Here is a 72089-nt window from a genome sequence, read left to right as displayed (position 1 = left end):
GGGATGGGTATAGGAGTCTTTGCAGAAGAAATGAATCCTTATATATATGATGGTGGTGAAGGGGTGGCTATGTGATTACACTGGGAACCATTGATTTTGGTGGCCTTGTACAGTCTGTGACTAAAATTGTTTAAAAATGAACAGACTCTCGTTGAACGTGGCACTATCTTTCGGGTCTCTTCTTTTATGAACCATGCCTCTGATAAGCAAGCATGTCAAAGGGATCTGTGGTTGGTATTGATCTTGGCACCACCTACTCTTGTGTGGGTGTCTTCCAACGTGGAAAAGTGTAGATAACTGCCAACAATTAGGGGAACCGAACAACTCAGAGTCATGTTGGGTTCTTTTTCTTTCTTTCTTTCTTTTTTTTTTTTTTTTTACTGATATGGAATGATTACTGATGCTGCAGAGAATTAAGTTGCAATGAGCCCCACCAACACAGTTTTAATGCCAAACGTCTGACTAGATATAGATTTGATGATGCTATTGTTCATCATTCATCATTCATCATATCAGTCTGATACGAAGCATTGGCTGTTTTTGGTGGTGAATGATGCAGGCTGGCCTAAAGTCCAAATAGAATACAAGGGTGAAATCAAGTTTCTATGCAGAGGAAGTATCACCTGTGGTTCTGACAAACATGAAGGAAATTGCAGAAGCCTATCTGCAGAAGACTGTTACCAATGCTGTTGTCCCAGTGCCAGATTATTTTAATGATTCTCAGAGTCAGGCTACCAAAGATGCTAGTACCAATGTCAGCATCTATGTACTCAGAATCATCAATGAGCCAACTGCTGCTGCTATTGCTTATGGCTTAGACAAAAAGGTTGGTGCTGAAAGAAACATGCTGATCTTTTTTTTTTTTTGGGCTTTTGGCTTTTCAAAAAGGAATTTAATAAGTTACATTACAGTTCTAATGCCATGAAAATATTCCAATGTTCCAATTAAAGCAAGTCTATAAAAATGTCCAAATTAAGGCACCAACAAGAGGCTACCTTCACTTAAGAAAGGCCTGTGAAGTTCAGGGGAAACATGCTGATCTTTGACTACTCAGGAGGTGGTACTTTTGATGTGTCAATCCATACCATTGAAGATGGAATTTTCTAGGCCAAATCAACAGCTGAAGACACTCACTTAGGTGAAGACTTTGACAACCAAATGGTCAACCATTTTATTGTAGAGTTCAAGTGCAAGCATAAGAAAGACATCAGTGAGAATAAGAGAGCTGTCCACCACCTCCTTTCTGCTTGTGAATAAGCTAAACATAACCTCTCTTCCAGCACCCAGGCCAGAATTGAGATTGATTCTCTGTATGAAGAAATTGGCTTCTATACCTCCATTATCCATGCCCAGTTTGAAGAATTGATTGCTGACCTTGGTGGGCAGTTCTACTCATATTCCCCAAATCCAGAAACTTCTCCAGTACTTCTTCAATGGAAAAGAACTAAACAAGAGCATCAACCCTGATGAGGCTGTTGCTTATGGTGCTGTTGTCCAGGCAGCCATCGTATCTGGAGACAAATCTGAAGATGTTCAAGATTTGCTTTTCTTGGATGTCACTCCTCTTTCCCTTGATTCTGAAACTGTAGGTGGAGTCATGATTGTCCTCATCAAGTGTAATACCATCATTCCCTCCAAGCAGACACAGACCTTCACTACCTATTCTAACAACCAGCCCGGTGTGCTCCTTCAGGTTTTTGAAGGTGAGCATGTCATGACCAAGGATAATAATCTGCTTGGCAAGTTTGAACTCACTGGGATACCTCCTGCTCCCATTGTGTACCTCAGATTGAACTCACTTTTGACATTGATGCCAGTGGCATCTTCTGTGTGTCTGCTGTGGTTAAGAGCACAGGAAAAGAGGACAAGATCACCATCACTAACGACAAGGGTCATTTGAGCAAAGAAGACATTGAGTACATGGTCCAGGAAGCCAAGAAGTACAAGGCTGAAGATGAGAAGCAGAGTGTGGTAGTTAGGATCAGATGTCAACTTGGCCAGGTGAAGGTGCGTAGTTCTGTTGCTGCGGACATGAGCCAATGGTACATCAACCTCGTCTGTTGCTCATTACATCTGCAGTCAGCTAGGAGGTGTGCCTGCTGCAATGAATGATGTTTAATTTAATTGGTTGATGCTTAAATGAGAGCTCAACATAGCACAGCCCAAGCAGCTCAGCATACCTCATCTCAGCATGCGCAGCTCAGCCCAGGCCTTTGGAGATGCAGAAAGTAATCACCCCGGGGAAAGTTGTTGGAACCCAGAGGCCTGGAGAGAAGACCAGCAGAGATCACCCTGTGCCTTCCCACATAAGAAAGAACCTCAGTTGAAAGTTAGCTGCCTTTACTCTGAAGAACTATACATTAACTAAATAAATCTCCTTTTAATAAAAGCCAATCTGTCTTGGTGTGTTGCATTCCAGCAGCTAGCAAACTAGAACACAGAGGGACAAGGTATCTTCCAAGAATTCACTTGAATCATATGCATTTAATATGAAGGCAATGATTGAGGATGAGGAACTTCAAGGCAAGATCAAAAATGAAAACAAGCAGAATTTTCTTGACAAATGCAATGAAATCATAAACTGTCTTGATAAGAATCAGACTACAGAGAAGGAAGAATTTGAACAGCAGCAGAAGGAGCTGGAGAAAGTCTGCAACTCCATCATTACCAAGCTGTACCAGAGAGCAGAAGGCATGCCAGGGGGCTTCACTGGTGGTGGAGCACCTTCTTCTGGTGGTATTCTTTTGGACCCACCATTAAAGAGGTTGATTAAATCATTTGGCACAAATGCCTTAGCTTTGTTCCACAGTAAAAAACTGAAGGACCCACTTTTACAGTACATTTTGTGATAGTTCAGCTGCTGTACAAAATTCTTGGGCATTCTCAATACTTGACTATAGAATATGCACACAGGGAAAGGCCATAACATTGCATTTAATTGGTACTGTTTGTAAGTGGAGAATGCAATGTCATAAATAAAGCTATTTAAAATTGGTTAAAAAAAAAAAAAGAATAGAGAGATACAAGGGCTAGAGAAAATGTGGAGAGAGAGATGTGCCTATTCACTGTTAGTAAGGAAGTAAAGTAGTGCAACCCCTCTGGAGGGCACAGTGGCAGCTCCCTTAGTGGCTAGGTGTGAGGTTGCCATATGTTCTTCACAACCCTGTAGTTAGGTGTATACTTAGAGGAACTGAGAGTGGAGACATGAATGGACATTTGTATACTGGTGTTTATGGTGGCAATGTTCCCATTTTGCAATGGATGGAGGTGGTCTAGGAGTACATCAACTGAGGAGTAGAGAGGGAATTGTGATGAATACATACAATGGAATATTGAGCCCACAGCAAGAAGGAATGAAGTTGTGAGGCATGCAACTAGGTGAATGAACCTGAATGAGAGTATGTTGATTGAAATAAGCCCAAAATGAAAAGGCAAATATTATAATGTCTCACTAATATGAACTAACTATAATACCCTAAATCTAGGAATTGAATTGAGAGCTTAATTTATCAGGGGAAGGCCTGTTGTAAAGGCCCTTAAATTGTAAGCTCTTATAGCAGTCACATCTACTATGGAGTGGTAACTGTTATTTCTAAATTCTAAGATGCTGAGCAGTTTGTGCATAACCTGGTCATTCCCTGGAACTTTGAGTACCTGTGTGTCACCTGAGCCCAGAGATAGAGTTCTGCAGTTATGAAAGTCAGCAGTATCCCATACAATAAAAGTTAAAAATTGATCAGACTTTGATTAGAGATATGAAGGGAGCTGATCTGTGTAGGATGAAGGTAAATAAGAGTAAAGATTAAACAATGATATGGTTTGTATTTTAAAAGTTCGACTTCTGTACGAGAGCAAAGAAAGAGATGCTTAGTTAGTAAAAAATATATACTTTTGGTAGCACAATCTCTAATTTAACTTATATGGTTAGCTTAATCAAACACCATAACTACATGGAAACTTGTATAGGTAGTGAGATCTTGTTGGTTTGTACAAGTTGGTGTGATGCCCCAAAACATGCCAGAGTAATCTAGGCAGAAGATAAAAAAGTATTTGCAGAGTCTGCTTTAAGGACTGGGGAAAAATGTGGAAATATTAAACTTCCCCACCTGGGGAAGACCTAATATTCTCACTAACATGAAGGACTGCCAATTTGATATGCTAGACCCTTGACCTTGGGGCCTGCCCTTATGAAACTTATTCCTACAAAGGAGAAGTTAAACCTGTTTATGAATGTGCCTAAGAGTTACCATTAGAAAACCTCCTTTGTTACTCAAATGTGGCCTCTCTCTCTAAGCCAACTCTTAGAGAGTGAAGCCACTGCCCTTCTTCTTGGGACATGACTCCCAAGGGTGTAAATCTCCCTGGCAACATAGGACATGACTTCCAGGGATGGATCTGGCCCTGACATTGTGGTATTGAGAAAGAATTATTTACCAGGAGGGGTAAGAGAAATGAAACAAAATAAAATTGCAATGGTGGAGAGATTTCAGAGTTGAGAGTTTATTCTGGAGGTTATTCTTATGCACCGTATAGATAATCCTTTCAGTTCTGGGCATATTAGAGTAGTTAAAGAGAAATACCTGACACTGTTGAACTGTAATCCAATAGCCTTGATTCTTGAAGACTGTTGAATAACTATATAGCTTTGGTGTGACCATGTGATTGTGAAAACCTTATGACTGATACTCCCTTTATCTACTGTATGGACCAAAGAGTAAGAAAATAAAGACAAAAATAAATCAATAGTAGGGAGTATGGGGGTATAAATGTTTTGGGTGTTCTTTTTTACTTTTATTTAAAATTTTATACTTGTTTTTATTTTTGGAAATAATGAAAATATTCAAAAATCAATTACAAGAATGAATTCACAGCTCCCTGATGATACTGTGAACTACTGATAGTACACTATGGATGATTATATGGTATGTGAGTACATAATATATCCAATAAAATTGCATTAAAAATAATAACCAAGCCAAGTTGATATATAAAATTAACCACCAGAGTCAATTTTTTTTTTTTTTTTTTTGCAATATCTTGTTAATTCACTTGTAATTCTTTCAGATGACAGGTCACATGGCACTTTGCCTTTTTTCTCCTGATTTCCTGAGAGCCTGCTTGGGTAATAGTCTGGGAGAAATTTAAATCATATTTGAAAGAGAAAGCCTATAGCTATGTACATGCATAGAACATCTCTAGAAGGCCATTTAAGGGACCTCTAACACTGACTGACACTTTGTCTCTGGGGAGGGAACAGAATGGAAAGGGGACAAAGGTGGGAGGCTTTTCACCTTTTGGTAACTTGAATTTTGAACTGTGTGAATATATTATCTGTTGAAAAATTAAAATAAAGATAAATAGATCGCATTTGTTTTAACTCTTCTTGCTTCCAGATTGGCCTCATTCTAAAATAAGTTTTGACATTATACAAAAGTAGCACTATTCTTCTTTAGCCTTGATTCAAGAATCTCATTTCAAACAGACAAAAGAAGAGTGTTAGTTCTCAACTCCAGTTTCTTACAAAAATAAACATCCAAAATTTAACCAATGTGAAGAAATATTCATTTTTAATTCTGTACTAGGTATTAATGTACAGTGGTTCTTTGTGGTGAAATGGTATAATGGCACCAGTTTTTTTGTAACTGTATACATTCCCTCACTTGGCTCTGTGTTTGGCTAGCTTTGGCCAATTTGGACAATAAAAAATATGACTTAAGTAGGTGCTTGAAAAGTGCACATGCGTTGAGATTCACTTTTTCTTGCTGCAGGGAACACTTTGACAAACATGTGAAGGAGCCTGGGCTAGCCTACTGGACGATGCCACATAGGTGCCTGTTGCCTGACTGACATTAAGCCTATCTCCAATTTTGTGAGTGAGGTCACCCTAGGCTGACTAGCCTGTCATCCTCAGCATGTGAACGAGGCCATCCAGTACATCCAGCCCAGACAAAAAAATCACCTAGCGGCTATTTTAAATGACTGTGTTTTGGAGTGGTTTGCTAGGCAGCAAAAGCTAACTAACAAATCCTACAAAATACAGAAAGATTCATTTAGAAAATAAAGTTAACTAAACCTTGGAGATATTTTAGAAGTTTTTCTTTCATTTAATATGTACTTTTCAGTAGAATTATCTCATTCATTTTAATGACCTTATAGCACATTCCATATTAATGTGATCTAATATAATTCTTGTTGTATGTAGGTTTTATACTTTAAGAAATATAATATCGTATAAAATTTCCCTTAACCCACAAGGATCCCATATTAATTTCCATTCCAGGATGGGAAAATAAGAATGATGAGCTCACCATAGGCTGCCCACTAGTTACAACTATGATCTATGCGATTTTTGATTCACATTTGTAAGCAACATACTCCCTATAGCTCCTAGCAAAGACTCTACCACTTAAGTTGACTTATTAAGACTTCTTTCCTCTTAGATATCTACATTATGCTAGATTTCCTTTTTTTTTTCTGTTTTGTTTTTTTTTACACGGACAGGCACTAGATTTATTTTTTACCATCTTTTTTGAAATATACATGCATTCAAGATTAAACTCAAAACTTCATCAAATAGCCAAGTTCCAGCTGCTGAGCTTTACGATAGATATAGAACTTCAACACAAATAATTTCACTTGAGACATCTACTCACACCGATCTTATTTTTTCCTTGTTTGTTAAAGAAGAAATAATGATTCATCAACATGCTATTTTTCTACAGCTGACAATGTACAGGTTAGCAGTTTTGAGGCAGAATTTATTGGATGATCACCTTTGTGCTGCAAGGAACAAAATTTCTTTTTTTTAATCCCAAAATTTATCCCAAAAGGTACATCCTATTTACAAAATTTAAATATCATGTCAAGCAAAATTAGGTATTTTACTTCTATGCCTTTAAATTAAAAAGCCAAATATTTATACATAGATTTTGTTTTGTTTAGATCACAACTTTTCTAATTATTATGTATTAAAAGAGAACCTTAAATGAAATCCATTTAAAATAAAGTGTAGCTGCTTTGATTTAAGGGGTCCTATTTCTTGGTCTCCAAAAAATAGCTTGAAATTTACTGGTTACAATGGTGCCAGAAAATGTGTAAATATGAATCTTTAGAATTTTTTCTTTTCTGACAAATTTCAGTACCTCTGAAAATTCAACTTCATAGTCATTAGGGCTTGCATCACATTGGATGGGGCAGCTTCTAAGTTCACTTCTATTCTAGGAAAGAACAAAATGAAACAGCACAGAGGGAAGTTTCTGTTTATCCCTCATAACTCTTCCCCATGGTTAGGGTAAGTAACTTCCATTTTAGAAGGACTGCTGATTTTATTTTTAATTCAGAGCAGAAAAACCATTTTTTAACATTTTTTAAAACTGGCATGGAAAAGGAAAGGTATCAAGAATTCTGAATTCTTTTCTTTTGAAAGTCTTCTCTGTATACCAGCTTTCAAAGTAACAATCACTTTGGGTGAATCCTGAAATCCAGAATCCTAAATAGATCACTTCCTTTTTCCTCTGGAAGACTGTGCAAAGGAGTAATTAAGGACAGATCACAGCAGTCGTTAGAACCAAATTGTGATCAATAGACATAGCATTTATTCAGTTGAAGTTTCTCCATCAGGAAATGTCTTTGACTGTTTATACTAATTCTCTCTCTTGCTCATCTCTATTTATTGGAGGCTTTACATCAGCCTTGTAGGCCTCAGAGGCAAATGATCTAAGTTTGCAAAGGAAGGGTACAATCAGAGAGGCTATCTTATGCCAGCCTCTTTCTTGAAAGTGGCCAGTTAAATAAAAAATCAATCCTGAGACCCATAAGCAATTTTACCAAAACTTGAGAGTAATCAAAGGGAAAAGATAAGGTCAGTGTAACAAAGAAAAGAACTCCTCTCTTATTCTTTATTGGGGCCTTTCATTCTATACCACTCTATTAATGATACTTTTCTTATGTCATCATCAATCTTTTTTTAATTTATCTTAATGTCAAGTCCTCTTCTTATTTATAACGGGCCATTTTTAATCATCTTTGTTCATCTGCTTCTAAAATACAGGGTATTAAAGACTTTTTCCTTAAAACAAAATCTTCTCTCTGTGTATACACGCAAGACAACCTCAATTAATCCATAGTATCACATCTACCCTTACTTGCTGGTATTTTCCAAGAGTTCGTCTAACAGAAATTTCCCTTGCATTCCAGATCAAATTATCTCAAATAGATCTGAACTTAAACTCAGTATATTTCTCACTAAATCTGATTTTCTGCCTGTATTTCCTATCACATTTGTGGTAACACCAATCATCCATGTCAAATAAATCAAAGACATCATGTAACAGGCCAACTCAACCTTCTCTCCACACCCAGTATTTCAAAGCCCAGTGATTCTTTCTATCTTGTGATCTTCTCTTTTTACTTACTGTACATGGTTTGTTTGGTATTTTAGATGGTATGGCACTTGGATAGTTGGCTGCATTATTATAAGTTGATCTTTCTATTCACATTATATGACAATGAATACTACTTTGGTATATTTGGTACACAAAATAAGATTCTTTAGATTAGTTATGCACAAGAATGCAATAGTATATTTACACATAGGAGTCCAGGATGTGACTGACTGGGAGGAAAGAAGTTGGACTAGGCACGTTGGGTGAAGAAACAAGAAGGTATATAACACACAATAATCACACATTCTTCTAGTTTGAAAGGCAGCTACAACATGTACAACATTGGTACCAATGCCTTAGAGGTGAGCTATTTTATGCTAGCCAGTTTGGGACTTCGTAAGATAAGTATAATTTTCAGCATCAGGATATAGCTGTAGAATTCTATGAATCATTCTTATTTCTAACTTTAAGAAGTCTCTGTTTTTCCTATGTCATCTTAATATTTAAGCTTTAATCACAGATCAGATTAAAAGGCCACATGTACAACCAACCCCCAATTAAAATACTGTTGTAGCCTAGACAATGAGGGGGCATGTTAGAAGACTTTACATGACAGCCTGCTTTGGATCCTATGAAGCATAATCTTCAAGTGGGCCTTGTTTTCAAGAGTTAGAGTCACCTTGACAATGTCTGAGATTCTATTCTGTCCCAAGCTTCAAGGAACACTAAGGAAGACACTAAATTTTATTTTCTAAGAACTTTGTTTATGGTATAAATTGGATGTACCCACTAAGATTCTTCATTACACCCTCTGCCAAATTTGCAACAGACTGCCCAATGGCCCAGGAGGGATAGCCTTTATCTGATCACCTCATATGCACTGTCAAGCACTTGTTTGTAAACCTCTTTCCACTATTCCTTATCTGCATCAGTCCTGAAATCAGGGTGCAAATATTTCAAGAAGACCTGAGCAACATTCACTCAATTCCATACAGGCACAATAAGGTCTCCATGTTCTCCAATAACCAGTCATGACCACCTAATGGATGAACTCTTAAACTCTCTCCTATTAAGTAATAGAACCTGGCTGTATCCAGATTGCAACCACTTTCAATAATATGGCTTTGGGGGAAAACCACTTTATTCTTCAAGACACTTAGGTCAAGATAGCCACTGGATGGAAACAACAGCAACTTGCATTTTGAGTTTTATTTTACAACGTTAGGAATGATGAATTTGGAAATGTTCACATTATACTTCATTAAGATGGTTTTCTCCCTCTTGCTGATGTGCCCCAGCTGTGAAAATAATCAGCTGGGAGTTTGCAGTCACATTATAGTTTTTGCCAAAGACAATTTTTGGTGTTCTAAGGAAAAGCCTGCTGTTGGAAATGTATCATCTCTCCCTTCAATTTGTCTTCTGTATCAATAAGCACAAGTTCATCTGTCAATTTCTTTATTAAAATATGTCATTAAGATGATGGCACGAGGCCATGTCAACAGTACCAACTCAATACTGTAATCTTATTCTGAGGAGTCTGTTCTTCCTTAAGAAGATTCTGAACCAGCTGATCCTTGAGAGTTGCCATCTTAGACTTGGAATGGAAAAAAACTGGTACTACACATCGAGCAGTCATCTGTGGCACATGGTGGTTGGATCCAGTCTCTGCAGTGGCAACTTCAGGACTATAAATTTCTCTTGAGTTTGTCACATCTTTATCTAATACTAACTTAGTTCAGGCTCTAAATCATTTCTCACTTGAATTGCTGACATGGCTTCATAATTGATTTGCTTTTATTTTCTTCCACTCTTTCTCTAGGCTACAAGTCTAATCAGTTTACTCCTTTGGTTAAAACTGTTACAGTCACCTAACCTTTCAGCAGTTGTAACTAAGTTTCATAGCCTGTGATCTATAGTAGTGCTTTAGGCATTCTAGGAACTCCCCAAATTTTATCTAACAGTATGTTTTTGCATTTTTTCTGGCAAGAGAATGTATAATTTCATCAGATTATTGAAGGGAGTTAGGTCTCAGAAATGATTTAAAACCCAATGTATGGCAAAAAGTAATAAGTACAGGTCACCAGAATAGAGGGAGGTGTAAAGATGAGTTAATGCATAAAGCTTCAGGGTTCTGTTTGGGGTGATGGAAAATTTTGTAATGGATAGTGGTGATGGTACACAACATTGTGAATGGGATTAATGGTACTGCGTTGCATGCTTAAGAATGGTCAAGATGGGAAATATCATGCTGTATATATGTTACCACATTTTAAAAACAGAATAAGGGTGAGGGGATGTAAAGAGACAAAGTCAGTTAAAATACAATACATGATCCTAATCTGGAACTAATAATGAAGGAAGAGAATACCCAAAAGGACATCATGGTGGTTTGAAGCTGCTCTTAAACTTAATCACGTTCCTTTGGGCATGAACCCATTGTAAGTACCATCTTTCAGTGAGGTTGCTTCAGCTAAGGGATGACCCATCTTAATCAAGATGGGTCTTAATCTTATCACTTGAGACCCTTATAAGCAGAATGAAATTCAGACACAGAGAGAAAGCCACTGGAAACAAGAACCTGAAATTCAATAGAACCTGGAAAAGAAGACAAAGGCAGGAGATGACTCCAGGTACAAGAACCAAGGATCACAAGCAATTAGCCCCAGAATGCCAGTTTTTGGGAAGAAAGCATCACATTCATTTAGACTTTCTTTTAGCCTAAAAACTGTAAGCTAATAAATTCCCATTGTTTAAGTCAAATTCCCATTGTTTAAGTCCCATTGCATAGAGCGTGATAAATAGCCTAGGAAACTAAAAGAGATATATTGGGGGCAATTCTAAAAATTGGAGTACAAATGCTTTATATCAAAATTAAATTTCCTGTACTTAATAATTGTACTTGAGACGGTTGCATAAGTGATCTACATGGAGGTAGAAAACCTACATGGAGATAATAAGTGATAGAGGAACATGATATATACTATCTATTCCCAAATGTTTAAAAAAGAGACAGATAGACAGATAGATGGATAATTAAATAGAGTGGGATAACAAATGTGGCAAGATGTTAAATATAGTTTATAAATTGGGTATCTGGGTGAAGGATAGGTTCGAGTTCTGGGCATCATTTGTATTACTTTTGTAAATTCCTCTTCAGTCTGAAGTTACTTCTGAATGAATCATTTTTTAAATGATCAGTCCATAGGGCAAAACTCACAATCTTCTTAATTCTTCAACCACCATTATATATTATATTTTAGCATTATTAGTGTTGCTAAAATGAGCTACTTTCCTCTAACTTTCATGTTTTGTGTACACTGTTTCTTGTATCAAAATACCTCAATTGCTCTTTCCACTATTTGGCTCCAGGACCCTCCCTCGGGAAGGATGTTTCCTTGCCTATTCTGGCACTGGAAACACAGTTAGACACTTTCGGTACACTTTCAAGGCACACTTGTGGCTATCATATTGGTTCTTCTAATCTTTGAGCTGCTTAGAGGTATAGATTTTATCTTGGTATGGTAGGCAGAAAAGTGTTCTCCTAAAGATGTCCATTTCCTATCCCAGAAACCTGTGAATATGTTATTATACACAGCAAAGGAATTTTGCAGACGTAATTGTGGTGAGAAGTTTATATCAGTAAATAATCCTTTATAATTGGGGTGGACTCTGTAATCACAGGGGTCCTTATAAAAGGAAAATTGTCAGACTTAGAGAAGGAAATGTGACAAAGGAAGCAGAGGTCACAGTGATGTGAACAAGGGTCCACAAGTCAAGAAATGCAGGAGGCTTTCTGAACCTGGAAAGGGTAAGGGAACAGATTCTCCCTCAACAGTCTCCCGAAGTAAAATAACCTTACTGACACCTTGATTTGTAACTGTAAAGTAATAAATTTGTGTTGTTTTTGAGCCACAAAATTTATGGTTACAGTAGCAAAAAGAAAACTAATACACACGATAATCTTTATAGTCTGGATCCTAGTAGAGTATTAAAAGAGAATAAGCATAAAAAAAAAATCTTTTCCTGAATGACTCTCTTGAAAGATGAGTGCCGCTGAAGTCCTTATCATGTCAATATTCACATTCATCCTGAACAAAATAGCCACTCAGCTGATTAATAATTTAATCAAACATTCTTTCTTTTCTACTTTTGCCTAATCAAGAACAAACCATCTTAACCTTCTTGACCCTCTTGGAGAAGGCAAGAAAGCAATACAGGGTGGGAGCAGGGTTAATTAAGTGGTGATCAGTTTCACTTTCTATGAGGTGGTAATGTTTGATTTAAGATCTGAACTTTTAATTAGCTTTTGGTAAGATAAAAGGGTTAGGAAGTACATGCAGCTGGGGGGGAGAGAAAAAGGCTGAAGAGAATAAATATGAAGAAATGAAGAAAGCCAGTTTGGTTGGAAGTCAGAGAGCAAAGGAAAAGAGAGTGTGAGATACAGTGGGGAAGCTATAAGCAGACCTTCAGCACTACATAGGAGTGGTTTCCACTGTCTGAGAACAAGGGAAAGCATTGAAGGGGTCAGGCAGGGGTGGTGTAGAGTAGGGAACGACAAGATTATATTCAGCTTTAAGAGCTATCTAGCTTCACCTTAGGTATACAGACATTGGATTGGGGCAGACCTTCACTGAAGGGAAGGGATCTGAGGATTTGTTTCTTAGTTATCTGGACATGTTTTTTTTAATTGAACAATATGAACTCAACTTAAAAAAAAAATAGCACCCCCCACTACAACAATTCATATCAGTAAACGTTAAACCTTATCACTAGAATTCTCTACAGACAAACAAAGATTATAACAAAGATTACACCCATTCAATCCTGTAGGCAACTAGAGAGGATGGGTATACTAAAAAATGAATAAATCAATGTTGGAAAAGGAAGTTAAATCACTGCATGTTATGTAAAAGTTGATGTTTATTTCCCTTGCTACTATTTTTTGTATGATTATCTTACCCTATTTAGTTAATCAATATATTTATCAATTTATATATAAATACTTTGACATAACAATTGATATATCATTTTTCTGATTTTAACTACAGTAGTTTCTACACATTTTGTATATTTTTTAAAGATTTTATTACATTTACTATTCTTCCTTTTCAAACAGATTTTATTTGAAAACATAATTTAAAAAACAGTTATAAGATATAATGGAAGAAAAAATAAGCAATAGCTATATATGTATGTTTGTTTATATATACACATATATGATCATATATACATGTCTGTGGAATGCAGAAAAAGAAACTTAATTTAGAATATAGCATTTTTAAAGGAATGAAGTTCTGGTATATGTATAATATGGAAAAACCTTGAAACATTATGTTGAGTAAAATAAACCAAACATAAAAGGACAAATATTGCATGATTCCACTTGTGTGAAGTATCTAGAATAAATACATTCACAGAGAAAGAATGTAGATTAGAGGTACCAGTGGCTGGAAAAGAGGAGAAATTGGGAGTTATGCTAACTAGTATGGAATTTCTGGTTGGGGTGATGAAAAAGTTTTGGTAATGGATGGTGGTAATGATAGAACAACACTGTGGACAAAATCAACACCACTGAATTGTATACTTATGTTCTAGTTTGTTAGCTGCTGGAATGCAACACACCAGAGATGGATTGACTTTTAATTAAAAGGGGTTAATTTCATTAGTTCTTCAGAGGAAGACAGCTAACTTTCAACTGAGGTTCTTTCTTACGTAGTAAAGCACGTGATCTCTGCTGGCCTTCTCTCCAGGCCTCTGGGTTCCAACAACTTTCCCCAGGGTGATTCCCTTCTGCATCTCCAAAAGCTTGGGCTGAGCTGTGAGTGCTGAGATGAGGTATGCTGAACTGCTTGGGCTGTGCTACGTTGAGCTCTCTCATTTAAGCACCAGCCAATGAACTCAAACATCATTCACTGCAGCAGGCACGCCTCCTAGCCTACTGCAGATGTAATCAGCAACAGATGAGGCTGATGTACCTCATCATGTCCACAGCAATAGAACTAGGCACCTCCACCTGGACAAATTGACACCTGAACCTAACTACCACAACCTAAAAATGGTTAAAATAGAGAATCTTGTGTTATATGTATAATATTACAATAATTTTTTTTAAAACTTATTGAAAAATGTGAACATTTATATAAATAGATTTATAGAATGCCCTTGAAAGTCATAAATGAAGATTTGAAAAAATTAAAAGTTATGACATCTTCTTGAACAGGAAGACTTTAAACCAAGAAATGTCATACCAGCCTAAATTTATTTCTAAATTTTAGATAGATCTGATAAAAACTCAAAAAGAACTTTTTTTTTCTGGGTTTTTATCTTCTAAACTATTTTTATTGAGATGTCTTCTTGTACCATACAATCCACCAAAGTATACCACAAATGGGTTCACAATATCATTACATGGTTGTGCACTGTGCCAGGTTGAAGCAGTTGTATACCCGAGAAAAACCATGTTCTATAATCCTCATTCAATATTGCTCAATGGGATCTTATTTTTACTGTTTCCATGGAGCTGTGACCCACCTAGTTTTGGGTAGTACCTTTTGAATAGGTATTTTTCCATGGAAATGTATTCCCATACATTCAAGGTGGGTGCATGGGTTTGAAAGGATTTATGTACCCTAGAAATGCCATGTTTTGATCCTAGTCCCATTTTGTTGAAGCAACCTTTCTTTTAATCTCTATTTAGTATTGTAGGCTAGAAATGTGATTAAATTATCTACATGAGGACTTCTGGGCCAAGATGGCAACTTAGCAATGTGTGTGTTTTAGGTCATCCTCCAGGACAACTACTAAATAAGCATAAACAGTACAGAACAGCTCCTGGGGCCACTACAGTGACCAGACACACTGTGTATCCCAGTCTGGACCAGATGGACTGACTGCGAGCCCCCCCACCCCCCAGAATTGTCCCCAGCAGGGAGAGTCTGCCAAAGTTAAAGGTACCACATCATCTTATGCTGATGGAACTTGCAGGCAGACAAGCACCACATACTGGGCAGAATAAGAAAAATAGAGTCCAGAGACTTCACAGGAAAGTCTTTCAAACAGCTGGATCTCACACTCAGGGAAAACCGACACAGGTGACTCTTTCCTCCTGACAGGAGACCAGTTTGGACTAGGAAAATCCAGCTGAGGTCTATAATACCTAAGTAGACCATCCTAAGGGTGGGGGAAAAAAGCACCACATAGGCAGGGCAAGAAACAAGAAACAAGAACTGAAAAATTCTCCTCTGTTAAACAAAACTTAAGCTAGAGGTCCAGAAAGAGCTGAACTGAATGTCAAAGAACAGATAGACAACAAATTCATCCAGCAAGAAAACCCTAGGTAAAAGAAGTGAAAACAATCTCCAGAATAAAGTAATTAAGGCAATTAAATGCCTAGACACCCGCAAAAAATAACACATCACACTAGGAAAATTGAAGATATGGCACAGTCAAAGGAACAAACCAACAATTCAAATGAGATACAGAAGCTGAAACAATTAATTCTGAATATATGAACAGACATGGAAAACCTCATTAAAAACCAAATCAATGAATTTTGGGAGGATATAAAGAAGGCAAGGAATGAACAAAAAGAAGAAGTTGAAAGTCTGAAAAAACAAATCACAGAAGTTATGGGAATGAAGGCATGGTAGAAGAGATTAACAAAACAATGGAAATCTACAATGGTAGATTTTCAGAGATAGAACATAGGTTTAGTGAACTGGAGGGCAGAACATCTGAAATCCGACAAGAAAAAGAAAATATAGGGAAAAAATGGAAATATATGAGCAGGGACTCAGGGAATTGAATGAAAATATCAAGGGCATGAATATATGTCTTGTGCATGTCCCAGAAGGAGAAGAGAAGGGAAAAGGAGGAGAAAAGCTAATGGAGGAAATTATCACTGAAAATTTCCCAGCTCTTATGAAAGACCTAAAATTACAGATCCAAGAAGTGCAGCATACCCCAAAAAGAATAGATCCAAATAGACATTCTCCAAGACACTTACTAATCAGAATGTCAGAGTTCAAAGAGAAAGAGAGAATCTTAAGAGAAAAGTAATCCATCACATACAAGGGAAGCCCAATAAGACTATGTGTAGATTTCTCAGCAGAAACCACGGAGGCAAGAAGCCAGTGGGATGATATATTTAAACTACTAAAACAGAAAAACTGCCAACCAAGAATTCTATATCCAGCAAAATAGTCCTTCAAAAATGAGGGAGAAACCAAAAGGAGGAAAAGTGAAATGAGACTAAGTGTCAATGGCTGAGAGATTCCAAACAGAGTCGAGAGGTTATTCTGGAGGTTATTCTTACGCATTAAGTAGATATCACCTTGTTGTTCAAGATGTAGTGGAGAGGCTGGAGGGAAATGCCTGAAAATGTAGAGCTGTGTTCCAGTAGCCATGTTTCTTGAGGATGATTGAACAATGATATAGCTTTCACAATGTGACTCTGTGAATGTGAAAACCTTGTGTCTGATGCTCCTTTTATCTACCATATCAACAAAAGAGTAGAACATATGGAATAAAAAAAATAGGGGGAACAAATGTTAAAATAAATTTAGTTTGAAATGCTAGTGATAAATGAAAGTGAGGGGTAAGGGGTATGGTATGTATAACATTTTTCTCTCTGTTATCATTTTATTTCTTTTTCTGTTGTCTTTTTATTTCTTTTTCTAAATTGATGCAAATGTTCTAAGAAATGATGAATATGCAACTATGTGATGATATTAAGAATTACTGATTGTATATGTAGAATAGAATGATATTTTAATGTTTTGTTTGTTAATTTTTTTAATTAATAAAAAAAGTTAAAAAAAAGAATTACTGATTATATATGTAGAATGGAATAATCTTATTGTTTTGTTTGTTTGTTGTTAAATTTTTAATTAATAAAAAAAAGTTTAAAAAAATGAGGGAGAAATTAAAACATTTTCAGACAAAAAACCACTGAGAGAATTTGTGACCAAGAGACCAGCTCTGCAAGAAATAAAGGGAGCACTAAAGACAGATACAAAAAGACAGAAGAGAGAGGTGTGGAGAAGAGTGTAGAAAGGAAGAATATGAGTAAAGGTAAAAAGGAAAATTAGATATGACTTATAAAATCCAAAAGGCAAAATGGTAGAAGAAAGTTCTACCCATGCAGTAATAACACTAAATGTTAATGGATTAAACTCCCCAATCAATAGACATAGACTGGCAGAATGGATTAAAAAACAGGACCCATCTATATGCTGACTCTACTCAAAGGACATGAGGACAAGGACACAAACAGACATTTGCACACCAATGTTTATAGCAGCATTTTTTACAATTACCAAGAGATGGAAACAGCCAAAAAGTCCATCAAAGGACAGGTGGCTAAACAAACTGTGGCATATGCATACGATGGAATATTATGCAGATGGAAAACCGAATAAAGTTATGAAGCACATAACAACATGGATGGACCTTAAAAACATTATGCTGAGTGAAATTAGCCCAAAAACAAAAGGACAAATACTGTATGGTCTCACTGATATGAACTGACATTAGTGAATAAATTCGGAATATTTCCTTGGTAACAGAGACCATCAGGAGATAGAAATAGGGTAAGATATTGGGTAATTGGAGCTGAAGGGATACAGATTGTGAAACAGGACTGAATATAAAAACTCATAAATGGACAGCACAGTACTACCCAAATGTAATACAATTATGTTAAAACACTGAATGAAGCTGAATGTGAGAATGATAGAGGGAGGAGGGCTGGGGGTACAAATGAAATCAGAAAGGAAGATTAAATATTGAGATGGTATAATCTAGGAATACCTAGAGTGTATAATGATAGTGACTAAATGTACAAATTTAAAAAATGTTTTTGCATGAGGAAGAACAAAGGAATGTCATTACTGCAGGGTGCTGAAAACAGATGGTAATCAATATTTTCAAATTTCAACTTATGTGTGAAATTAAAGCAAAAAATGTTTATTTGGTACAAAATTCATATTTTGACTAGTGCATTTCCTAATATAACTTATGTAGATAGTTGGTTGAATGACATAAGTACATGGAACCTTGGGTGGACATGAGATTTTGTTGGTTTGTCCAGAGTGATGCCCTGATGAATCCCAGAGTGATTTGATCAGTGAGTGAAAAAGTATTTGCAAGGTCCTCTTAGGGAAATGGTGAGAACAGGGGAAAATTCAACCTCCCCAAGGTGAATTCTTGATATTCTCACAAGCAGTGCGGACAACCAAAGCTATAGGCAGAGCCCCCAGTCTTGGGGTTTTTTCATATGAAACTTAACCCCACACAGGATAGGTCAAGTCTACTTAAAATTTAGGCCTAAGAGTCACCCCCAAGAGAGCCTCTTTTGTTGCTCAGATATGTCCTCTCTCTCCAGCCAACACAACAAGCAGTCTCACCACCCTACCCCTCTCTTCGTGGGACATGACTCCCAGGGGTGTGGACCTGCCTGGCAATGTGGGACAGAGATCTTGGAACGAACGGAGACTCAGCATCAACGGATTGAGAAAAACCCTAGAATGAGCAGAGACTTAGCATCAAGGGATTGAGAAAACCTTCTCGACCAAAAGGGGGAAGAGGGAAATGAGACAAATTGTCAATGGCTGAGAGATTCCAAACAGAGTCGAGAGGTTTTCCTGGAGGTTATTCTTATGCATCAAGTAGATATCATCTTGTTATTCAAGATGTAATGGAGAGGCTGGAGGGAACTGCCTGAAAATGTAGAGCTGTGTTCCAGTAGCCATGTTTCTTGAGGATGATTGAATAATGATACAGCTGTCACAATGTGACTGTGTGATTGTGAAAACCTTGTGTCTGATGTTACTTTTATCTACCTTGTCAACAAAGGAGTAGAACATATGGAATAAAAATAAATAACGGGGGAATAAATGCTAAAATAAATTTAGTTTAAATGCTAGTGATCAATGAAAGCAAGGGGTAAGGGGTATGGTAGGTATAATTTTTTTTTTCTTTCCTGTGTTCATTTTATTTCTTTTTCTATTGTCTTTTTATTTCTTTTTCTGAATTAATGCAAATGTTCTAACAAATGATGAATATGCAACTAAGTGATGATATTGTGAATTACTGATTATGTATGTTGTTTTATTTTGTTTATTTTTTTAATTAATAATGAAAAAAAAAAAAGGATAGGCCAAGCCTACTTAAAATTAGGCCCAAGAGTCACCCCTAAGAGAACCTCTTTTGTCTTTTGTTGCTCAGATGTGGCCTGTCTCTCCAGCCAACAGAACAAGCAAACTCACCACCCTCTTCCTGTCTGAGTGGGACATGACTCACAAGGGTGTGGGCCTTCCTGGCAACATGGGACAGAAATCTTAGAATGAGCTGAAACTTGGTATCAAGGGATTAATAAAAACTCTAGAATAAGCTGAGACCCAGCATCAAGGGATTGAGAAAACCTTCTCTACCAAAAGGGAGAAGAGTGAAATGAGACAAAGTGTCAATGGCTGAGAGATTCCAAACAGAGTCAAGAGGTTATCCTGGAGGTTATTCTTATGCATTAAGTAGATATCACCTTGTTATCCAAGATGTAATGGAGAGGCTGGAGGGAACTGCCTGAAAGTGTCGAGCCATGTTCCAGTAGACATGTTTCTTGATGATGATTGTATGATATAGCTTTCACAATGTGACTGTGTGATTGTGAAAACCTTGTGTCTGATGCTCTTTTTATTTACCTTTTCAACAGATGAGTAGAATATATGGAATAAAAATAAATAATAGGGGGAATAAATGTTAAAATAAATTAAGTTTGAAATGCTAGTGATCAATGAAAGGGAGAGGTAATGAGTATGGCATATAAATTTTTTTTCTGTTCTTGTTTTATTTTTTGTTGTCTTTTTATTTCTTTTCTGAATTGATGCAAATGTTCTAAGAAATGATCATGATGATAAATGTGCAAAAAAAGTACAAATAACAACAAAAAATTCAACAAATGTTGTTGCAATAATGGTATACTCACATGGAAAAAGAATGAAATGTGACTCCATGATACAGCATACAAAAAAAAAAAAATGAGTAACTTTTGATTAGATGGTTTCCATGGAGATGTGTCTTCACCTATTCAAGGTGGGGTACTAACTGGAGCCCTTTAAGAGAGAACTATTTTGGAAAGAGCCAACAGAGCCCATACAGCCAGAGATCTTAGGAGATGCAGAAGGAAAACACCACTGGGGAAGACTTATAAAATGAGGAAAGAGGGCTGGCAAATGGCACCACGTGCCCTCTCAGCTGAGAGAGGTGTCCAGAAGCAATGAGCAATGCGGTTTCAGTTACTATAACAAGTAGTAGATAAAGCAGAAATTGATGGGCTTCCTATCGAAGAACTCCACCAAAGCAATGGGGCAGAATGGGGTCCCTCTAGGTTAAGGGTTAAGGCTTGATATGAGCCATAAAGGAGAAGGAGGAAAAGGACTGGAAAGATGTAAAATCTCACTGTTTTAGTTTGTAAGCTACTGGAATACAGTATACTGGAAATGGAACAGCTTTTAAAAAGGGAATTTATTAAGTTACAAGTTTATAATTCTAAGGTCATGAATATGTCTAAATTAAGGCACCAACAAGAGGTTATCATCACTCAAGAAAGACTGATGCTGTCTGGAACTCCTCTGTCAGTTGTGAAGGCATCTGTCTGGCATTTTCAGGGGTCCTTGGCTTCTGGACACCTCTCTCAGCTGGGAGGGCACGTGGTGCCATTTGCTAGCCCTCTTTCCTCATTTTATAAGTCTTCCCCAGTGGTGTTTTCCTTCTGCATCTCCTAAGATCTTTGGCTGTATGGGCTCTGTTGGCTCTTTCCAAAATAGTTCTCTCTTAAAGGGCTCCAGTTAGCACCCCACCTTGAATGGGTGAAGACACATCTCCATGGAAACCATCTAATCAAAAGTTACCACCCACAATGGGTTGGATCACATCTCCATAGAAACAATAAAAAAGATACTACCCAGCAATATAGAATGAAGATTAAAGAACACGGCTTTTCTGAAGTACATGACAGATTCAAACCAGCACACTCACCTTGCTGTCCAACTAGTCCCTGAACTCAGTTGAGGAAGGAGGGAAGCAACACGCTCCCAGTGTTCCAACCAGTACAGTGAAGAAGACAATTCCAACTCTGAACCTAATATGTCAGATTGAGGGAATGATCCCCTTTACCTGTGTACTGATCTTATTCCTTTAAGAATGATTAGGGTTGAGACTATGCCCCCACGTTCCCAACAAGGATCAGGAGCCCTATGCTCCCATTTGGGAGGAAGAGGAAAAGGAGGATCCAGACCTTCTTGGGACTCCCAGGCCCCCACAGCAGCAAGGGCAGACTGATGCAATTGGGGACTATGGGGCAGACATAGTGGCCCATGTAAGACAGGTGCACATGCAGTTGTGGGTGGGGACTTTGGCGCCATTTCAGGCTCCAGTAATGGTGGTTCCACCACTGAATATATTATAGGTATTGACATTTTGGCTGCCTGTGGCATGGAGCACCACCATCACTGAAGGGGTATGCCCCCTCACATTGAGAAATTCAAGCCATAATCCTGGGGCATGTCCACTCTCACTCAACACTAGAGTGGCTGGAGCTACTTGGGTTGTTCAACAAAAGCAATAACACTGTCGAAGTGGAAAAAGGACATTACTTTGTCAGTTCAAGATTTGCTACAGGCAGGTGTGCTATGAACCACTGTCAGTTTAATAGCCCAGTTTGGCTGGTATCACCTAATATCATTGTTGTTACTAAAAGGTGGGTGACACCCCACACAGGGGACTAGGAAACATTCTTGACCTGGTTAACACCTCTTTGTCCATCCTTCTGTGAGTTAGGGATCAAAATCAATTTACACTCACATGGATGGTCTCTAGTGTACATTTATTGTACTCTTGCAGGGATATCTTAACTTCTCTGCAATTTATCACCAGAGAATAGGGTGAGACTTGCATCAAGCCCAATCACCCCAGAAGTACTTGTCATCATCTTATTGATGACAACCTTGTCACAAGCCCCCCTAAGGAACTGGTTGAGCAGAGCCCACAAAAAGTCATGGATAAATTGACAAATGCAGGTTGGGCAACAAACATTGAGAAGGTCCAGAAGCTTGCCCAACAGGTATAATTTCTAGAGGTTACTTGGGCTGGCAGTCAGAGGTACACACCAGATGAGGTCAAACAGAAGTTTTTGTCACTGGCATTTCCTACTACCGAGAGAGACTCAATAGCTGATAAGCCTGTTCAACCACTGGAGACAACATGTCTCATATCTGGGCATTCTTTTGTTAACTGATGCCCACTAGTGAAGCTGACCTTGCTTTTCTCTTCTCTATGTGAGTAAAACATCTATCCATCAGAGCCCTGTGTGAGTTGTGCTTTTGTTGGTGACCCCAACACCTGTATTGGAGTGTGTGACATCTCTTTAGGTGTCAGTTGGTGTGGATGTGAGAAATAGGAACCCTCATACATTGTTGATGGGAACAAAATGGTGCAGCTACTGTGGAAAGCAGTTTGGTGATTTCTTAAGAAGTTTAACTTTCAAACTTACTCCTCCCTTTAAACTTTTTAAAACTTATCCCTACCTTTAAAAGATTTAACATATGATCTGGTAATCCCACTTCTAGGCATATACACAAAAGAATTGAAAGCAGGAACTCAGACAGACATTTGTACACCAACAGCATTACTCAGAAGAGCTTACGTGTCCATTGACTGATGAATGGATATATAAAATGTGGTATGTACATACAATGAAATATCATTCAGCTGTAAAATGGAACAACGTTCTAATACATGTGAAAACATGGATAAACATTGACATCATATTGAGTGAAATAAGTGAGAAACAAGAAGATTGATTTTTTAAATTTCATGTATGTGAAATAACTAGAACATGGAAATTCATAGAGACAGAAAGTAGATTACAGGTTACCAGGCTGGAGGTGGCGGATTTACAGGGAAGTAATGCTTAATAGGTGCAGAATTTCTCTTTAAGGTGATGGAAGTTTTGGTAATGAATGGTGATCATGGTAGCACAATGTTGTGAATATGATTAATACTTGAAGATGGTTAAAATGCAAAATGTTATATGGATTAAAAATAAATAAATGATAGTGGGAACAAATGTTAAAATAAATTTCGTAGATTGAAATGCTAGTGATCAATGAAAGGGAGAGGTATGTATGAATTTTTTTCTGTTTTCTTTTTATTTCTTCTTCTGAATTGATGCAAATGTTCTAAGAAATGAACATGATAATGAATATACAACTATGTGATATTGTGAGTTATTGATTATATATCAAGAATGGAATGATCATATGGTAAGAATGTTTGTGTTTGTATGTGATGTATAACAAATAAATAAATAAATAAATAAAAGGGTTCGGGAGAGAAAAAAAATGCAAAATGTTAGGTTGTATATATATTACCACAACAAAAATTGCAAGTTTCTTTCTACATTTGAAATTCACCTTTTTTTTTACTACACTAATAAGGTAAAAGAGGAAAATAATCTCATAAAATCATGTTAATAGATTCAGTAAAAGCATCTTAATGGTTAAAACTTTCAGAATACTAGGAATAGAAGAAATCTCTCAGCTTGACAATGACTGTTTTTTAAGGAAAACATTAGGGGTATTCCCTTTAAGAATTGGGTGCCTCATTATCAATAAAACAGAAAACGACAAGTGCTGGAGAGGATGTGGAGAAAGAGGAACACTTATCCACTGTTAGTGGGAATGTCAAATGGTACAACCACTGTGGAAGACAGTGTGGTGGTTCCTCAGGAAGCTTAGAATTGCCATATGATCCAGCAATACCATTGCTAGGTATCTACTCCGAGGACATGAGGGCAAGAACACAAATGGACATTTACACACCAATGTTTATAGCAGCATCATTTACAATTGTCAAGAGATGGAAGCAGTCAAAATGTCCATCAACAGAGGAGGGGCTAAGCAAGCTGTGGTAAATACATACGTTGGAATATTATTCAGCTCTAAGACAGAATAAAGTTATGAAGCTTGTAACAACATGGATAGACCTTAAGGATATTATGCTGAATGAGATTAGCCAGAAACAAAAGACAAATACTGTATGGTCTCAACTGACACTAGCAAATGAACTTGGAGATTTTCAACTGGTAACAGAAACCATAAGGAGAAATATGGTAGATATTGGGTAATAGGAGCTGAAGGGATACAAATCATGCAACAGGACTGATTGCAAAAATTCAGAAATGGATAGCACAATACTACCTAACTCTAATACAATAATGTTAGAACACTGAATGAAGCTGAATGTGAGAATGATATAGGGAGGAGGCCTGGAGGCACAAATGAAATCAGAAGGAAAGATAAACAATAAAGACTGAGATGGTATAATCTAGGAATGCCTAGAGTATATAATGATAGTGACTAAATGTGCAAACTTAAAAATGTTTCTGCATGAGGAAGAACAAAGGAATGTCAATAATGTAGGGTACTGAAAATAGATGGTAATTAATATTTTAAAACTTTAACCTATGGGTAAGACAAGCAAAAAATATTTGGTACAAAATTTATATTTTGACTAGTTCATTTCCCTAATATAACTTATGTGGACAGCTTAATCAAACACCATAGTACTTGGAACATTATTATTATGTATGGCACGAGATTCTGTAAATTTGTCCAAAGTGATGCCCAGATAAATCCCAGAGTGATTTGAACAGTGAATAGGGAAGTATTTACAGGGTCCCTTAGGGGGAATGTTGAGAAAGGGGGAAAATTCAGCTTCTCCAAGTGGAGAATTCTTGATATTCTCACAGGCAGTGGACAGCCAAAATAAGCTGAGCCTCCGATCTTGGGGTTTGTTCATGTGAAACTTAACCCCAACAAGGATAGGCTAAGCCTACTTAAAATTAGGCCTAAGAGTCACCCCCAAGAGAACCTCTTCTGTTGCTCAGATGTGACCTCTCTCGACCAACACAGCAAGCAAACTCACTGCCCTCCCCCTCTCTATGTGGGACATGACTCCCAGGGGTGTGGACCTTCCTGGCAACGTGGGACAGAAATTCTAGAATGAACTGGAACTCAGCATGAAGGGATTGAGAAAATCTTCTCGACGAAAAGGGAGAGAGCGAAATGAGACAAAATGAAGTGTCAATGGCTGAGAGATTCCAAACAGAGTCAAGAGGTTATCCTGGAGGTTATTCTTATGCATTAAATAGATATCACCTTGTTAGTCAAGATGTAATGGAGAGGCTTGAGGGAACTGCCTGAAAATGTGGAGTTGTGCTCTGGTGGCCATGTTTCTTGAAGATAATTGTACGATAATATGGCTGTTGCAGTGTGACTGTGTGGTTGTGAAAGCCTTGCACCTGATGCTCCTTTTGTCTACCTTATCGGTGGACAAGTAAAACATATGGATTAAAAATAAATAAATAATAGGGGGGAACAAGTTTAAAATAAATTTGGTAGATTGAAATGCTGGTGATTGGTGAAGGGGAGGAGTAAGGGGTATGGTATGCATGAATTTTTTTGTCTTCTTTTTATTGCTTTTTCTGAATTGATGCAGATGTTCTAAGAAATGGTCATGATGATGAATACACAACTATGTGATGACAGTGAGTTATTGATTATATAACAAGAAAGGAATAATCACAAGAATGTGTTTGTATGTGGTTACGCATCATAAATAAAAAATAAATTAATTTAAAAAAAGAAAGGGAGGGGTAAGGGGTATGGTATGTATGAATTTTTTGTTGCCTTTTTCTTTCTTCTTCTGAATTAATGCAAGAGTTCTAAGAAATGATCATGATGAATATCCAACTATGTGACGATATTGTGAATCACTGATTATATATGTAGAACGGAATGATCATATGTTAAGAATGTTTGTGCTTCATCTGAACAACAAAAGAGGTCCTCCAGAAGTAACTCTTAGGCATGCTATAGGTACTCTAAGCTTCTCCGCTACTTATATAAGCTTCACAAGAGTAAGCCTCATGATTGAGGGCATGGTCTATTGATTTGGGTGTCCCTAAAGTGTGGCACAGTATCAGGAGATTCCCTGATGGTAAAGTTTAATAGTTCCATAGTCTTTCTCCCCTTCTTCAAGGGACTTTGCCAATGCTTTTTGATTACTGCTCAATATACTCTAGGATGTATCCAGGTATTAAAATAATCTACAGGATTAAAGGACTTCTTACTTTGTGCTCCCTGTGTTTCAGTTGTTCAAATGAGCTATACAGATAGGTTGAATTAGATTATGCACCACAGAAAATTTCAGTTCCAGATCAAATAAACCTTTCTTCCATTGGTCTCAAAAAGTACGTGTGGTTGGGTGGGCCATGGTGGCTCAACAGGCAGAGTTCTCACTTGCCATGCTGGAGATTCCTGGTGCCTGGCAATGCAAAAAAAAGTATGTGTGGTTCTAAAATAAAGACACTATTTTCCTTAAAAAAAAAAAAAAAAAGAATGTTTGTGTTTCTTTGTTGTCATATTTTTAAACAAAACTTTTAATTAATTAAAAAAAAAAAGAATTGGGTGCCTGAACTGGAAGCCCTAGACAAAACACAGTAGATCAACCAAAAGAAGGATGAAGGGCCTTTTTTTGTTGTTGTTTTTTCAGTGTACTTATTAGAATTGATTTGTAAATTGCATGCAAATCTTAGTGCACAGGTTAATGCATTTTACACTTGTATTCATCTGCGAAACTGTCACCTACAACAAGGTGTATATCATTTCCAGCACTCCAGATTCCTTGTGTCCTCTCCTAGTTAATACTTTACCCCAAAGATAACCACTGTTCTAACCTCTACCACCATAGATTAGTTTTGCCTCAGCCTTTTGTGCCTAATTCCTTTTACTCAACCATACATCTGTGAAATATGTCTTTCGTTATGTATGGAAATAGTTTGTACTCTTTCACTATTGCTTATTATTTCATTGTATGAGTAGACCATGATTTATTTACCTATTCTACTGTCTTTGGGCATTGGGGTTGTTTCCAATTTCTTTGCTATTACGAATAAAGCTACTGTGAACACTCACGTACACGTATACTCACTGAGCAGAATTACTAGGTTTTAAAGCCTACACGTTTTGTTCTGGCTGTGTTATGGGTTGAATCATGGTGCCGGCAAAGACATGTTCAAGTCCTAAACCCCAGTCTTGTGGATAGATACTCAATTGTAAATAAGATCTTCAGTCTCTTAAGATGAGGCCAAGCTGAACCAGAGTAGGCCTTAATCCAAAATGACTAGAGTCCTTACAAGCAGAGGAAATTGTTATCTTCATTTTACAAATGGGAAAACCTAGACAGAAAGTTTAGGGGCTTGCTCAATGTCACACCACAATTTGGTTCAAAAGCCATGATTTGAATCTAGCAGTCTGGCTCCCAAAATCATGTTCTTAAGCAGTCAGTAGGCATCTTCCATTGGAAGAAAGAGATAAAAGAACTATCATATAATCACCTACGTTAAAAAAAAATCCAAATGAAATAATTAAAAATTCAGTACATGTACTACATAAAGAATCAATTTCTACAATCAATATTTCTTAAGCTGTGCTTACTGACTTTTCAACATTCATTTAAAAAAGTCATGTTATATGAATAAAATACTAATTATAAACATATATTTGTATATGATACATCTCCTAATAAAAATGTCAAGAATTTTTCTAATTTCCATTGTCTAAAATATAACAGAGAATAACATACCTACTACTATGATGAAAATGATCATCAAATATCAACAAAAGAAAAAAATCAACAAAATAAACAATGTATCTTGGGAGGGCAATGGTGGCTCGGTGGCAGAGTTCTCACCTGTCAGACCAGAGTTAGATTTCCAGAGCCTGTCCATGTCAAAAAAAAAGTATCTTTATTGATACAGACCTCTCTGAGAGTAAAATACACAAATATATTGTCACTCAAATAAAAAAAAAGACTTTCTAAGAGTATATCTCCTCAGCCTTGTCCAGACTGGCTTAGACTCTTCAAAAAACCATTGCTATGGAGAAATTAATGGCAAAATCTGATCTTAAGGTTTAAAAGTTCAATGTAATCTGTATACATTGATTAGATTTAGTTAGACAAATTTTAAACAATTGTGGAAATTTGAAAAAATGACATTAGATATTATGGATGTATTAAGCGCAATATTATTATGATGCTCATGCAAAAACTGCCCTTAAGAAATGAATGTAGATTATCTTTGGGGTGAAATTTCATATCTACAACTTACTTTTAAATTATTCAGAAAGTTATGTTTACATGTTACAATATATATCAAGTATGGAAAAATGTTACCACTTGTTGAATTTAGGTGGAACATAATAGGTAGTCATTGTGTGATAGTTTCAACTTTTCTGCACATTTTAATACTTTCATTAAGGTTTGAGGAAGTCCCCTTTGGGGAATGATGAGAAAGGGGGAAAATTCAACTTCGCCAAGTTGAATTCTTGATATTCTCACAAGCAATGCAGACAACCAAAGCTATAGGCTGAACCTCCAATCTTGGGGTTTGTTCATATGAAACTTAACCCCACAAAGGATAGGTCAAGCCTACTTCAAATTAGGCCTAAGAGTCATACCCAGGAGAACCTCTTTTGTTGTTCAGATGTGGTCTCTCTTTCCAGCCAACACAACAAGCAAACTCACCACCCTCCCCGACTGTCTGCGTGGGACAAAACCCCAGGGGTGTGGACATTCCTGTTAATGTGGGACAGAAATCCTGGAATGAGCTGAGACTCAGTATCAGGGGATTGAAAAAACCTCGACCAAAAGGGGGAAGAATGAAATGAGACAAAATAAAGTGTCAATGGCTGAGAGATTCCAGAATTGAGAGGTTATCCTGGAGGTTATTCTTATGCATTATACAGATATCACCTTGTTAGTCAAGATGTAGTGGAGAGGTTGGAGGGAACTGCCTGAAAATGTAGAGCTGTGTTCCAGTAGTCATGTTTCTTGAAGATGATTGTATAATGATATAGTATTCACAATGTGACTGTGGTTATGGAAAAAAAAAGAATGTTAGTATGTTTGTTTGTTTATAATAAAAATATTAAAAAAAAAAAAAAAAAGAAATGTTTGAGGAAGAAAGTTTGCATACAGAAAAACAAATCCTATTCCCATGAACATCTCCAGGTAGACCTTATTCCAGGCAGCACATAACCAGTTTAGCCCAGGCTCCCTATTAAATTCATGAAAATTAATACCAGGGAGTGCCTTCCTTTCCCTACTTCTTAACACCTGGACATCTTTTCACTGTGACTATATTCCCCATAACTATTAAGTACTATTGTGTCAACCTTTCTGATCCCTGTATTGTACCAGGGAGCTTCATTAGCCAAAAACTTTCTTTCCGCAAATAGGGACCAATATTCAGCTATAAGACTCAGAAGTTAGCAATAATTGTGATGTTTTGCATTTGTTTTTCTTAATCCAAAGCCAAGGACTGAGTATTTATATATAACTCCACTAAAGCTTTAGTTGAGAAGTTCTATAGCAGATTGTTCGGCCATTCTGGGACTCATTTCATAGGTTTCAGAAGATACCAAATTTAGCTTAAATCAAAGGCATACTCATAGGCTGAGTTCTGCTAGCCACTAAACAACATTTATTACATTAATATCTTAAATAACAGTAGTCAGAGTTTTCCCATTTAGTTGTTAGATAATCAAGTTTCTTTTCTTTAAGCTGCATTGTTATATGCTTATGGCAAAACCAAAATCATTGTTTTAGGACTGTCCCCAAATTTGAAGTTGATACCCATGCTTGTTCAATCATTAAAGGAAATATAGTGATCTCACACTTCGATTAAAAATGAAAGCCCCACTGAGGTACTGTTTTTTTTACCATATAGGTGGGCAAAGCCCAAAATGTGCTGTGATTGGGTGGGTAACTAAAGACCATTCTTTAGATTACTACTGGGAGTGTCAAATATAACAGTCCCTATGGAGAGCAATTAAACAACCTAAAAAATCACAAGCACATACCCCTTTACTCAGCAATTCCATTTGCACAAATTTTATTTAACAAATCCATGTGTAGAAATTTCATTGTACAAATGCACACACACAATATGATTGAACAAGGCTAACTGTGTGAATATTACAATAAGAAATATTTCATAATATATCCAAGTAGGTTTTAAATTATTGTGGATATACCCACATAAAGATTTTTAAGATAGCAAAAACATATTCTATATAGCTATACACAGAATGTTAAAATATTTATGGATACATTTCCCGTACTTGAACTCTCCTCTAATAGTAATTTCTATGGAACCAACACATGGAGAAAATTTTAATTGACGTGGACAGGATTACCTTTTACTAAACCCAATTCATAAAAAGTAGCAGTAGCAGTCACTTTTTGATAAACCCAAAAATGTTCATTCACATTTTTACTCAAAAAAGCAAGCAGCATTGAGGATGTTTAGGACACAGCACATTAATCATCTGGATGCAAGCCAATTTAGCTACAGACTCTCAGTCATTTGTTGTTTACTAAAACATTGCCCTTCCAAAAATAGAGATGGTGGTGTGCTCAAAGCAGATCGCTTCTCCTTCCCAATTAAAATTAATCTTTTCATTAACTTCTTGTTCCTATAAGTCAAATTAGGAAAGAATTTTGAAAAATTGTTAGAATACTTGAAAATGGCCAGCAAAATGAGGAATCCACTTCAGGAGCTCCTGACTAATTTGACCTGCCACCTAAAGATGATAGTTAAGAAGCTTTATGGAGTAAACAAAGGACGAGGGTGTCCATTTATTCTCAAGGTTCTTACTCTACAAACTACTGTCATCCCACTTACATCTTTATACTCTCCTTCCCTTTCCCACAAGCTCCTCCCCATTCAAACATGCTAATGGTTTTCCCATTAAAAAATAAACAGATAAAAGAGAAGGTAGGAAGCGGGGAGGGAGGATAGGAGGAAAGAAGGAAGTGAGGGAAGGAACCTCCCTTCACAATACTTCCCTATCTAATAGCTTGTCCCTTCTTCCTGGCTCAACTAATAAAGATTATCATTATGCCCTGTTCCTACTTCTCGTGCTAAACTCACATTTCTGCTTCTACTGACCCCCTCAATTTATTCTCAGAAAGTCCAGTGACATCCTGAATTGCAAATCCCAACAGTACAGTAGTAATCATTATCTTATATGACCACCTCACGGTTCATCATTCCTGCTTTCCAAAAGTCTCTACGCACTTTCTTCTTTTTCTTAGTTATCTCCCAAACTTTAGTTGTACTTTTTCTTTCTCCATTCCCCCACCCGTTGCTGATATGATTCTCTTTAAGGTTAGTTCCTCAGTCCCTTCCCATTATTATATACTTTTATCCACAATTTAGAAAATTGCTCTCAAAGTTGCTTATTTCTAATCCACATTTCTTTTGCAAGTCTAGACCCATACCAGAGCATGGGCCCAAGAGTTACAGATTGTTCCCCACTAAACAAGAGTCCTATCTTTTTTCCCCTCCATCTTATGACAACAACATCCTGCTCCATTTACTCCTACATCTCTTAAGTTTGTCCCATCCTCTTTATTTATTACGGTCTTAAACCCTGAATTATTATATCTTTTACCACCATCCAATCTGGTCTCTTTGTTGCAAGCTTTCTGCTTGTTAAAATAAAAGTTAATCACCTACCTCTGCATGCCTCTTGCATCATCTCTACTTAAGAACATAAGCTAAAGCTGAGTTTTGTACACATAAATGGACATTAGGAGTCTTATGTTCTATATAAAATTTAATGCAGTATTTGTATATGCAAACTCAAAGTGTATTTTTCCAGAGGGAGGTTAAATAATTATATCATTATTGTCTCAAAGGGGTATGTCCAAAAATGACTGGGAAAAATAGACAGGACCTTTAACAGATAAAACTTCTCCTGGTCTGCTCCTCCCATTCCCAGATATATTCCAATATAATCTTCAATCATACTCGCTTAGTTGTGTTCATCTCCCTGTGTTTGTGTAAGCTATTCTCTCTACCATAATGCCCAAAGTAGTATTTTCCAACTAGTGAGCTATTCCTCCATATACGTAATCTCCTCAAGTTTTCCTGAACTACTGAAATATCAGTATCTGCCAAATATTTTAATACCATTTCCAATCAACCATCTTCATGGATTTTATCTTCCTGTTTTTTTTTTTCCAGGTCAGTAAGAGCTCCCTAATTATTTTTTTCCCTTAGAGTAGGTGTTTAGAAAGGGGGAAGAAGAGAGAAATGAGACAAAAAGTGTCAGTGGCTGAGAGATTTCAAACAGAGATAAGGTTATCCTGGAGGTTATTCTTATGAATTATATAGATAACACCTTTTTTAGTCTACAATGCATTAGAGAGGCTAGAGGGAAGTGCCTGAAACCATAGAGCTGTGCTCCAATAGCCATGTTTCTTGAAGATGATTGTATGATACAGCTTCTGCAATGTGACTGTATGATTGTGAAAACCTTGTGTTTGATGGTCCTTTTATGTATGGTATGGACAAATGAGTAAAACATATGGATTAAAAATAAATAATGGAGGAACAAATGTTTAAAAAAAACAATAAATGGGTACATGGGAAAAAATGCACCTATTGCAAACTATGGACTATGGTTAACAGTAATATTTTATGTTCTTTTTTTGGAGTGATGAATGCACAGCCATATGATGATATTGTGAGCCACTGATTGTACACCATGTATGGACTGTATATGTGAAGATTTGTTAATAAAAATATATTTAAAAAAACAGTAGTATTTTAATATTCTTTCATTAACAGTTAACAAATGTATCATACCAATAGTATGGGTCATTGTTGGGGGGGGGGTAAGGGGTATGGGAGGATTTGGGTTTTATTTTTTATTTTTATTTCCTTCATGAAGTAATGAAAATGTTCCAAAATTGATCATGGGGATGTATGCACAACCACATGATGACACTGTGAGCCAGTGATTGTATACTTCAGATGGTTTGTATGGTGTGTGAGTGTATCTCAATAAGACTGTATTATAAAAAAACACATTCCAAAAAATCTGAAAAAAGGAAAAAAAGCAGAGGTGTTGGGCAGGCCATGGTGGCTCAGGAGGCAAAGTTCTTGCCTGCCATGCCGGAGATCCAGACTTGATTCCCGGTGCCTGCCCATGCGAAGAAAAAGAAAGGTATTTAAAATTGAAACAGAGAGAAGGCTCTAACTTGTCATTTTATTAAGGCTGCTAAGAAGTAACTACATAATAGTGCTTTTTCTTCCTATTCTTGCCTATTCTAGATGGCTAGTAAGAAACAGCATGTTTTTGGCCCTCTGACTTTCCTACCTAACTACCCAGATACCCATCTATACTAATACCTACTTTTCTATGTGCCATGCTTAGGAAGATACTGAAGGGTTACCTCTTCACACATTCTGGGCACAACATATTGTCTTCTACATCTGCTGATGCAAAAGTGCAGGCTGGTAACAGAAAGAGAGAGATCATCCTCTTGGGAGTGTCAGGTACCCAGGCCTGACCTGCATGGAACTGTAGGCGAACCCAACCCTTTGTGTCTGCAGGGAGAACTCTGCCATGGACCACACACCATCTGACACCTAGGGGAAGAAAATAAAGATCAAGTGATGTTGCCCCCAATTCAGCCTCTCAGCAAATCACTCTTGATTTCTCACTCGTTCTTTGCTGACAAGTCAACTGAATGAGAAACATGAAAAACACAGACCAAGACATTTTAGCCTGACTTCACAAAGTATGTAAACAGGAGGGATGATAACAGTTAACTTTGGGAATGTTCTCTTTGTCCTGGATTTTGTTAAGTGTTTTATATTTATTCTTAAAAATATTAATATTACCTTCTATTTACTTTTATTTGTAGATGAGGAAACTTAATCTTAGGGTGTTAGATATGTAATTTTCACAGAGCCAAGTTCATGGATCCAGATACTCTAATTCACTGCCCATTTCCCTAACTACAACATCATGCCACCTCAACTACATAAATCAAGCCAAAAGTCTTTGTTGAAAAGTGTAAGCAGCAGGCAGTACAAAGGTGACTTAGTGGCAACAGAATTCTCGCCTGCCATGCCAGAGACTCAGGGTTTGACTCCTGAAGCATGCCCATACCAAAAAAAAAAAAAAAGTAAGCAACAATCTAGTTGAGGAAATGGGATATTTCTAAGTAAACAAGATAAGTGGCACAGATAGCAATTGTCTGAAATTGAGAAAGGGCAGTTAATGTGAGCCACGTGTCTGTAGACAATCAATATGAATAGTGCATCTCTCCAGCTCGACTATAAAACAAGAGTAGAGATTATTTGTGTGTTTAGCAAAATGTACCCAGCAGTTAAGCATACTTCTGGACCACAGTAGTCACCTAATTACTGAAAGAAGACAAAGGATGAGTAAGTATGGGATGCTACTAGCTCATATAGTACATGAATAAAAATTAGAAACAGGGGTCATTTTGGGGAAGGCAGTTCCCCAGACATGGTTTTATAACTGGTCAGAGCTTCTGCATAAATTAGTAAAAGGCACCTATTCCTCCTTCACAGGTAACTTGGGGAGCAAGGGGTATGTCGATTTCAGCCCCCATTCTTTCTATTGGCTAAGTGCCTTGGTAGCGAATAAGGTGTCCCCACTATACCTCTGAGAAAACACCTAGTAGACTTCTAGGGGTGGATAAGGTGGAGAAAAATTATTTATATCAAAAAAGAGGTCAAATTTATGCCTGCCGGAAATAGGGTCTCTGGAGATGAAAGCAAAAATAGCAAGAAGGGGAAAGGAACAGAAGTTGGTGAAGATAAGTCTGATATACTCTTCTAGGCTGTTCAATAGGAGAGGGGCTCCAAATCTTTAAGCTGCCTCATTTCAGTGAAAAGAAATCTATGTCTTATATAAGCTTCACAACCACTTCATGAAACAAGATAATTGCAATCTCATTTTTATAAGGGCATCAGGACTCAGGAGCAAAGTAGTTCGTCAATATCACATATATACTAGGGTATGGTAAAGGATTTGAACAAAGAATCTTCAACTCCAACATCTGTACTTTTATACACGGTGCTATGAAGGGAGACAGAAAAAGGAAGAGTTTCAGGCTGTGCTCATCACATTCAGATTATCCTCTGTTAACTTTGGAATTCTGGTTAGTGATGAGAAAACATCATCAATCATTTGGCTTTAGAGATATATCCAGGCAATACTTGGCAATATACAAACCAGTAAGGGATAAGCCCTATGTGGCCTCAATCTCCAACTTACAGATCCAATATTTTAACTAACTCCTTCCCTTTTATCACCTCCCAGTCTTGGACTAATAATGTTCCACCTTCTGGAAGAATACTCACTCTTTAGAGTTGAAAGTCTTACCTGAGGCTTGCAGCAAAAAGGTCTCAACAGAAGTAGGTATGGGACATGAATTCACAGTCTTAGGCTGAACTGCTCTTGCAGCAATTCTTGTCCATGATGCTAACATTGCCTCCTGAGCAGAAGTTATTACTTCAATTTTTTTAGTCATTTCTTCTTTCTCCTTTTTCTGACCCTTTCCTGTCTTGGTCACTGTCTTGCAATTCTTCGAACGTGACTCCAACTTGGCCTTCCGCGGTGTGTCAGGAATATCCTACAAATGGGGTTCACGAACACCAGTATTCAGTTGTCACTGCTGTAAGAACTTATGTAAGAATTTTATGATCATACTGACTGACCCAAACATGCATCTCACTGTGGAGCGGGAGGGACATTAGTTATCTTAGGCCAGTGGTTCTCAACCAGGAGGGAACATTTGGCAACGTTTAGGGAAATTTTTATTTTGTTTGTCCACTCTGTAAAGGGTAGGGGCTTGCTACTGACATCTAGTGGGTAGAGACCAGGGATGCAGCCTGCACATCACCCAATGTGCAGGACAGGTCCCTCAACAAAAATTCTACAGCTCAAAACATCAACCATGCTGCTGTGGCGATATCCTGCTTTAGAAGTAAAACACACATGGAGAGGGTGGGAGAGGAGGGACATTCATGATCCTAAGCCACCTTCACACCGTCATCACTTGCGTCACTCACCTGTTTTTGCTCAGGGTAAGCATGTTGCTGGAGTCTCAGATAAACCTCTATTTTCTAAGGAAAGTAAGAGGGCACTCAAAGTTAAAAGTTAAAGTTTTTCATACTTGTTCAGAACAGAAGAGGTTCGCGGCTGTGTACTCACCGGGCCATCGGTGCTCAAATTAAAATTCTGGCACCACTTCCGCAAAGTGTCCCGGTGTACCTTATTAATTGGAGGCAAAATGGTTGGCAAGGGAAGCGCTGGTACTGCAGGTTTCGAGCAAGCTTTGGATTGAGGAAGAGGAACTGAGAAAAGAATTGAATGAAAGTAGTGATTTAATGTTTGCAAGAATCTTTACAATTTTATATATATCTTCCAACTTATGTCTCACAACCCAATTTGCACAGAAATGTATCATTTTTATTCTTTACAAATTAGGTAACATATTTATGAATTATGAGATTTACCTAAGAATACAGAAGCATTAAAATGGCAGAATTGCCAGGGCCTGCTTATGCAAATAAAAAAAAAATTGGCAGAACTGGGTTTCAAATCTTGATCTTGAGATTCTAAATTCTAAGTTCCACACATACACACACTTGGGTGCTGCCTTCTGCAGCCCTCAATTCCCATCTACAGGATATTATATTGGAGCGCTCCTCCAAAATGTCTGGACTCTGAACTACAAAATTTTAACTGCCCCCACAAAAGAATTCCCCTCCAAATCTACCCACAATCAACAATGATCCACCCTCCTGTCAGCCTGCTTCGTTCTTCTCTGCAGCATTCACCTCACTCTGCTTAGCTCCAACTTTTCACTATTTCACGTTGGAATCCTCATTATTAGCCCAGATAATAAAATCAATCTAAAAATGTTTATTCAATGTCTTTATTTTTTTTATTTATTTTATTGTTTTTTACATGGGCAGACACCAGGAATCGGACCCGGGTCCTCTGGCACGGCAGGCAAGCATTCTTGCCTGCTGAGCCACGGAGGCCCGCCCTATTCAATATCTTTATACTAAGCATGGAAAACAGATATAAAGGGTCATGATATTAAGAACTGATACATGTTTGGCAATTACTTGCCAAACAAAACACAAGATGCTTTTCAAATCTCAATTTTAAGGAAGAGAAAACTGGTCTTGGGAATTTGAACTGCTTCATAAACCATACTTTGTCCAATGTCTTCTCCACGGCCTATTTTGTGTCTTGAAAGTAAGAGAGTACATGGTGTCTGATAACTGAGAATTATGGGAGGTTGAGAAATCTCTAACTAAAAGTAATCAAACATTCCATGGAAAAGAGTAAGATTTAAGGTGGGTGTCATATAGTCAGAGTTGGAAAGAAAAATCTTATTTTTGTCTTGGCTTCTCAGAGGTTTAGAGTTAGAAAATTAAACAATCCTTATGCTCATACCTTTATCCTTTTTCCTAGACTTCTTTGGTTTAACTTCTGCAGTAGAAGTACTTGGTTCCATTTGATGGTCTTCTTGAAGTCCCTCTTTTATTGGAACTAAAGTGATTATCACATGTTCCTCATCTACTTCCTCCTCAGAGACATTCTGGAAAGAAATGGGTCAGTCCCTGATTTTCATCTGATAAACACAACTGAACTGTTTATTTACTTTAAGTCACAACTAAAGAAAAGAGAACTAAAAAGCCAACAGGGAACAGTTACTGGTATTCCTTGAATTTGATCTTGATTAGCAAATCCTTTATTAGTGAGGAAATGGGCAAAAGCAGATTTATAAGTGAGTAATAAGGAAAGAGGAAATAAATAGCTAAAGCTTGGTTTGGAGGGAACTTTTTGCTTCATGGCTTTTCTCCCTATCAGTCAAAAGACAAATTTTTTTTTTTAACTTTTTTCATTGTATAGTATAGCATATATACAAAACAAATAAATTAAAAAGTAATAGTTTTCAAAGCACTCTTCAACAAGTAGTTACACGACAGATCCCAGAGTTTGTCATGGGCTACCATATGAGCCTCTCATAATTCTCCTTTTAGCTGCTCCAGAATATAGGAGGCTAGAGGGCTTAAACATTTTTTATCATTACAATCGACTTTTTTTCCTTCTTTTTTGTGAACAATTATATACAAAAAAAGCTATAAATTTCAAAGCACAGCAAGACAATTAGTTGTAGAACATATTTCAGAGTTTGACATGGGTTACAATTCCACAATTTTAGGTTTTTACTTCTAATTGCTCTAAAATATTGGAGACTCAAAGACTAAAATCAATTAAATGATTCAGCAATCACATTCATTTGTTAAATCCTATCTTCTCTGTATAACGCCACCATCACGACTGATCTTTCCATCCCTCTCTTTAGGGGTGTTTGCAGTACCCTGATTTTATTTTCCAAATGTATTCCCTCCTTTCTGTCTTCTACCTCAGGATTCTCATTCAAGTGATCATCAGCTCTCATTGGCAGATGCAATATCCCAAAACCCCTTCTGACCCTGTTCATTCTGCGAAGATGTATCTTCATTTAAATTTTTTTCAGTGGCTCGCCTCTGCCCAGGTTAAAGATAAAACTCCCTTACCTGGCCTCCGCCTGCCTCTTCAGCTCAGGACTACTGAGCTTTGTGAGTTATAGTCGCACTGGTCTTATTTCAAGCTCCAAAGACCTCATGAAAGGGAATCTGTTTAAACTATTAAATTCGCAGTAACTAACACAGCACTCGGCACAGACTGGACACTCAATATCATTTAATGATTTCATAAATGAGGAAGCAGAAAGGCAGATAGGTAGAAAGGAGCACTTACTGGGTTGCTATAGTATACAGACACTGTGCTAGATGCCTGTGTTTCTCCCATTTAATCCTTGCAGAATACCTGTAATAATTGGCTACTTTTCCTATTTTATAAGTGAGGAAACAGAATCTCAAAAATTCAATGACCAAAGCAATAAAGTAACACATGCCAGATTAACTTTCTGACTTACCTTTGCTCTCAAACCCAAGGGTGAAGAAACTCCATCCTGGCCCTATTGTAACAAAGCCCTCTAGGAAGGACAGCCGGGTGGATTTCAGGCTACCATGCACCTCCCCCACCCTCTGTTTAAGTCTCTTTAATGGCTTTCCATTGCTCAAACTCTTAACTTTGCTATAGTGATTTTGCATTTGTATACCACTTATTCAAAGTGCTCCCACAAATATTCACACTTGTGAACTTCAAAAAAAAAAAAAAAAAACTTAATAATGAGGGAATATTACTCTACTTTAGAGTGGGGTCTCAAAGCAATTATGTAACTTGTCCTTTATCATATTCTTAATATTGGCCAGTTCAGCCTCTAGTCTGGTACAATAACATGTTCCCTCTAAATCCACCTTGCAGCCATCCTCCATTAATCTTATCATCCTGTCCAGGATGACCCAAACCTAGTCTGGAATCCCATTTGGCACCAAGGCCATTGTGCATAGGTTACTTCTTAGCAGTGGGGGAAAGTAATCAATAATTGATCACTTTTCTTCCTGAATGTATCTAAATTACCCTTTTGCAGTTCCTTTTTGCCTTAGTTCTCCATTTCCATACAATTTTTATCTTAGCCACGTATTGCACTCCCTGTATTTCCTACAAAATAAAACGTCTTTGGAGTAGGAGCAGGGAACTTTCACTCCCCTTTTTACCATCACCAGAATGTGCAGAGCAACAGACATGTGAAAGAAAACTAATGATCCATTTGGAAAGGGGAGAAAGTTGGAGGTCTATTTCAATGAGAAATTTTGAGTAAAGTCAGATTCATAGCAAGAGGGAAACCTAAGCGACCTAGAAAAATTTTGATAAGCAAATCTGTTGGGAAAATTCTATTTGAACTGAGCTTACCTTTTCGTTGCTGTCATAATTTGAGCATGCCATTTCCAGGAACACACAGGTGAAGACAATGTCAAGGATATCTGCAATCTACTCCTTTTAACCTGAAGGGTTTTTAGTCTGTTTTCTCCTTTTATAAGCAAATGTGTCCTTCTACTTCCTGCTACCCAGATGCTGTTTTCTTTCCTCCTCCTTTTCCCCTCCCTCTGTATCCGACAGTGTGATATTTTGACCAATTTTATATCCTGTCCTGTCCAATAGGTGATTGCTGAATTATTAGGCAATTCATTTAATTTCAACACTCCGTTTTCTTAATTAAATTTTTTGTCTTTATTCCTTTAAAGTGAGTTTAGGAGAAAACTGGAAGTGACAAACTCTTGCTGACAAATTTCGACTGCATGACCAGAATATGTTAGAACATTTCTAGAACAAAATTGGTGATAGATCAAATGGAGTAATTATGGAAAGAATAGAAGAAGGACATAGTGGATTTTAGGAAGGAACTCATAAAACTGAGTTATGTTCAGGCATGTGCCATCCACTAAGAAACTCTAGATTTAAATCATGGAGAGTAGATAACATAATCTCCCTTAGACCAGTTTTAAACACAACTATGAAGCCTGCAATGGCGAAGAGCTGGATAGAGGGGAAGGGTTTGACTGCTCTGAATAAAACAAGTAATACAATAATGAACACAGGAGAAAGAACTACAGGCACTTGGGAATTACTGCAGCATGAAGTTGGAGGCAGGATGGGACAAGAGATGAAGCTGAAGAGGTCTGTAGGGTTCTGGTCATGGATGTTTTCATAGGTCCCACTCAGGAGTTTATATACCCTGATGAGTAGAGACAAGCTACTAAAGAAAACATGTTCACAAGCAGTATGGCATCACTGAGTTTACTCACCCAGTTTCAGTGCCCTCACAGTGGGCTTTTGCTGTTCCTATGAATTTGTAGGTAAGTTTCAGGCCCTGTAGCAAAAGGTTGGCTTAATTTAATAGTATAATATATTCAAAGTCTGGTCTGCAAAGGCTCAGCTTTAGTTTACCAGCAAACAGCGTAGAAGTATAATGAAGCCCCAACTCAGATCCCCTTAATTGGATCCCTGAGTGTGAAACCCAGGAATCTGCATTTCAACAAGCCTTCCAGGTAATTCTTATGCATCTAAAAGCCTAGAAACACTAGCTAGATCAGGGTTTGACCTAATAGCTTTGGAGTTAGGCAGACAATTGTTGTGATTCTGACTTCTCCCTTCCAGGACTTGAACTCAATGCAGCCCTGGAGACTCAGTCAAAGAAAGCACTCTTTTATCTACCTGGGTGTAGTCTCATCATAATTTGAGCATGCCATTTCCAGGAATACACAGGTGAAGACAATGTCAAGGATATCTGCAATCTACTCCTTTTAACCTGAAGGGTTTTTAGCCTGTTTTCTCCTTTTATAAGCAAATGTGTCCTTCTACTTGGGTGTAGTAGATGAGACTTCACCCAAATATTTATCCAAGTAGATAAAAAGAGTGCTTTTTAGGGGTGACTTAGCAGGAAGCTGCCAGGTGGCCTGAGCTGGTCTCAAAAGTAGAGAGTAATATCATGGATCACTGAGCTTTAACAATTATTAACTCACAACCAATGTGATTTTATCAAAACCTCCAAGCATTCACCCTCCCTGGTTTGTTGTTGTTGTTTTAAGCAAATATCAGACTTCCTACTATTTAATTCATAAATTCATGGGGAAAATGTACTCTTTTCTCCCCTCTCAATCGAAATCTTTTTCATATCTACCTAAAAATAATTAAAAATCATTATTTGATATTAGCAAACTATTCAATCTGTTTTCAAACATCCAACAGTATTTAAATATCCAGTTGTCTCATAATGTTTTCTTGTTTCAGCAATTTATCTGAATCAAGATCCAAATAAGATTTACACATTGTGATAAGTGACACAACATGCATCTGAAGTCTTCTTTAATTGGTAAATTCTCCTTTTATCTCTTAATTTTTGTTAGTTTTTTTTCTTTGTGTGTGTGTATGTTTTGTTGAAGGAACTGCATGAATTTCCTGTGGTTTCCCATCTGGATTTTGCTGATTTCACTTGTCCCTCTATTTACTCTGTCCTCTTTCCTCTACTCTATTGTAAACTGGCTTGATTAAATTCTGAGTTGGTTTTTTTCTTTTTTTAATCAGAATGCTACTCCTTCCTCTTCGCTTGTCTTACTATAAGTTTAAATGTATATTTCTTGGAGTGACCCTAAAAGAGACTGCTCCTCATATTCTCCTACTCTTTCCCTTCATCAGATTTATTTGAATTTGTAACTGTATTTGTATTTGGGATTCTATGTGTTTAATTTCACCTCCTCAGTTAGGCAGCAGCTTCCAAGAGAGCAAATGGCCAAATTATGCTTGGCCCACCCTTGATATACCCAGTAACTTGCTCTGAGTCTGACTTAGAGTAAAGCTCAGTTAGTTTTATTCATACTGCCTTTTCTCCACCTTTCAGTCTTATTCCACCCAATCTCCTTTTAAAGTAGGTGCCCCTTCTCTCTGCTGCTGGAGAACTTGATGGAAGTGATCATAGAGTGATGTGCCTGTGTCTCCTACTAGACCATGAAGCCCTCAAGTTCTCAGACATATCTTTATTGCCCTAGGGCCTAGCACAGTGCCTGGTGCATAGAAGGTTCTTAATTAGGTACAATGAATGATGCTAAAAGATTGTGCCAACTTGTCAGTGGTGCTTGGGATATGGCAGAGCTGGACATCGGGCGGCATTGCCAGGTGGAGCACTGTCGACCACGAGATTTTCTTCCATTTGTATGTGATGGTTGTTCAGGAATATTTTGCCTGGAGCACAGAAGCAGGGAGTCACATGGCTGTTCTGAGGTAATTGCAACCAATGAGAGACTGAAGATAGATACATGTACACCTTATCCATGTTCATTCAAGAACTGTACTGAAAGAGAGCTTGTGCCAGTTATATGTCTCTATTGTGAGAAGAATTTTTGCCTGAGGCACTGTCATCAGTCAGATCATGAATGTGAAAAATTGGAAATCCCTCAGCCTCGTATGGCTGCCACTCAGAAACTTGTTAAAGACATTACTGATTCCAAAACAGGACAGGCAGTGAGTAAACGACGGAAAGGTGCAAAAAATAATGAAACAGCTGCAAAGGTTGCATTGCTGAAATTAAAGATGCATGCTGATGGGGATAAATCATTGCCACAGAAATTAAGGTTATGTCACATTACTTCAGGAGAAGCCTTACCCTTGGATCATACTTTGGAAACATGGATTTGTAATGAGGATTGTCCTTTATATAATGGTGGAAGTATTGTATTGGAATATCTTAATGATGAGGAACAATTCTTAAAAAATGTAGATTCTAACTTGGAATAGTCACTCAAGGATTCAAGCCAGAAATCATAAGAAAACTGTACATGGTTAAGACAGTTTTTTTAATACAATTACTTTATTATTTTTAGAAGTTGCTTTTTAATTTATTTTCATTGTGTCATAAATTACATTATTAATTTTCTATTAAATGTTATTTTTGTGTTTGGAAGTTTTTATGAACTGTTGCTCATTTATCAGCATATTCTTATATTTATTCAGCTTTTACTAGGTTATGCTGTGTTAACAGCAACAAAGATATATTTCTGATTTGTTTAATGTCACCTTTTTTTGTTGGCTGTGACTCTGCTCAATATCATCTTTACTCCAGAATCTATGCTGAAGGAACAAGTCCTTTTCCAGGACATGGCCATTCTTATGGCAGAGGAAGGAGATGGCGAGCATAGACTGGTCCTTAGAAGACCCATGTATCACTTTTTTTTTTTAGTAAGTCACATGGCCAAGCCTAACATTATACAGCAAAGAAGTAGAGTCTTATGTCACAATGTATAAATTGATATTTGTACATGAATGGTGAAAATTTAGAGATAAGTCATTCAGTCTTCTAGGATTTTGAATGAAGAATCTGATGCTCAGGAAGGGAATTTCTTGGTATTACCTAACTACTTTGGGGCAAATCCCTGATAAAGAGACCCATCCAGTCATGGTTACCTTTTTGTTTGTATGAATGTATTACAAAGGAGAAGAATGGAGTAGGCTAACTTAACTACTGTCTCTCTATACAAAAGCAAAATGTATGCCAAACTCTCTCTTTCAGCCAACTCTGCAGATAAACTCACTACCCTCCCCCCTATGAAGGCCACAACTCCCAGAAGTGTAAGTCTCCCTGGCAACATGGGACCTGACTCCCAAGGATGAGTCTGGCCTTGGCATTGGACAATTGAAAATGCCTTCTTGACCAAAAGGGGGAAAAGAAATGAAGTTTCAATGGCTAAGAGATTTCAAATAGAGTCGAGAAGTCATTCTGGAGGTTATTCTTAGGCATTCTATGGATATTCCTTTTTAGTTTCTAGTGTACTGGAATAGCTAGAAGGAAATACCTGAATCTGTTGAACTGTAATCCAGTAGACTGAATTATTGATGATGATTGTATATATAGCTTTTATTATATGACTCTGATTGTGAAAACTTTGTGACTGACACTCCTTTTATCCAGTGTATACACTGATGAATAATAAAATAAAAACAAAAATAAATAAATAATAGGGGGAATAAGGAGTTTGGGATGTTTTGGTGTTCTTTTTTTTTTTCTTCAAGTAATGAAAATGTTCTAAAATTCATGGTGGTGATGAATGTACAACTATAATGATGATACCGTGAGTCATTGATTGTATACTTTGGATGAATTATTTGATGTGTGAACATATCTCAAAAAAATTGCTTTTTAAAAAATACGTGCCAAAAGTAATTGCATTTTACCCACAAATTCAAATTAATACTCCTGCCTGATGTATTTCTTCTATACCCAATGAAGTATTTTTTATATAGAAGAATTGAAGTTATTTCTATTTGTTTTTTGTCTAATTTCTATTTAATTGTCATGGACATGGCTTTAAGTTTTATTAAAAGAACAAGCTCAGAATGCTTAAAAAAAAAAAAAAAGATTGTGCCAACTTAAGTTCATGGTTTGGTGCAGACCTCAGAAATAAAAAGTAGCCGCTCAAAGAATGCTGAACTATTAAAATAACCTGGGCTGAGGGATAAAGACTTAAAGTAGAAAGTCCTTATGAAAGTCTTCATAAAACATCAGTTATGATTTAATTCAACTCTGCGTTTTAATATCTATGTCAATAATAGACAGTAGTTCTGAAATAAAATGCATTATTTATTTCAAATATAGTTTATTTACTGTTAGTTAATATTGTAAGTAATTATAAATTAAATACTTAACTCTATTGTTTATATAATTTTGTTTATGAAACTCTTTTTTTTTTTTTTGGATCAGAGGAACATATACTACAAACGTAAATGTCTATGGAGCATGAATATGTAATAGATAAAAGAGGAGCAACTCTGGTTGAGGAATGAAAACCCAAAAAACATACCACAAAACCCGAAGTTTCCACAAAACAGTTTAAGAATTGTCACTAGACAATGCGGTAGGGGCAGCTACTGAGATGGTCTATTCTTTCTGGAGGAAAATAAAAAGACATTGAAAGATGTTCCTGACTCTATTATATCCTTCAGGAAATTCTCACGTAAAAATAAAAGAAGCTATTGAATTTTAGAGCAATAGTCACAGATCATTATCTTCTTACTCAGAATAAGCATTTTGTAAATATTTTCTTTTCTTTCAAAAAAATCTTTTCTGTATCATTTCTGTATCATGGAGCAACAGTCACTATGGGGAGAATCTTAAATTCAGAATCCTGAGTGGGTAAATCTTGCCCTCCTTCGGTCTGTGGCTAGCATAGGAAGATGTGGTTAGGAGAGGAGCACAACAGACATGGAAGCTGGGGGAGAGGTGATTTTGAAAACTAGACAGGGAGTTGATTTAGCTGTAGATCCTCAGTAATAGCTGCAAATGTAGGCATAGTTCCATTAGCAAGTGTCCTTGACTGTTCAAACCAAGTCCTTTCTCATCCTTCTTTTTGTGTCTTAGGAACTGTTCCTCAAGATCTGGTTCCTATGACACAAATGCAGTGTAAAACATTAGAGTTGGAGAAATCAATTCACATTGTCCCTGAACGGTCTGATGAACTGATGGTAAGAACTCCTGGACCTTTGAGCAAAGTAAACCCAGGCTTCACCAATGTCCCCATTGCTTCTCTTTATGGGTTTTTCCCCACCAGCATACAAACACTTTTAAGCTTTCTTAATTAGAAGCAAAAAAAATCACATGCAAAAAAGAAACAAGTTTTCTTTGACACTACCATTCCTATGTAACTACTATTCTTTCCTTTCTTTCATAGTTCAACTTCATAAACTCATCATCTAACTCTATCTAGCTCCTTTCTATTCTTTCTAATGATTTCCACGCCTAACTCCTAAAACATTCATGTCCCATAGGGTTCATTCTTCTACTCTTGATCATGCCTACATAATTTCCTTGGGCAGCTTCATACATTTTCCTAACTACTACTAACGTGCTGATGACTTGCTTATATATTGCAAGTCAAATCTTTTTGCTTGAATTGCTGACTCATGCTTATCAAATCCTATTTAACATTTCAAACATATTAGAAAATATACTTGTTTTCCCCACTAAGTTTCATCCTTCTTCTATATTTCCTCTCTGTCAAGAATTATTAATCTTCATGCAGTCATCTAAAAGTGAAATATAGGAATTACCTTAAAACAACCCTTCTCATCAAACTCCAGTGGGCCAAAGACTTATGGAATCCATTAGCTACCCATCTCTAGTGAATTTGTCTCTTCTGTTATTCTGCTACTATTGCCACTGGGTATTGCAATCTCTAACTGGACCTATTATTACCTCCCAGTTTATCCATTCTTGATGCTACAAAATATTGATGACATGTCACCTCAAGCTAAATTTCATAACTAGGGAATTTAGGATCTATGCACACTATGCAACTCCAGTTTCTACCAACAATCAGGAGAGTTGATTATTAAATGAGCAGGAATTTCTCAAACCTGTAGTTAAATTGCTGGTAACTTGAAATTGGCCACAGTGGTAGTATTTGCTCCATGAAAATTGACAAGAGCTATCAATTAAGGCTTTTCTTAGAGCCAGTTTACCAGCACACTTCTGTTACCCAACCTGACATTCATTTGCTTTTGCTTTGCTGAATGAGTTTCTTGGTCTATGCTTTACCGCTCCCTCCATCTGATAAATCCCTATAAGGTTCAAGCAATATTCTTCGGAATGTCTTCCTTGATGACCCAGCATCCTCAGTAGAATTAGACTCTTCCTTTTTATTCTATTCAGTCCTATGTTATCCTTTCATTATGGCAACTGCCACAATTTTATGGCATTTACAGGCCTTTTCTCAAATGGTCTGTGAACAATTTGAAGGAACGATTTTAATCTTGCTAATCTGGACATCCGGTGTCTAGGGAGCACTTACCTGTCAGTTTCTGAAGCAGACCCCTGGATGGAGTGCTAATTTACACTTAATCTCTCCTTTGGGCTGATCCACACTTAACTGATTCACCATAAATCACAAATGAATTCACTATAAACTCTCCTGACTTCTTTCTTTTGCTTGAATTACATAGCTAATTAAGAAAAATAAATTAATTAAATATAACAACAGTCGATTCCCATCACCTCAACCCACTCCCCAATACACACAAATACACAGTCCAATTAATTAGATATGCAACTTTCTTTCCCCTAAACCCAGAAAAACTTGTAAGATTAACACCAAACCTAGTGGGAGTACAACATTGACTACACGGTATGGGGATGTGAAAATGCATACAGGAAACAAGAAATGAGAGTCATCTTTCTCTCTTTAATGTCAGGGATCCAGATGCTTCAAGGATGAAATTGTTGGTGAAGCTACTCTTCTTCGTTTCTAAGGAGACATCTACCATGCACTGTTACCATCTTGAACTAGAAAAAGAAAAGATAATTACATATTAATGTGATATTGTAAGTAATGGCTCTCGCAAGACAGACTCACAGCAATCATCCTAGATTTTACTCTTTCTGCATTCTGCCTCATAAGAAAAATGATGGTCAAGAACTTGAGGGCCTGATTTCATATTGAAATTGCATGATACATATTTCATAATTATTAATATTTGACTTATTTAACTGAAGACTTTATTCAATGAATTATGTAAATAATTTTAATAAGCATTATATGTTATTGCTGTACCCTTTTCACAGATGAGGAAATTAAGTCTTAGAAAGATCAAGTAACTGGCCAAGGTCATATACTTAAGAAGTGAACCAGAGCTGATTTTTCTGATTACTTCAGTACATAGCTTCCACTGCTGAAACTGTGTAGAGTAGTCCTTGACAAAAATATTTGAAACAGTCTAGTTGAGACAGCAGAATATATGGAGGAAAATAGGGCAGGTGATACAAAGATTAAGTGTAATAAGAATTTAGGCTCAAAAGACAGTAAGAAAATAACTTCAGGTGTTTGTTCAATGTCTTCTTGGCTAGACTATCAGATCAATGAGAACACAAATCAAATCTGTTTTGTACACCTTTGTGTAATACCTAGCATAGATAGTGTTTAAGAAATATTTGTAGAATGAATGAATGAATGAGGTGGAAATTTCGGTAAGTGAAATTGATTATTCGAATATGCTTATAGCAAACAGGAATAAGTCTGGTTTGTATTCTGACTGGTGTTGGGCCAAGGTAGCAAGGTACAAAGTTTTGGAGATGATAACCAAACTGAATAAATAGAATGAGATTAATCAAATCTGGAATTCTGACTTTTTAGAGTCCAGACCTAAATAGTATAATAGTAGTAATAACAACAATTTTTTTCAGGGTTTGATATATGATATTTTGCCAAATTCTTCATATACATTATCTTTTTTATTTTTTATAACAACCTTATTAAGATGTACTTTTTTTCTTGGCATGGGCAGGTTCCTGGAATCGAACCTAGGTCTCCAGTATGGCAGGTGAGAATTCTGCCATTGAGCCACTGTTGCCTGCCTAAAGATGTACTCTTATTCAGGGTAAAAGATGGTATTGTCCATATTTTACAACTTCTGTGTGAGACTAAAGGGAGAGATGTTTATGTGTGCAAAATTTATATTTTAGGTACTTCTTTTCCTAATTTAACTTGTATGGTCAGTTTAGTTGAACACCATAAGTACATAGAATCTTGAATAGGGTGTGAGACTTTTTTGGTTTGTACAGGTTAGTATGATGCCTTGATATATCCTTGAGTAATTAGGGCAGTGAATAAAGAAGTTTTGCAAAGTCCTCTTGGTTTGCTGAATGGGTCTCTCAGTCTATGCTTTACCTCTTGGGGCACTGAGGAGAAAGGAGGAAATATTCAACTTCCCCATTTGTAGAATTTCTGATATTCTCACCAGCAGTGGAGACAAACAAATCAATAGGCTGAGTCTTCAATCTTGGGGTTCACCCCCATGAAATTTATTTCTACAAGAGATAAGCTAAACTTACTTAATAGGGCCAAGATGCAATAACAGGTTATTCACGTGGAAAGAGAATGGAATGTGACCCCCACTATACAGCATACCAAAAAAAAAAATATTAGGGCTAAGAGTCATCCCCAGGATACCTCTTCTGTTGCTCAGATGTGGCTTCTCTCTCTAAGTCAATGTGGCAAATGAACTCCCTGCCCTCCCCTGCTATATGCGACATGACTCCCAGGGGTGTAAATCTCCCTGGCAACCTGGGACAGAATTCCTGGAATGAGCCAGGACACAGCAGAAAGCTTTGAGAAAGCTTTCTTGACCAAAAGAGCAAAGAGAGAAATGAGACAAAATCAAGTTTCAGTAGCTGAGAAATTTCAAACAGAGTTGAGAAATTATCCTGGAGGTTATTCTTCTATATCATATAGATATCCTTTCTTAGTTTATGATGTATTGGTGTGGCCAGAAGGAGGTACCTGAAACTGTTGAGCCATGTTCCAGTAGCCTTGATTCTTGAAGATGATTGTATAAATATATCACTTTTACAATGTGACTGTGGGATGGTGAAAGCCTTGTGTCTGTTGCTCCTTTTATTCAGGGTATGGACGAAACTGTAAAAAAATACTGAATAAAAAAATAAATAATAAAGGAGAAAATGGGTAAAATAAACTGGGTAGATGGAAATACTAGTGGTCAATGACAAGGAGGGATAAGGAGCATGGTATGCATGAGTATTTTCATTTCTTTTTCTGGAGTGATGCAAATGTTCTATGAAATGATCATGGAGATGAGTACACAACTATGTGATGATATTGTGAACCATTGATTGTACACTATGTAGAGAATGCTTGTGTATTAAGATTTATCAATAAAAATATTTTTTTAAAAAGATGTACCCCAAAATTTATATTTTGACTAGTTCATCTCCTAAAATAACTTATATAGACAGTTTAATTGAACACTATAAGTACATGAAACCTTGAGTAGGGCATGAGATTTTGTAGCTTTGTCCAGAGTGATGCCCTGATAAATCCCAGAGTGATTTCAACAGTGAATAAAATAGTATTTGCAAGGTTCCCTTGGGGGAATGGTGAGAAAGAGGGAAAATTCAACTTCCTCTTTTAGGGAAGGCCTGGTATTTTCACAAGCAGTGAGGCCAATAAAATCAATAGGCCAAACCCTCAATCTTGGGGTTTGTTCATATGACACATATTCCCACAAAGGATAGGCTAAGCCTACTTAGAGTTAGGCCTAAGAGTCACCCCAGAGACTCTCTTTTGTTGCTCAGATGTGGCCTATCTCTCAGCCAACACGGCAAGTGAACTCACAGCCCTTCCCCTCTCTATGTGGAACATGACTCCCAGGGGTGTAAACCTCCCTGACAACGAAATCCTAGAATGAGCTGGGATTCAGTATCAAGGGATTGAGAAAACCTCTATTGAAAGGGGGAAGAGAGATATGAGACAAACTAAAGTGTCAGTGGCTGAGAGATTTCAAATAAAGTTGAGAGGGTATCCTGCAGGTTATTCTTATGCATTATATAGACAACTCCTTTTTACTTTAAGGTGTATTAGAGAGGCTAGAGAGAAGTACCTGAAACTGTTGATCTGTGTTTCAGCAGCCATGTTTCTTTAAGATGATTGTATAATGTTAATAGCTTTCGTAAAGTGATTGTGTGAATGTGAAGACCTTGTTCTGATGCTCCTTTTGTATATGGTATGGACAGATGAGCAAAAATATGGATTAAAAATAAATTTAGGGGGAACAAATGTTAAAATAAATTGGGTAGAGGGAAACACTAGTGTCAGTGAGAGGGAGGGGTAAGCGGTATGGCATGTATGAGTTTTTTCTTTTTTGTTTTTATTTCTTTTTCTGGAGTGATGTAAATGTTCTGAGAAATGATCATGGGTGATGAATATGCAGCTATGTGATGATATTGTGAGCCATCGATTGCACACCAAGTATGGAATGTTCATATGTTAAGGATGGTTGTGTTGTATATTGATTGGTTGTATTAATAAAAATTTTTTAAAAAGGTATAATCTTATTAACCTGATTTTAACGATGATAAAACCAGAACTTGGAAAACTTAAGCAACTGCTACGAGGGCAAAGACAACTGACAAGTAATTAGTGAAACTTTGAAAATTCTTAAATCTATAACTTAAACTCTTAACCACATGTTTTAGTTCAAGTCTACTGAGAAGATGATGAGACAGGATCAGAATGGCAAAAAAAATTACTTTGGAAGATATCTGTTAGCGCATATGGGGTTGAAGATGGTAAGAAGCCGGAAAAGGCTTCAGACTCTAAAGGCTCTTTGAGGAAGAGAAAAAAAGAAATGGTAGTGCAATTCTAAGGGACCATCAATGAGGCCAATCGGCAGTCCTTGAGCCAAAATCACCTGGCAGAAGAGCCTCATAATCTTGCAGAAATAGGCCTGCATTAGTATCCCTGATACACTGAGTTATTTGCTGGGTGTAGTCTTTCAGATGCATGGCCCTGGTGCATTCAGAGACCAACAACTGGGGCTATCTCCAATTATATTCCCTATATTAGGAGGTCCAACAGGTGCACCTTCATGACTGCTACAGTCATGGATCTACTTCTCCACAAAGGGATGGTTCTCTGTTTCTGACAAGTTGGACATTCAGAGGCAGCAGTAGCTAGCTCAGTCTTGGTAGATGTTGATGGGCCCGCAGAAAGATAATGCATGGGCCTGTAATGCCAATTTTGGAGTGGCCAGTGATCAAGACTAGCTAAGGTCAACTAGCTTAGTAATCTTGTTTACTTGTTTCTTCAATGCCTCTTCAGTGGTGGATGCTTTCTGGTGAGCATTAATATAAGATTTTACACTTCATACTCACTACCTTATGTCCATCCACACGCCTCTATCCTAAATGTCCTTGTCTCCAATCTTCCAGTGTTTTACCTTCTGAACCTTGACGAGACAGCAAGGGCAACGCCCAGGAATTTGTACATATTCTCACTTGAGGCCACTTCTCCTTCCTTACAAAGGAATGGTCAGAAGCATTACTCACAGTTGTTCTCATTGGGGAGATTTTCCCTCTCCACTGTCTTTCAAGGTCACCCTGAATGTGGATGTGATATTACCACTGTCCATTTTTCAGCTTGGACCTACCAAACTGACCTATCCATACATCAAGTTCAGCCATTTCCTCCTGCCTTAGCTGTTCACATGGGACTCTCTATAATGCCATAGATAAGAGCTGGAAGAGGGATAATGGTGAAAGTGGTAGGTTAGATGAGAGTCAGAGCACATGCTGTTTACTCAGGTCTTCTGACTCTGCTTGGGCTTGATAATAGATGTACCATTTCCAAATTGCAATGAATTGCTACAGACTGTCCAATTTTTAGCAGTTATGACAAAACCTAATTTATAACAGATAGTTCAGATGCATGGTCACCTGGTGCCCAAAGATTAAATGTCTTGGCTCTGGGTAGGCTGAGTAACATGTCAAGAGCTATTTCTCAAAAGGTGCATAATTCTTTGCTGCATACGAGATAGACTTACTCCGGAATCACGGGAACCTGCATTATGATTCTCTCACTGAGACTTGCCATAAGCTCCATACTGCATCTTTCCCCACCACTAACACCTCCAACAACTAGATTGTATGGCCCAAGCAGCAATCATTCTTTTACTGCAGCCTGTACCTGCTACTGAGCCCTTTCCTACTAAGGCCCCACTCAAAGTTGGCAACTTTCCATGTCGCCAACCATATGCGCTGAAAGAATATTCCCAGAAGCAAAATGTGTTACCTTAAGGACACAAAGGGACTTACAAGGCACTGTGTTATTTTTGGTTTGTTTTGTGGGATAGAAGATGCAGCAATTTGTCTTTAACCTGTAGTGGATATCCCAGCATGCTCTTGACCTTTGCACCCCTAAAATTTCCCTCAAGTGGCAGGTCCCCAAATCCTCATGGGTTTCTCTCCCACATTTGAGGTGTGTGTGTGTGTGTGGGGGGTGCATGCATATTTTGAAGGTTTCCAGTGTAACAGCCACTACTTGCTCATTCTATCCAATGAGCATGACATCATTAATGTAATGGATCAATGTTATGTTCTGAGGGATGACCAGGCAATCTAAGACTCTTGGTACTCTGTTATGACAGAAAATAGAAAAGTTAATTTAGCCTGAGGAAAGAATGGAAATGTTGTTTGTTTCATGTGAATGAGAACTTTTCTTATTATTAATCTGCTCTAGTAGTGGTAAGTCCTGTACAGCATCTGAAGTAAGAGCTAATTCTTGGCTAAGTCTGAGGTAGCCGAGAATCATTTATCATCCATCTGGGTTCTGCAGAAGACAGACTGGTGACTATGATAGAGACTAGAGATATGAAAGATACACTGCATCTGCATCCTTCAGTCTTCAATGGTAGCTCCTTCATTCAAACTCCCTCCCACAACCACCCAGTGTGTGATGACTTTGATTTAATATCTTGGCCAGGGTGGAATGGGAAGCAGTTTCAAAGATTTTTAAAATTAGCATTCCCTGCTATGGTAGTTATTACTCACAGCCCAAAGAAACAATGACCAGGACTAAGGAAGTAAACGTGAAGCTGTCCTGTAAAAAAGTAGTGGGAGGAGCAAAGAGGCTGGGGATAGCAGACCAGCAGGAATGAATATATTATGTGAGGCCAGAGACCCATCAGAGGATATTCTGCAGGAGGGCCCAAAGGACCCAGCATTCACCAAGTCCATCAGGAATGTGCTGGAGACAGGGCACCAGCATCTCTAAGTTCAGTTGTAGCCTCTTCTGTAGACAGGGCTGAAGATAGGTGAGATGATCACAGAGCGGGGGTTCTTAATCATTCTCGGGGATGATGAACCATGATATAATAGAGGTTAGGTGGTGGTATTAAAAGCCAAACACCAGTAGGCTGCAATTACGAAGAAGTTTGGAGGGCATTCAAGGGGGCTTGATCCATGGGAGGTTGTATAGATGGATAGCAGAGTCCATAGTATCCCTAGGGCAATAAGATGGGCAGTCAACAAGGATGCTGCTTAAAATCTATAAAAGTCAAGGAAGGAGCAGTACGAAGTTGAGGGTGCTCTCCCAAATGAAAAATCATGATCTTTTTCTCAGTTTCCAAGACCTAAGAACTATCCTACCAGTGAATTTGTTTCTGGAATCTCTGCCAGGATATTAAATCCTGTGCCCTGAGGAAGTGCCCCAAAGCAATGAATTCTTGTTTTTAGATTTTATATTAAATTTCAGACCCTTTGGTCAATTGCTCTCAAAATCTAATGTGGGCATTATTCTTCTAATTGCTGCCACTGCATGCTAGCTAATATCTGCAGCTCCTTGACCTGTATATTTTTTTCCTCCCTCATTACACCTAAGATTATGATGGAATTTAGCCCTAAGGTATTGGCCTAGCAGCTGGAAGCAGCAACTGAGAGAGTATCTGTTACCTTGTGGGCAAGGGGCCTATGCAGCATCTTCCAGCATAGGAGATATGCAAGCTCTTACACGAGAAAGGTAGACCACCTGTGCAAGTTCTGAGAATTGATATGTCTTACATAACTCATGTCTTAGGGTTCTAGATTTTCCCAACCAAACTGCTGACTTTAGTATAGCAGACCTGCCTTGGTTGAGAATTTATGTCTCTGCAGCCCTGCAACTTTAACTGTTAGATCTTCTGGAGTTTGCTTCTCGGTAGTGTTCATTCTTCCAACTGCAAGAGATACAGACTTCTTTGTAAAATACTGAAGAGGCACCTCGTCTCTCACACTTAGGCGTTAAATGCTTCCTAGTGACTCTCAGTTTCAACTTATCCTACTAATGGGCATCTATTCAACTTAGAAATAATCAGAAAACTCCACTGCCTTTGTAGACATTTTTAAATTCAAATTTTACAAATTCCTGGATTATTACACTTGAAAGGACTTTATTATTGCACTACCAGGATTTATTTCCAGGTCAGGTACAGTGAAACTTTAGCAATTGGTCCACCCTTACATGCCAGGAACTATCCACATCACATACACTAATCAGAATGGTGTCCATTTGTGAGCCAGTTCCAGGACCTCATTTTATTGCTTGTTTTCTCTGATTGCTCTGGCACTATATGTTAGTTCAAGTCCTCCAAGAATCAGATGCCAGAATGGGATTAGGCATGAAAAAAAATTTACTGTGGAAAATACTTGTGAAGGAAAATGTGCAAGGAACCGAAGGAGGCTAGGAGAGCTGTCAAACAGAAATGTTGATTTGACTGTTGCAAAGAGCAATAGAAAGAAGGCTGATTTAAAAAGTTCTTAAACTGTAGTGCAGTTCTAAGAAAGTTTCCTTCAGGTCTTGAGTCTAAATCATAACATGGCCCTGCCTTTGAATCTTTGCACTCAGTTTCTAGGAAGAGCCAGTAGGATTGTAACCTGGCTGTGAATGCAGTGGTAAATTCAGAGTTGGGGTTATTGATCAATTACTGTCCCTGCAGAAGAGAGCTGAGAGGTGTATGTGTATGGCCACCATACCATAATGCTACACTTCCTTTGCCTGACCACTGTGAAGAAAGGGAAGGGACATAGGGCATACCTAGATAATATTTCTTTTTTGAGAACACTTTATTTTTTCTCCTGAAATTATAATTACACTCAGTGAAGAGAAGAGATCAGGACCTAGCCAATTGGCTTAGGAAGGAATGTATATTTATGCAGTCTCTAAGAAATTGCTTTTTCTGAGGATAAGGAGCAAATAAAAGTCAATAAGATGACTCTTCTTCCCATCTTTATTCTCAGCAGCACATATCCCAACCAATTTATTCACCAGTTGCGCTGATGGTTATCAGTTCTCAGTTTATGTTGTTTGCACCAGCTACATACATTTTCTTAAGGTAGCCCATACATGAGTGGACAACTAGTTGGCAAGGGAGATAGTCTATTTGAAGAAACTTTAAATTGAGGAACAGAAGCTAAGAAAGAAAAGAATGAAATAGTCATTTGCATAGACCTCTGTTCTAGTTTGCTAGCTGCCAGAATGCAACACACCAAAGACAGATTGGCTTTTAGTAAAAGGGTTTTATTTTGCTAGTTCTTCAGAGGAAAGGCAGCTAACTTTCATCTGAGGTTTTTTCTTACACAGGAAGCCTCAGGGTAATCTTTGCTGCCCTTCTCTCCAGGCCTCTGGGTTCCAACAACTTTCCCCTGGGTGATTCCTTTCTACATCTCCCAAGGCCTGGGCTGAGTTGCGAGTGCTGAGATAAGGTATGTCGAGCTGCTTGGGCTGTGCTACATAGCGCTCTCTCATTTATGTACCTGCCAATTAAGTCAAACGTCATTCATTGCAGCAGTCGTGCCTCCTAGCCTACTGCAGATATAATTAGCAATAGATGAGGTTCACGTACCATTGGCTCATGTCCACAGCAACAAAACTAGGTGCCTTCACCTGGCCAAGTTGACAACTGAATCTAACTACCACAACCTCCAATTTCTGACATGATTTATATATATTCTTTCATTAATTTTTACAACCTAGAGATAAATACTATAATCATTCTGTTTAGGTAACAGATACTCAAGATCAACTAGCAATTAAAATAGCAAGCTGGTACCCCAAACTAGGTCTTATATTTCTTATTCCATTAATCTTTGCAGGTGATTAACATTTCCCGCAAAGTACATGCTTGCCATATTTTGCTTTCAGCTTCCTTTCACATTTGGACCAGTCATCATTCCATTAGAATGTAGCTGAGTTATATTAACACAGAGCAGTGAAGGTTTAGAATACAGCACAAAAATATTCAGTTGATTATTTATCCTCATTTTCCAATACCACCCCCCACTATATACATACTTACCTGGTTTCATTACTTCATCTTCCACTATGCAGAACTCCTAACACTGCTATATTTTATTTAATTCTAAGTATTTTCTTATGGAGGAATATGCTTAAATGCATTCTTCTTGTAAGAATAATAAGTACCCCTAAGAAATTAAAGTACAATATCAAATATATTTCGCTTGAATTATTCCAGTCTGTTGTGCCTACAATAACACTAGTCAGCTCCTCACTCACTGATCTCAAAATCCTGTCAAAATCTCTACAGAACTTTTTTTTTTGGGGGGGGAGTAAAAAGTGACATGCTGATTCTATATTTATATGTAAATGTATAATGAGCTCCAAAAACTCAACACTAAAAACCAACAAATAAACCAACAAAAGATGAGCAAAAGACTAACAGACACTTCTTCACTGAAGATCTACAGAGGACAAATCAGCACATAAAAGATGCTTAGCATCATTAGTCATACAAGAAATGCAAATTAATACCACAGTAAGATACCACTAGATACAGACAGATAGCCATAAAATGGCCAAAATTAAAAAAAGCTTATCATACCAAGGGCTGCTGAGGAAAGTGAGCATCTGGAACTCATACATTCTTCTGCTGGGAGTAGAAAATAGTATAGCCATTTTGGAAAACAGTTCATCAGTTTTTTACAAGGTCAAACACATACTTAACACATGATTCAGTAATCTCCTCCTTGGGTAATTATTCAAAACAAGCAAAATATGTTCACCCTAAACACTATACATAATTATTAATAGTGACCTTATTTATCATTGTCAAAACCTAGAAATAACCAAATGTCTTTCAATTGGTGAAAGAGTAAACAAATTGTGATATATCTACATAATGGAATACTACTTACCAATAAAAAGGAACAAACTACTGATCTTAAGTGCACTTTGGTGATTTTTGATAAATGTACAGCCAACTCCCCAGTCTGGTGTATATAATTCCATTACCAGAGAAAAATCCTTTGTGCTTGTTCTAGTAAATTCACACCTTCTCCCTGCTTTAGGAAACATTGTTCTAATTTCTATCACCAAAGATTCACGGTTCCAACACTTTATTGGACATTAGAATTGCCTGCAGGGCTTGTAAAAACATAGTCCAATTCAGTATGTCTGAGGTAAAGCCTAAGAATTTGTGTTTCTAACAAATTTTCGGATGGTGCTGATACTGCTGGTTTGGGGATCAAACTTTGAGAACACAGTACTAGATTATATACTATCTATTTTGTTTTCTAAATATACTTTTTAACTTTGAACCATGTATATTGTCAGACTCACTCAGACAAGACAAAGCAAGGCCAAGGCCTGACCGTTTTGACTGCTGAAGGCAGAGGCCGCTTTTGGATTTAGACAGTTTATTACCTACAAAGACAGTGAGACAAGGAGTAAGCCTAAGGTACCATCTCCCTTGGTCCTTGTCCCCCAGACCAAAAAGGACAATACCAAAATAAATGGGGCCAGATGAATGCAGTGCATGTGTGGGATTACTCTGCTACTGAGGAGACAAATCTAGAAAGAAGCTAAATGGGTTTCCTTTGTTTTTTTGGATTTTGTTTTCATTTTGAAACAATTTCAAACTTATACGACAGTGGCAAAAATAATACAAAACCCACACAAAGAACTCCAACATACTCTACAACCAAATACCCATATCCACCAACTTCTATATACCTACCTTTTTTTTAAAATAGAAAAGTTGAAGATTTACAGAAAATTCATCTGTAAAATACATAAAATGGAGTTATCATATACCATCCTATTATTAGCACTTTGCATTAGTGTGGTGTATTTGTTACAACTAATAAAAAAAATCTTTATAATTGTACTATTAACTATAGTCTAGCATTTAAAATAGGCTTCATTGTGTTGTGCAGTTTTATGTTTATTTTTATTTTAGTAATGTATATACAACCTAAGAGTCTCCCTCATAACCACATTCACATATATAATTCAGTGTTGTTAATTGCATTTACAACGTACTACATCACTACCATCAAACTTTACCATCAATCCAAATAGAAATTTTGTACAGCTCAAGCATTAACCTCCCATTCCTTGCTCCCGGCCTGGTCCCTGGTAACCTGAATTCCAGATTCTGATTATATGAGTTTGCTTATCCTAATTATTTAATGTTAGTGATTGTCCTTTTGTGTCTGGCTTATTTCACGCAACACGTTGTTTTTCAGGTTCACCCATGTTGTCTCCTATATCAGAACTTCATTCCTTTATATGGCTGAATAATACTCCATTGCATGTATTTACCATATTTTATTTATCCATTTATTGGTTGGTAGACACTTGGGTTGCTTCCATCTTTTGGCAATTATGGATAGTGCTATATGAATATCAGTATTCAAGTATCTGTGAGTCCCTGCTTTCAACTCTTTTAGGTATATACCTAGAAGTGGGATTGCTGGGTCATATGGTAATTGTGTACTTAGAGAACTGCCAAGCTGTTTTCCATAGTTGCTGCAACATTTTACATTCCCACTAGCTATGAGGGAGTGTTCCTATTTCCCTTAACCTCAAAACCATAAGCTGACAAATTTCCATTGTTTAAGCCAACCCTCACCAAAAATTGTAATCCGTGTTTTTTCAATGATAGCCTTTCTAGTAGGTGTGAAATGTTATCTCATTGTGGTTTGATTTTGCATCTCCTTAATAGCTAATGATATTGAGCATCTTTTCATGTACTTTTTAAGTACGTGTATATTTTCTTTAGAGAATTGTGTAATCAAGTATTTTGCCCATTTTTTTAATGGGTTGATTTTCTTTGTATTGTTGAGTTGTAGGATTTCTTTATATTGGATATATGGTTTCCATTTAAGATGATAATAGAAAAATGAGAAGAAAATGGTTGGATAGAAAGAAGTGCCATCTTACTTGCTTTGGAAACATGAATTGTTCTTTCATTACTTATCTTGCCTTCCTGGTGTTTTTAAATATGAGATGGAGGAAGACAATACATAAAGAGACATAGGATGTGGTAATAAGTTGATTGATACCACCTTTCGATGTACTTTTCCCTTACTTCTCAAATTCCTCCACCTCTAAAATCTAGTCCATTACTAAGTACTCTCAAGCTTACTGCTATTTCCACCATCCACAGTCTCCAAACTACACCACTTGCTAGACTAAATCATTATCCTCTAGTGATTCTGTGAGCTACAGCTTCTGCGTACTGTTCCTTTCTCCATGCTGATTAATCTTTTCAAAATACGAATCTGATGTCTCAGCTCAGCAATTCAAAATTCAGAATCCAATCCCTGTTTTAGGATAAAAACAAACAAATATCCTTATCTTGCATTCAAGGTCTGGTATTGTCTGGGCCTGTGCTCCCCCTTCAGTCTCACCCCGTCTATGGTCCGTTGCTTTGAATTCCCAATACACTGGCCTTTCAGTTTCTTTGTTACTCATCTCAGATCTTCACTGATCCCTTCTGTTGGCTGGGGTGCACTTTCCTTTTCTTGTTTCTAATTTAATATTTACCCTTCAGTCATATGGGAGCTCAAAGCTTTCTCTCAAGGTAATCATACCTTGAGTATTGTATTACAAAAGGATGAAAAACCCAATTACTCTTTTTTTTTAATATATATCCTGATTTATTTATTTTTATTTATTTATTTTTTTACATGGGCAGGCACCGGGAATCGAACCTGGGTCCTCTGGCATGGCAGACACACATTCTTGCCTGCTGAGCCACCGTGGCCCTCAATTACTCTTCTGGAATGATTTGCTTCTGTCATGCCATTCCAGTCTGAGTATTCCATAGCCAGAAACAGAAAGCATCAATCCAAGCTAATCCTAATGAGAAATGTCTATTGAGCCAAGTTACTTCCTTTTGGTAAGCCAATTATCTCCGGCATCCTGTTTTAAAACAGTATAGGAAGTTCTTCCTTTTCCTTCAAAATATAATTTTAGCGGTTTTCTTATCTTTCAAATAATGGGGATGGAAATATTGGGTCATTACAGCTACTCTCCACTTTGGATAGTATACCCTATAATCTTAATGTGGGGCAGAGGCGATAAGCACAATTCTTGCTAAGCAGGTTAACTTTCTGAATGCCTTTTTCTGTAAATCTATAATTGCTACAATAAAAAAAAAAAAAGAACTCGCAAGTTCACAGCAGCAGTGTTCACAATAGCCAAAAGGTGTAAACAACCCAAGTATCCTTCAGATTAATAGATAAACAAAATGTGGCGTATACATACAATGGGGTATTATTCAGTTGTACATATGAAATTTTGATACATGCTACAACATGGATTAACCTCGAAGGCATCATATTGAGCTAAATAAGCCAGACACACAAAAAGATAAATATTGTATGATCACACTTACATGAAATACTTAGAATAAGTAAATGTATAGAGGTTACCAGGGACTGGAGGGTAAGGGAAACCCCCAGGGAATTACTCCTTAATAGATGCAGTTTGAGGGAATGCAAACGTTTGGGTAATGGATGTTGATGGCAGCAATATTGTGCAAGTAATGAACACCACTAAGTTATGCACTTGAAAGTGGTTAAAATGTAAATTGAGTTGTGTGTATCTATATATATATATATTGCAATAAAAAGTTTTAAAAAACTTCCAAAGACCTCCTAAGAAAGTATTTATGAAGAAAATGGGAAATAGAATTCTGGGGGCTATGTATGAGAGTTTTCTCTTTCAAAAATGCCAAGTTATATAGTTAGAGATTTCCCAGAGAATATTGCATGAGTAGAGTTATGCAAAAACACAATTTCTAACTAACTTGCAATTCCTTACCTTTTGCAGTTTACTCCAAAATTTTCATTCGTACAATAGTTGCTGAGCACCAACTATGAGCCAGACAATACAATATCCCTGTGTGTGTGTGTGTGTGTGTGTGTGTGTATACACACACACACACATATATATATATAGAGAGAGAGACAGAGAGAGAGAGAGGAGATACGTGCTATGGATAATAGAAATGGCAGAGCAAGATATGGGGGATGGAGAGGTATTAGTGGGTATTGAGGAACAGCTTGAGATTTTAAAGCTGTCCTTTGGACAAGAGGACATTTGAACCAAAACTTGAAAGAAGTAAGGTTTACCATATTGACAACCAGGGGGTTACTAACCAGTAAAAAGGTCCTAAGTTGGGACCATGTTTGGCATGGTCAGGGAACAGCAAGAAAATTTAGCATGGTGGAGTAAGGGAATAGATGAAAGCAGAGATAAAGGGGAATATGGTAGAAACCAAATTAGGTTATTCCAGGTGCTTTGGCTTTTTATCTTAATGAATGGGACCCATAGGAGATTCTTTTCTTAATGCAATCTTATTGAGATATATATTTGCATACCATATAATCATCCAAAGTGTATAATCAATGGCTCACAGCATTATTATATAGCTGCATATTCATCACAATGATTTTTGAACATTTTTATTACTCAAAAAATTAAAATAAAGTGAAAAGAACATCCTGAACATCCCATACCTCCCATACCCCACTATTATTTATTTTTTGTTTTTTCTTATTCATTTTTCCATACACTGGATAAAGGTTTTCACACTCATGTGGTCACGCCTTGAAAGCTAGATCATTATACAATCATCTTCAAGAATCAAATCAAGGCTATTGGATTAAAGTTCAACAGTTTCAGCTATTTCCCTCTAGCTACTCCTCTCTAGCTACTCAGGAGAGTTCTGAGGTGTCTTGCTTTGACTCACATTTCAGAGGGATCTGTTAATTCTTCACTCTTACTAACCAATTGTTAATAGTTTTGTAATATTCTTCTTCTCTCTGTATGTATAATTATATATGTATAAAATATATATATCCTGTATAATCACTTTACTATTATACCCAAGAAATTTAACATTGCTGTATTCTGTAACATCCACTCATATTTAAATTTCCTCCATTATCACAATAGGGTAACTGTAATTTATTATTCAAACTAGGACCTTTAATATAATGATATATAATTTACATATGGTAAAACAGAAGAATCGTCAGAGCATAGCTCTTTGGATTTTTACATATGGATGCATCCACAGAATAACTACCCAAAACAAAGTAGGTTCAATTAATAATTATGCTGAGACAGGAGTTATGAGGGCTGATTATGTCTTCATGATGAGATTCAGGTTAAATCTTTTTTGGCAGGTATATTATTAGTGATATTGTATCCTTCCCATCTTGCATTAAATCAGAAGGTACATCTAAGTTTGTAACATTACTGGCAATGCCAAATTTGAGTATTTAGTTCAGGTGGTCATAAACAACCTATATCTAAAAAACCAATCTCATCAAAATGTCGACATTTACTTGTGGCACTTTCAGGTTAAATCATTCTGATTCTGTGAGTTGAGAATTAAAAACTTTCCCTGTCTCCCTTTTCCTCATCTCTGCTCATTGGAACAATTGATTCCTGTCAGGGAGGACACAGGTTTTTTTCACACAGATCCATTTGCCTTAATCAGGCCCTTGGTAGTTCCTTCAGCACCCTCCTGGAGTTTTCCACATCCCTTTGGAGCCAAGAGAAATTAGGAAACTGGATTCAGGTTTCTCAAACCAGTATTCTCATTGCACCTCTCACCTTACACACGTGGGCACATTTGCATGTGCACACACATAGGCATGGACAATTCTGCATGGCTTTTATGACTTTAATTTGCAGGCAGGAAACTGGAGAGCAAGTCTATTTTTGGCTCCTGTAATAGCAAGAAAACTCCATTATGTGGTCCCATGGGACTTATCTGGGGCACAAAGTATATAGCACCAACTGTCCTTCCTCTAAAAAGAATCCTTGGAAAATAGGAGACAGAGGATTGCAGATAGAGCATAGTAGTTAAAACTTTATAGGAATTCAGAGGGATGTTGTAGGGACTGGGAGAGTTGTGAAATAAATTTTGACTTTGATGTTTCACCTTGCCATATATACAGTAAGGAGGGATAAACAAACCAACTTAGTGGTTGTATTTGTTTGAAGGTATTATATGTTCCCCAGAGAAGCCATGTTTTAACCCTGATCCAATCTTGATTCAATACTGTAGGTTAGAAACTTTGATTAAATTATCTCCATGAGAGGAGACATGCCCAATTGTGGGTGTGATGTTTTGATTAGATGGAGATGTAACTTGCCCATTCAGGGTGAGTCTTGATTAGTTTACTGGAGTCTTTTAAAAGAAACATTTTAGAGAAAGCTTAGCAATGACAGAAGTCTCAGAGCTGACAGAGGGAGCAGATGTATATGCTTGGAGAACAATTGCTTCAGAGGACGCAGATGTCTGGAGATGCTTGGAGGCCAGCAGATGTCACCATGAGATGTTAAACAAGCCAGAGCCTGGGGAGAGCCAAGGGAAGCCAAGAAATGAAAGGCAGCCCTAGAGAAGCAAAGTGAGGAACCCCTACAGGAACAGAGGCTGAACGCAACAGACAGCAGGCGCAAGAACCAGCAGATGCCAGCCATGTGACTTCCTAGCCGATAGAGGTTTTCCTGACCTATGGGCCTTTCTTGAATGAAGGTAACCTCTTGCTGGTGGCTTAATTTGAACCCTGTCACTGCCTTAGAATTGTAAACTTGTAACTTATTAAATTCACCTTTTTAAAAACCATTTCAGTTCTAGTATATTGCATTTCAGTAGCTCACAAACTAGAACAGTGGTGAATATAATTATTAATTTACTTTATATGGAAACTTCAGTTTCTTTTATGTGTGTTATAATAAACAGGGAACTACCTATAAGCAGAATAGGAAAACAAAACTATATCCCAAATTAATAAAGGAGAACTTGATCAATCCAGTCGAAATATGGGCAAAATTTAAAAGGAAAAGACATTTAAAATTTACACATAAAACAAGTTGAAGCCAGACTTCCTGGACCAATTCAGGGTTTGCACCCTCAATTTCCTCACTTATAAAATGGGGTTAATAGTAAGACCAAGGGAAGTTTTTTGTTGAAAGGAATAATCAGTGAAACCTTATACGATTGTTTTAGAAGAGTAATTGGCATGGCATGCTAAGGATCAAGTATTAAAGTATTAATTATATTACACTTTCTGCCTATAACTTTTAAGCAAAATATTTGCTATTCTTATCACATTTGAGAAAAATCCAATTAATATAAAACAAGCAAAAAAATATGCATATACATTCAAGTAAATAAAGAAAAAAAAGAACAAGGAAATGGAGGAGGTTGAAACAAAGAAGATATTTTTACCGTACAAGAGGGACTGAAGATAGGTGCTACCTGTTTACCTCTTAAATAGTCTTACTTTTGGTACGAGCATCATGTCACCCTGTGTGATTCCAGTTTAAGAATTGCGGATGACAAGTAGCAGTGATCACTTGACAACTTAGTCATCCAGAGCAGTTCCTCTGGAGCACAGGAGTGGGCAGCTGAGGCCAGACAGGTCAAGTGAAGCAATGTAAGCCAAATGGGGTGCAGGGAAGGTAGCTTCCTTTGCAGCCAAGAGCTGAAACCCTTCTTAATTTAGGATGTAACCTCCAGAGAAATCCAAGTCTCATTGCTATCAGGATATCTAAACCAATTGATAACAAATAATAGAGAACTTGAAAATCTGGATTGAAATTCTCCCAGAACACCTTAATACCTTAGGATCTTCAACACAGCAGCCTCAATGATCCTTTCATGATGATCATTTGTAATGACTGTGAGAAAACCCCTTTCCTTCCATCACTACCCACCTCCTCCTACTTCTCCTCCACCCTGAACTTAAAGCTCCAAAAGGATTTTGTTCCCTGAAGCATCACTCTGGAGAATGAGGTTGGCAGGGCTGGGAGCTAAAGTACCTTCAAGAACTGTTGCTTTCTAATTTGCACCAACATGAACATGCTCTCACTCACACACACATAGCATCTGATAGTGAATCCAGTTCTCCCAAGATGACCATAGGGTCAGAAAATATTCTCCCCTCATCTCTTTGCAAACTTCTGAATCAAAAGCTCATTATTTCTCATGAATGTTTGCCACCTCCACAATGATCACTGATTTGTCACTTTTGATCCCTGATCTGAACCATGTTGTCTTCCAACATCCAAATTCCTCTCCATTTTCACAGAAATAGGCCTGTGACTCAGACTCCCATTGGATTGGTTCATTCCTTACCTCAAGGACCACACTGTGTCTTTTCAGGTTTCACTTCTGTCCCACTCAGTTGGATCAAGTCCTATTTGTGGTCCCTTAATTCAGAGCCAAAGACTTTAAGGTGATACTTATGTCTTATTAGGAAGTGCTATTAAAACAATTTTGAGATTAAAGTAAAAACATACATGTGTGAAGATACAAATGGACCCATAATGATTTATTCATACTTTGAGACTTTACACATATGTGCACATATTTTCTTTTTATATCACATCAACATTTGTGGAATACTCCTTATATGCCAGGTAATACTGATAACATTTAAAAAACATATGATGTGCCATACATGGTACTATTTGACATCAATTATTTATCCTCACAAAACCCCTCGAAAGTGGGTATTGAAATTAGTCATGTTTACAAGAACTGAGATGTCATTCAGTTGTGTTTTTTTTTCTCCATGGGCAGGCACGGGGAATTGAACCCAGGTCGCTGGCATGACAGGTGAGAATTCTGCCACTAAACCACTGTTCACACCACCCTCAGTTGTATTTTTATTCATTTAATCCTCACATCAGTCTTGGATACTACATGCATCTTTTACAAATAGGGAAATTCAGAAGAAGCAGAAAAGTTTAGTAAATTGTACTTCCTGATGGCCTAGTTAGGTGGTGGTACTGAGATTCAGGTCATATCAGCCCCCTTTATCTTCCTTGTTGAGCTGCTGGATTTCTTTTTCCTGATGGCTAGAGAGCAATCTGTGAGGATTCACTGCTGTGACTGTGAAAACATCCTGCCCTCAACAAACGTTTCTCTCTACCTTTAACACTTATTGGGGCTTCTTGCCTAAACAGTCTATAAAATGATGGCTACAAACTTTCCAACCCTACCACTTCTTCCACCATATTAATTTTTATGCCTTCATTGGCATAAAGTAAAAAGAAACCTCTCCTACTCATATTAATAAAATATGGGAAACTGCCATATAAAAATCATAGGACATTCCTGAACGATGCACCCATGCCCACCCCCCCAAAATCAAAGGACAAATGAAAAGCATCATTATCTTTTCCAAGATTCACGACAATAAATGTAGTTAGTACATAAAAAACTAAAAATGAATCATAAACAAAACAAAATCATGCTTTTTGCCTTAATGTGCCTTTGAGTTAAGAACATTAGTGTGTTTGCATGCAATGACTATGGCTCACTAAATTCAATGGGTAATGAAGTATTTTATATATGTATTTCTAATTCAATATATAAAGATTGGGGAAGGACACTGTCTTGATCACAGAGCCAAAACACAGCCTTAAGAATAACTTTTTGAAAAATGCCATTATGTAAAATAGCCAGGTTTTTTGGGGGGTGGGGGGTCAATAACAGCTCTCCCATCAGCTTAAAATATTCAATTTGAAGCCACTGAACTTACAGTTACAAAGGAGCCGTTTCCAAAGCAGTCTTATAAGGCAGGAAGTGCAATACAGGAGGAAAATTCTTTTTACACCACATCAACATCTGCAGGGCCCTTACTATGTGCCACAGTGCTTACCTGAAGAGCATCTACACACTTAAAAGAGCTGTTTAGTCAGTTCTACTTCAGGAGGAAGATCTGGGAGTATAGACAGCTTTTTAACTTTGTCATCTTATTAAACTGGAATGAATAGTAACTTCCAACATTTTTTTCTTCTTCTTTTCTCCATTTTTAAACATTAAGAGTCTCCAATATCCCAACCTATGAAAAATCAGGCACTGTTGGGGTCTGGAGGAGTAAAACCTGAGACACACTAGTTTGTGTGTCCTGTAAGCAGGGAATATGGAGAGCTCAGTGAGGTCCAGGGCTTGTGGTCAGTGGCACCATAAGTCGATTGTGGCCCTTTTCCACTATGAATTGCAATCATGGAAGTACCATTTTCTTGGTATTGCGATCTCACTGGAGGCTTTTCATTAAGACTTTGTTCCTATAAAGCAAGTAAAACAGAATTTTTAAAAAGGGGCGGATCAAGAAATGTCAAGTTGCATCCTTGAAAATGGACGAGAGGACACAGCTGAAACAGCAGTGACATTACCCGTAAACCTTAGTATGAAAATGAAGATCAGTTATCATGTCTATTGTATGTGCCTTCCTGTACAGGCCACAGGCAGGGGAGTTTTGCAAGCACTTTCTCTGTTCTGCTGAAAGGCCTGAGTATGTTATTAAAAGACTGTTCAAAGTGACCTCAGCTCTAATCAAATCTGTTTGGTATAGAGACTGACAAGAGAACTGTGGCAGGAAGCATACAGCAGGGAATATAAGCATCCGTACATTTCCTCCTGTACTGTGCCAGGACCAAAGGAGCTGCCTCTCCCCCATGGGCTAGTAAAGGGAAGTCTAGCATGAGGGGCCCACCCACTTAAGGCATCTCACCTCTGCTGGGCTGCCCTGACCTCTGATGGTCAGTAGCCATGAGGCCCAAAGCCAGTCCACAGCAGGCAAACGGAGCTTGGGACAAATAAACCCAGACGGGGTTAGGGTAAATAGTCGCCTGTGACAGCTTGAACTCTACCACGGTCCCCCTCTTCAGAGGGATTTTTTTCCCATCCTCCCTCTCATAAGCCTCTCTCCTAAACTAAGACTCCAGAAGCATATGTAGGATCATCCTTTGTAACACAAAACCAAATGAAAATTTCCTTTACTCCCTTCATCTTACTGTTTCACCTAACATTCCTATTTAAGCATTCAGAAAATATCTCCAATTGCAGTGTCTACTTTTTCTCCTCCCCTTACTGAAATATTAAATTCTCTATATTCTTTACTGTTGTAAATCTTATGTCATCCAGGCAAGCATATTATTTGTACCTTCTTCAGCTTCATTTGATATTACCGAAGACAATTTTTCCCACTAACTTCATGTTAATTTTCTCCCTTACCTATTCCTTTTCTGTCTTCTTTGCCTACTTGCCCCTAAAATATTGATGGTTCCTCAAGGTTGTCTTTATTCCAAAGCCAAATTCTATGGTTCCTAAGGTATCTTACGCCTATCAGTATTTACATAACACCAACAAAATTACCCTACAGCTAAATTTCTTTTAGCACCTACAGAAGGTGCTCAGCACTTTAAACCTATGCAAAACATTTTCCCCACGGGACCTTTCTAATTGATCTTATACTCTACCTCTTGTCTGCAGTGCAGGACTCAATTCATTTCCTTGCTTAAAATCCTACAATGGCCCATCAGTTAAAGCAGGTTTCTTCCTAAGGGATAATGGGTGATCTGACTTCAGAACCTTTCCCCACTCTAGGAAATTCTTTGTAAAACTTTACATATGCGCATATATGCATTTCTCTTTAAAACTTTCCTGGATGGGTTCTTTATAAAACAATAGAATGGCCTTTTTGAATAAATAAAAGCTCCTTTATAGCAGCTTAAATTTAAAGCTGTATTTGACTTTTATTTTTCCCTTGTCCAGTTTGTTCCTTTTATTATAGAAGTGGAAACTGAGGCACAGTAAAGTTAAGTTGCATATACCAAGTAACTTAGGTGGCCATTGTTAGAAAAAGGGTTGAGATCCATGATGGCTCATTTTTAGTCTAATGCTGCTTTTTTAGATCAGAACTCCTCCCACACTGCAGGTGACAGTTTCCATTGCTTTCTTTTTTAGAAATATGAATATTATGTAGCTAATAAAGCTCATGCAGAGAATAGCAGGTTTATCAATCAGACCCCTGCTCTCAGGTATAGTCTCCCCCCATCCATGTCTTTATATGTGGATTTCAATTTGGCTTGGAAGTTATGATAAAGAGAAAAGCCTTTTGCAGCCTTTCTTCTGTTCAGATACTTTATTGATCACATCACTTAACTAAGAAAACATTACAAAAGGACACCATTGCCTACAGGGTGGTCAAAACTTCCAATATTCAAAGCTTACTGCAATTTGACCTCAAACTAATGATACTGCTTAAATTCTATACTGCACAATTTAAACCAAAATAATCTAAGTTGTTGGGTTTTTTTTTTTTGTCATATATTGTTTATTTCCATCTTTATGACTTCGTTCACTGCAATAATAGCCATGAATTTTTTAAACGTTTACTGTGTGCCAGACATGGTTAAGTACTTTACATAAATTGCTTTACTTTCCACAATGGCTTCTTATAGGATTCATTATACCTGTTCTATAAATGAAAATAAAAACAAGATATATTTTCCAACCATATACCATCATTTTCTGTCATACTAAACTTACAATTTCTACATTGTCCTAAGCTCTTTCATGGCAATGGTACTGTTCCCTACAATGAAAAATGGCCTCACTCCTTCATTTCCATCTGGTCAATTTTTCCTTCAGTTTAGTTTTCTTAACACATCTAAAGCAAAGAAACTGAGTTAAGTATTTTCTTTATAATCTCTCATTCTCTACCACGCATTCTAAACATAGGACCAGCCATTATGCTACGGCAGTCCCATTAAATTGTAGGCTTCTTAAAGGAAGTTGCTTTCCCCCCTAAGCATGATTTCTGTGTACTGCATATACTTAGAATAAGGTAAGCATACAATATTTGTTTTTCCAGAATTATGTGTCTTCAGGTAGAACCATTAAGCCTTAACATGTAAATGCTCTTTTACCTGGGGATAAACTTACATGGCCAATAATTTTTTTGAAACTCTTTTCCTAACCACATACTTGAAACTAATGCCGCATTATGATTAATCTATCTCCCCCACACACACTTAAAACTCAGATATACACTTTTAGTTTTCAGAAAAGCACCCAGTAGTTACCTTTGAACACATCTGGGGCATAACATATTGTCTTCCAGGTGTGGAGGTGGAAAATTGCAGGCAGGTAACAGGAAGAGGGCACTCACTCTCCCTTGTTTTTCAGGGACCCAAGCTTGTCCAGCATGAAATTGCAAGTGAACCCAGCCATCTGTGTTTGCAGGGAGACTTCTTCCATGTACCACACACCACCTGACACCTGGGGAAGGAAAGAGATAAGGATGAGCATGCTAGTGTCCCAAGACTGACTCATAACCAGTCACCTCTGCTTCTACAAATCTCCTTCAAGTGACAGCTCCAAGACATAAACCCTGGAACCCTAACTAGTTATTTTACCTTGGTCTTCTTTAGAAAAATATACAAAACAGTCCCTGTCAAAACTTAGAAAGCAAAAAAAAAATTGTAGTTGGAAATGGTATAGCTGTGAGTGGACAAATAGAAGTACTAACCCATCCATGGTGGGCTGAGAAGATTAGCAGGAAATGGTTCCAGGGTCTCAACGAAAGAGGCGTTGTATCGTGCTAAGTAGTTATGTTCTTCTACAGTCCATAGCATTTCCTATAATTCTTACAACATGTGAGGAGGGTATTATTCTTAACTCATTTTATAGATGAGGAACATAGGACTAAGTTAACTGCTGATGCAAGCAAGTGCAATAAGATTCAGGTCTTAACTCCCATCAGTTGGTTTAGAGCCTGCTTTTACTCTTAATTTCTTAAAGATGGTGAAAGAAATGAGGTTAACCAGGTTAGTATCCCCTTCTGATGACA

The 72089-nt window shown here is 37.4% G+C and overlaps 2 protein-coding genes and 1 pseudogene across 2 annotated transcripts in view; 1 reads left to right on the top strand and 2 right to left on the bottom strand.

Annotated features, from left to right (window-relative positions):
• Window positions 1-33748: 33748 nt before the first annotated feature.
• On the bottom strand, window positions 33749-40252 carry DPPA2 (developmental pluripotency associated 2). The gene is made up of 6 exons (XM_077117475.1): window positions 40220-40252; window positions 37808-37952; window positions 36551-36693; window positions 36409-36462; window positions 35720-35969; window positions 33749-33948 (listed from the first exon to the last, which is right to left on the bottom strand). The coding sequence occupies exons 1-6, from the start codon at window positions 40250-40252 to the stop codon at window positions 33749-33751; spliced, it is 825 nt and encodes a 274-aa protein (XP_076973590.1).
• A 2683-nt stretch (window positions 40253-42935) lies between these two features.
• On the top strand, window positions 42936-44037 carry LOC143647875 (AN1-type zinc finger protein 1 pseudogene; annotated as a pseudogene).
• A 24523-nt stretch (window positions 44038-68560) lies between these two features.
• DPPA4 (developmental pluripotency associated 4) overlaps window positions 68561-72089 on the bottom strand; it is a 17840-nt gene continuing 14311 nt past the window's right edge. The window contains exons 9-10 of the mRNA XM_077117474.1: window positions 71323-71518; window positions 68561-68636 (exon numbers count right to left, since the gene is read on the bottom strand). Of these exons, the coding sequence (XP_076973589.1) occupies window positions 68561-68636; window positions 71323-71518 (272 nt within the window). The remainder of the gene's footprint in view (window positions 68637-71322; window positions 71519-72089) is intronic.

The sequence above is a fragment of the Tamandua tetradactyla genome, chromosome 10 (genome assembly GCF_023851605.1).
Source record: "Tamandua tetradactyla isolate mTamTet1 chromosome 10, mTamTet1.pri, whole genome shotgun sequence".
Taxonomy (NCBI): domain Eukaryota; kingdom Metazoa; phylum Chordata; class Mammalia; order Pilosa; family Myrmecophagidae; genus Tamandua; species Tamandua tetradactyla.
Note: the sequence above shows the minus strand (reverse complement) of the source record. Positions and strands in the feature narration are given on the sequence as shown.

Coding starts and splice junctions, on each gene's coding strand:
- DPPA2 (XM_077117475.1), bottom strand. CDS start 40,252: ATGGCATGCTCAAATTATGACAGCAACGAAAAG. Junction 36,694..37,807: donor GTCTAGGAAAAAGGATAAAG/GTATGAGCATAA, acceptor TTCTTTTCTCAG/TTCCTCTTCCTCAATCCAAA. Junction 33,949..35,719: donor CTTTTTGCTGCAAGCCTCAG/GTAAGACTTTCA, acceptor TTCTTCCCCTAG/GTGTCAGATGGTGTGTGGTC.